Genomic DNA, 72,089 nt, shown 5'->3' with positions numbered 1-72,089 from the left:
GACATTGTTATACCTGGCATTGTTACACCGGGTATTGTAACACCATAATTATGTTGTGACACCTGACATTGTTATACCTGGCATTGTTATACCTGGCATTGTTACACCGGGTATTGTAACACCATAATTATGTTGTAACACCTGACATTGTTATACCTGGCATTGTTACACCGGGTATTGTAACACCATAATTATGTTGTAACACCTGATATTGTTACACCGGGTATTGTAACACCATAATTATGTTGTGACACCTGACATTTTTATACCGTATGTTGTTACACCGGGTGGTATTACACCATGATTATGTTGATACAACTGATATTGTTACAATGTATGTATGTTGTTACAACTGATATTGTTACAACTGATTTTTACATCGGAGGTATCTACACCGGATACTGTTACACCAGATATTGTTACACCACACAACACCGTATTTTGTTACACCTGGCATTGTTAAACCACATGTTGTCGCACCTGATGATGCCACACCGGATGTTTTCACACCTGATGATGCCACACCGGATGTTTTCACACCTGATGATGCCACACCGGTTGTTTTCGCACCTGATAATGCTATACCGGATGTTTTCGCACCTGATAATGCTATACCGGTGTTTTCGCACCTGATAATGCTATACCGGTGTTTTCGCACCTGACATTGTTAAACCATATGTTGTCGCACCTGATGATGTTACACCGGATGTTGTTACATCTGACGTTGATACGCCATATGTTATTACATCTGAAATTGTGAACATCGGAGGTTGCTGAGGTTGTTACACCGGATGTTGTTACACCGGATGTTTTTACACCGGATGTTGTTACACCGGGTGTTTTTACACCTCATAATGTAATATCGGATGTAAACACCAGATGTTGTTACACCTCAAATATATAACTTGCATCTAAATACTTCGTAAAGTACAACTCAATAACAAATGCATCTTAATAACTCACTTTTACTTAATACGAAATTCAATTCAAATATTCAATAGCAATGCATGCATATGTCTTAATTACTCAATACAAAAACAACTTGATTACTCAATGCAAAATACATTTTCGTTACTCAATACCAAATACATTTTCATTACTCAATACCAAATATATCTTGATGACACGATGCCAAATACATCTTAATTACTCAATACCAGATACATTTTGTTACTCAATACCAAATACATTCTATTAATCAATACCAAATGCATCTTAACTACATAATACCGTATACCTATTACCCAAAACAAAGCACACTTTAATTACACATTCCCTTACCTTCATTACCCAATACCAAACACACGTTAATTACACAATACCAAACACACGTTAATTACACAATACCAAACACACGTTAATTACACAATACCAGTACATCCATCTTAATTATTCAATACCAACTACATCTTGATTACTGAACTCAAAATACATCTTGTTTACTCAAAACAAAATAAATAATGATTACTGAATGCAATCTTTATTACTCAATACCTAATACATTTTGATTACTCAATACTTAGCATATCTTGATAACTCGAAACCAAATACATCCTGATAACAAAATATCAAATACATCTTGATTACTAAATATCAAAAGCATCTTGGTTACTCAATACAAAATACATTACTCAATACCAACACATCTTAATTACTTAATAACAAATACTTCTTGACTACTTGATACCAAATACATCTTGAATACTCATTACCAAATACATCTTAATTAATAAATACCGGCGATATATTACACATTACCTTAATACATTTAAATTGCCCAATAATAGTAAAACACTTTAATTATGCAATACCAAATACACAATAATCACACAATACCAAATAACTCCTAAATGCTCGAAACCAAATGCATCTTGACTACTCAATACTAAATACAAATATGTGCATCTTGATTACTCAATACGGAATACAGTAGTACATGCACATCTTGATTATACAATATTAAAAAAAACTTAATTTCCCAATACCAAATACATTTTCATTACTCAATATCCAATACATTTTAATTACTCAACACTAAATGCATTTTGATAACTCCATATCAAATACAACCTGATAACTCCATATCAAATACATCCTGATAACTCCATACCAAATACATTCTAATAACTCCATATCAAATACATCTTGATAACTCCATACCAAATACATTCTAATAACTCCATATCAAATACATCTTGATAACTCCATTCCAAATACATCCTGATAACTCCATACCAAATACATCTTGATAACTCCATTCCAAATACATCTTGATAACTCCATATCAAATACATCCTAATAACTCCATACCAAATACATCCTGATAACTCCATACCAAATACATCTTGATAACTCCATACCAAATACATCTTGATAACACCATACCAAATACATTCTAATAACTCCATACCAAATACATTCTAATAACTCCATATCAAATACATCTTGATAACTCCATACCAAATACATTCTAATAACTCCATACCAAATACATTCTAATAACTCCATATCAAATACATCTTGATAACTCCATTCCAAATACATCTTGATAACTCCATACCAAATACATCCTGATAACTCCATATCAAATACATCTTGATAACTCCATTCCAAATACATATTGATAACTCCATACCAAATACATCCTGATAACTCCATACCAAATACATTCTAATAACTCCATATCAAATACATCTTGATAACTCCATACCAAATACATTCTAATAACTCCATATCAAATACATCTTGATAACTCCATTCCAAATACATCTTGATAACTCCATACCAAATACATCTTGATAACTCCATACCAAATACATCCTGATAACTCCATATCAAATACATCTTGATAACTCCATACCAAATACACCTTGATAACTCCATACCAAATACATCTTGATAACTCCATACCAAATACATTCTAATAACTCCATACCAAATACATCTTGATAACTCCATACCAAATACATCCTAATAACTCCATACCAAATACATCCTGACATCTCCATACCAAATACATCCTGATAACTCCATACCAAATACATCCTAATAACTCCATACCAAATACATCCTGACATCTCCATACCAAATACATCCTAATAACTCCATACCAAATACATCTTGATAACTCCATACCAAATACATCCTAATAACTCCATACCAAATACGTCCTGATAACTCTATACCAAATACATCTTGATAACTCCATACAAAATACATCTTGATAACTCCATACCAAATACATTCTAATAACTCCATACCAAATTCATCTTGATAACTCCATTCCAAATACATCCTGATAACTCCATACCAAATACATCTTGATAACTCCATTCCAAATACATCTTGATAACTCCATATCAAATACATCCTAATAACTCCATACCAAATACATCTTGATAACTCCATACCAAATACATCTTGATAACTCCATACCAAATACATCCTGATAACTCAATACCAAATACATCCTGATAACCCCATATCAAATACATCTTGATAACTCCATACCAAATACATCTTGATAACTCCATACCAAATACATCTTGATAACTCCATACCAAATACATTCTGATAACTCCATACCAAATACATCTTGATAACTCCATACCAAATACATCTTGATAACTCCATACCAAATACATTCTGATAACTCCATACAAAATACATCTTGATAACTCCATACCAAATACATTCTAATAACTCCATACCAAATACATCCTGATAACTCCATACCAAATACATCCTGATAACCCCATACCAAATACATCTTGATAACTCCATACCAAATACATCCTAATAACTCCATACCAAAGACATCTTGATAACTCCATACCAAATACATCCTAATAACTCCATACCAAATACATCCTGATAACTCCATACCAAATACATCCTAATAACTCCATACCAAATACATTCTAATAACTCCATACCAAATACATCTTGATTACACAATAACAAATATATCTGAATTACTCAATAACAAATACATTTTAACTACATAATACCTGATGCCTCTAAATCACAATACAAAGCACACCTGAATTTTACAATATATAATACCTTTTTAAATACCCAATACAAAGTACACTTTAATAACGGAAAATGCCGAATACTTTCATTTATTCCTGAATACCAATACAATGTATGTCTTGGTTACTCAGTACCAAAGCATTTTAATTTCACTTTTAAATTAGATTTATTGAAGACTAACTAGGTGTACTTTCCCATTTCTACAGGAACTGCCATCAATGTAAGAGTTGTTTCCCTTCATATACGTAAGTGTAAGTCTGTTTTTGTTATCGGATGTAAGGAGCAATACTTTTATGTCACGTGTTGATAAGATGAGCAAACTGTATACAATATAGATAATGTTTATGATGTCAGTACGATGTTCGTTTATACAACATTGTTGATATTTATACATTAGCTCCTTTTTCTGTTGTTTTGATGTACATGTATACACCACTAAACTTAAATACTCAACGTCAAGTCGTGACCTTCACGATTGAAATATAAAACATGGGCTAAGTTAGAGCAATAGTGATATCCTAGTTGTATAATTTTTAATCTATCAGACACATAATATGTAAACTAATTTTTTGTAACAATTGAGAGAAATGTATAACCTTCTATCATGTCCATAACATTAACCCTAACCTTACTAAGTCGTGATAATAGGAACAAGCCATTAATCAATAATTTGGAAATTGAAATCATCACGTTTGTCACATACAATGATGTAGCTTAGTTGTTAGCAGTCACTGCTGGTTACATTGTAACGATCGAGGTAAGAGGCTGGTGCTGAAGAGTCTGTAGTGTCCTTGTTACGTTGTCAGTAGAGATCGAGGTAAGAGGCTGATGCTGAAGAGTCTATAGTGTCCTTGTTACGTTGTCAGTAGAGATCGAGGTAAGAGGCTGATGCTGAAGAGTCTGTAGTGTCCTTGTTACGTTGTCAATAGAGATCGAGGTAAGAGGCTGATGCTGAAGAGTCTGTAGTGTCCTTGTTACGTTGTCAATAGAGATCGAGGTAAGAGGCTGATGCTGAAGAGTCTGTAGTGTCCTTGTTACGTTGTCAGTAGAGATCGAGGTAAGAGGCTGATGCTGAAGAGTCTGTAGTGTCCTTGTTACGTTGTCAATAGAGATCGAGATAGGAAGCTGATGCTGAAGTGTTTGTAGTGTCCTTGTTACGTTGTCAATAGAGATCGAGGTAAGCGGCTGATGCTGAGGTGTCTGTATTGTCCTTGTTACGTTGTCAGTAGAGATCGAGATAGGAGGCTGATGCTGAAGAGTCTGTAGTGTCCTTGTTACGTTGTCAATAGAGATCGAGATAGGAAGCTGATGCTGAAGAGTCTGTAGTGTCCTTGTTATGTTGTCAGTAGAGATCGAGGTAAGTGGCTGATGCTGAGGTGTCTGTATTGTCCTTGTTACGTTGTCAGTAGAGATCGAGGTAAGAGGCTGATGCTGAAGAGTCTGTAGTGTCCTTGTTATGTTGTCAGTAGAGATCGAGTTAAAAAGCTGATGCTGAAGAGTCTGTAGTGTCCTTGTTATGTTGTCAATAGAGATCGAGGTAAGAGGCTGATGCTGAAGAGTCTGTAGTGTCCTTGTTACGTTGTCAATAGAGATCGAGGTAAGAGGATGATACTGAAGAGTCTGTATTGTCCTTGTTACGTTGTCAATAGAGATCGAGATAGGAAGCTGATGCTGAAGAGTCTGTAGTGTCCTTGTTACGTTGTCAGTAGAGATCGAGGTAAGAGGCTGATGCTGAAGAGTCTGTAGTGTCCTTGTTACGTTGTCAATAGAGATCGAGATAGGAAGCTGATGCTGAAGTGTCTGTAGTGTCCTTGTTACGTTGTCAATAGAGATCGAGGTAAGCGGCTGATGCTGAGGTGTCTGTATTGTCCTTGTTACGTTGTCAGTAGAGATCGAGGTAAGAGGCTGATGCTGAAGAGTCTGTAGTGTCCTTGTTACGTTGTCAATAGAGATCGAGATAGGAAGCTGATGTTGAAGAGTCTGTAGTGTCCTTGTTATGTTGTCAGTAGAGATCGAGGTAAGTGGCTGATGCTGAGGTGTCTGTATTGTCCTTGTTACGTTGTCAGTAGAGATCGAGGTAAGAGGCTGATGCTGAAGAGTCTGTAGTGTCCTTGTTATGTTGTCAGTAGAGATCGAGTTAAGAAGCTGATGCTGAAGAGTCTGTAGTGTCCTTGTTATGTTGTCAGTAGAGATCGAGGTAAGAGGCTGATGCTGAAGAGTCTGTAGTGTCCTTGTTACGTTGTCAATAGAGATCGAGGTAAGAGGATGATACTGAAGAGTCTATATTGTCCTTGTTACGTTGTCAATAGAGATCGAGATAGGAAGCTGATGCTGAAGAGTCTGAAGTGTCCTTGTTACGTTGTCAATAGAGATCGAGATAGGAAGCTGATGCTGAAGAGTCTGAAGTGTCCTTGTTACGTTGTCAATAGAGATCGAGGTAAGAGGATGATGCCGAAGAGTCTGTAGTGTCCTTGTTACGTTGTCAGTAGAGATCGAGGTAAGAGGCTGATGCTGAGGTGTCTGTATTGTCCTTGTTACGTTGTCAGTAGAGATCGAGGTAAGAGGATGATGTTGAAGGGTCTGTAGTGTCCTTGTTACATTGTCAGTAAAGATCGAGGTAAGAAGCTGATGCTGAAGAGTCTGTAGTGTCCTTGTTACGTTGTCAGTAGAGATCGAGGTAAGAGGCTGATGCTGAAGAGTCTGTAGTGTCCTTGTTATGTTGTCAGTAGAGATCGAGGTAAGAGGCTGATGCTGAAGTCTGTAGTGTCCTTGTTATGTTGTCAGTAGAGATCGAGATAGGAAGCTGATGCTGAAGTGTTTGTAGTGTCCTTGTTATGTTGTCAGTAGAGATCGAGGTAAAAGGCTGATGCTGAAGAGTCTGTAGTGTCCTTGTTACGTTGTCAATAGAGATCGAGGTAAGAAGCTGATACTGAAGTGTCTGTAGTGTCCTTGCTCCTAAGTTCTACATTATATCGACATGGCAAAGTTTTTGTAATTTAAAGATGATAAATCGTCAATATATCTTTAAGTTAAATTGATGGAATCTGCAGTCTTCGTTACCACTTCTGGTGATAAGCTCATCAATATAATCAACAGAGACGTGCATTTTGTTGGGTATGTCAACAGTCTATTGGAAGATCAGGCACCGAATTGGTTAAAGATGATTTCGGAATAACGGAATACGTTCCTATTATTATTATTATTATTATTATTATTACAAGCTTACCGGTTATAAGTATTTATATATTAAAGTATTTAAAATGCTGAAGTACCCATCCACGTAAGTATGGTATATCATATACACGTCTCTTCCAGAAGGTAGAAAGTTGTAGTAATCCATTATGAAGTGTTTACAAAGGGATACGATAGTAACGTGACCCTGGGGTCAGGGTCTGCTGAGAGTAGCCAGATCACACCTGCAGACCAGTCAATTTTAAACAAAGATGCACCCTATACATGAGAAGTACAAATGTACCTGATAGAACTATCCCGTGAAGTAATTCGACTATGGTTGAGAAGATGAATTATTTATATGACCATATATCCGTAAACTGTAAAACGAAAGTAGGTATTGCCCAACTACATAAATCATGTATAGATTACGATACGATAGCTATGAATTAAATCAGTGTTATTTTCCATTGTAATTTAGCACAATGGTGTCTAAAAATTTGCGAAAATAATCCGGTAATGTTCAATGGTCTTCTGTTTCTATTATCGTCGTGTTTTCTGGGTCACGTTCTAAGCTAATGGACCGAAGTGTTATCCACTCCAAACCTCCACTTATCGACTATAGATGCCTGATTCTATAGCATGTGGGCTTCCTACGTCATCAAAATCATTTCCCGCGAAATTACTGGGAAATCTAAAACAATTCTTTAAATGAAATGAAGCGAAAGAAATAGAAAACGTCTAAATAAAAGCATCATGATCAGTACTGAGTACAACGTTAAAGTTCATTGTAAATAATTGCTACTATTTGCCAATCTAAAGCATAAGTAATTTAAATCAAATTATTTTAAAATCCATATTTCGTTTCTATTATAATCTTAAAATTTGTATCACAAGATCATTTAGAAGCTTTGCAATACTTACTCTTCCAAACGCACATATGCTTTGATTTTAACAAATATGGCGACCTGAAGCTGCGAGGCGGTTTGGATTGGAATTAAATTGGTATATTTCGGCAAGTAAACATCGTACAATGTTCCCGTATGGTCAGATCATCTAATTTTGTCATTATGTATTCAGAACAGTTGTTGTTTAGTCGCTACCGTCATTAACATAAAAATTCGGATTATTATATAAATACTTATTTAATTATTATTATTATTAGGAGGAGGAGGAGGAGGAGGAGGAGAGGAGGAGGAGGAGGAGGAGAAAAAACCTCATCACAAAGGCGTTACTTCAGTGTGGAATGGAGAATGTTAGTGTCAAGAGTGGAAAAAATCAAACATTTTGCAAGGGAAAGGTTTTTAATGAGCGGATGTTAAAGATTGGTCAACAGCTCTTTGGAGTTTAAAAAAATATATATATATCCCATTAAATCGCTTCTGGAGTAGTTAGTATCCCAATAGGACTGCAACCCTGATGTTATTGTACTAACGATTATAGAAAGAGGTTTGGATAGATAACGTACTGCAATTATTGACTACATGGATCTCTAAACACTTGAACATTGCTAAAGGACCAAAAACAACCCCATATGCAAGAAAGAAAATGACAACTTAGCAAATTACAGACCCATTTCATGCAGAATCATCTAGCACACTCTCACTAGCACAATCAACACAATATGTCGTATAACATACTGCGACACTGTTTTCGTTCATCACGTTCTGGTAAAACACAATCCTTTTCTAACAAACAACAGACATTATCATCATGAACTTCCTTCCTAACACAACGCACCCAACGTGTAGTACATGCAGGCAACGGCACAGCAAAATATCAGCTGTACATCTGGAGGGCCATAATGGACCTGCATTGGCAGAATCCTCTTTCTTATACATCTGGAGGGCCATAATGGACCTGTATTGGCAGAATCCTCTTCCTTATACATCTGGAGGACCATAATAGACCTGTATTGGCAGAATCCTCATCCTTATACATCTGGAGGGCCATAATGGACCTGTATTGGCAGAATCCTCTTTCTTATACATCTGGAGGGCCATAATGGACCTGTATTGGCAGAATCCTCTTCCTTATACATCTGGAGGACCATAATAGACCTGTATTGGCAGAATCCTCATCCTTATACATCTGGAGGGCCATAATGGACCTGTATTGGCAGAATCCTCTGACTAATACATCTGGAGGGCAATAAGGGACCTGTATTGGCCGAATCCCCTTCTTTATACATCTGGAGGGCCATAAAGGACCTGTATTGGCAGAATTCTCTTCCTTATACATCTGTATAAGGGCATTGCAATTGCTGAGATGTGTCTGGACATTATCACTAAAATATTAATAAAAGATATTTATAACCATTTATTATTCATAGTCCGTACCTTTTCTATGCTCTGAGCAGTAGAATCAGGGAAATGGGCAAGACGCGTTGTTCTATTCTGAAGTCTAGACGCAACTGTGTGAACGCCTAGATCACGGATGATTAACCGCAAATGCCAAAATGTAATGCGTTTCGTGTTTACCGGCGTTCCCCTATCATTTTCAGTACATATATATTTATATAAGTTCAGTAGCAGTTTGTTTTTCTAGAACTTGTTGTGTTACATATGCCTTTTATACCTTAGACCATAGCAGCAAAATACATTTGAGATTTAAAACCATATTTGTGCTGATACAGATATGGTACCTTTTAAAACTGTGATCGTGATGAAAATAATAAATCGTCTTCAGCTGAGATTAAAAACCATCGCCATATAAGAAACATAACTTGACGTTGCGTATTGATTTGAGAAAACGAATCCCATTTAAAACCAGTAAAATTGTACATAAAACATGTTTTAAATTAGTAAATTATTTTCAAAAATTAATTATAAGCGTTGATGTCAATTATTTTTTAGTTTCACCCCGATGAAACTTAAAAGAATGACATCAACGCTTAACACACCAATGCTGATACTGACAGCAATAACGCGATTCGCCACAAGCTGAATGTAAAACATGAGAAATGCCTATGTGTAGTAGAATTAACACAGCATTGCTTTATTTTTCTAGATCAAGATGTTCTGCATGTTTGTGTTGCTGATGCTGGTTTTGGCAGTGAGAGGAGAAGACAATACATTGAAACATATATTGAAGTCGGGGCGAACACATAACGTTCGGGGATCAATTGACAATAAGTCCGAAGCTATCGAAGAAAATGTCCATCAGTTGTTACATCATTGCTGTGGTGGTTCAGGGATACAGAAGAGATACGCCAGTTGGCAAGTATTAGGTGTACAGTCATGGAAAATGCCTCTAATGAGGGGGAACCATAAAGAGAAAAGTAAATCAGGACATAAACATAATAACCGAACTAAAAGCAAACATCACCGAAAATCCGGAAAATCCAAATCTCCATTTAGATATGGAAAATAGGTAATAACAGTTATATTACAAATGCAATGTGCTATTTTTTTTTATTGTTTGACTATAAAAACATACGAGTTGCTGCATATGATGGTCTGGCAGGTGCCGTGTTATGATCTGATTTGATATTCTGACTGTAAGCAAGAGAGCAGCTCAAAATAAGTAAAAATGACAAAGTGTATATCAACATGAATACCCTTGAAACATGTATGGGATAGCAGGTGTTCTGGATGTGCGTAATTGACAACATTATGTAAATCGTGACTCCACTTCAAAGGTTACAGCATCAGACACAAAGAGAAGGATTGTCAAACGGACACAAGAAACCCTCAGAATTTCGTTGGGGAACCAACATGGAAAATGAAAGCTGTTCAAGCCAATCAAATGTGTCGCAGCAATCAGGACGCTGAACAATGATGATGATGTCAAAAAGAACATTTACATCTATCAGTAAAACGATGACATACAAGTATTCAATAGGCCTACCACGGAGTAGGCTTTCTGGAAGAGAAATGTGTTTCTATGGTACGCGCTATTTAAATAGTTTAGAAATACTTTACATACCTGTCCATTACTAGTCCACTAAAGCCAAACAGGTGTGACCGCTAAAACTCAATACAGCTAATTAATAAACATTGCCTTTATTTATTTATTTATTTATTTATTTATGGGTTCCATAAAACTCAATACAGCTAATGAACATTGCCTTTGTCTACCGGTGGCTTTTAACTGTACAGCTGTTGTCTGTCGGGGCAGCCTTGGCTGTTTGCTATCCCTCTATACTATACGTTTATTTGGATTTATTTGATAAATAAATATAATATTTTCTTAAAAAAAAGAAAAAAAGAAAGAAACATAACTGGGATAATCAATCGTGAGTTTTATGGTAATTACGTTCCTTCCGCGGTCATCATGCTTCTATTCATCAGTATATCATTTTATAAACTTATAAACTTTGTATCAGACATTGATTGGTCTACATCCGATGACATTTTTTCCAATAATAAGTTTGATCTAAGATGCAGAATATGACACTGTGGTGAATATTGTGGAATAAGACGCGACTAGAATGGCATAGGCTAATACATTGATTTTATAAAGAAAGGTACTACAACAGTTTTGTTACTTTGTTACAAGCAAAGAGATTACATTCAAAAGTCAAAAGTCGAAAGTAGAAAAAAAAAATCTTTTTTTTGTTGGCTCGATGTCTAAGATGTTCTCTTTGATAAGATAGTCTGTTAATTGCATTATCTATTTATTTATATTTTTGTGTTATCTAGGTTATTTATATAACTTTCTATCTGATAATGAATGTTTATTACAAGCAAATATTCAATTCTAAACGATGCAAAAATTGTACCAAACATTTTATAGAGGGAACAATAAAAAAATGTTCGTGAGTCTGTTTGAAGTCGGAGCATTCAATCATAAAATGTCTGTCAGTAAATGGTTGCTCACTGCTTAGACCAAGCAAGGAGTATCATTCCTTTCGTAAAATATAACTACGATTGATATGTATGGCCAATGCGCAATCTCGGAAAGAAAATTTTCCTTTCGGAGATTTGCTCGACTTTACTTTGCTCTACTTTACTTTACTTTACATGTACTCGCATTAGGTCGAATCTTGCGCAATTTGTTTACCGTTTGAGACCAATGGTCTGTCAGTTCAGTCTTAGGAATTAGTAAGGTTTAAATTCTCATTGCGAAAATTGGAACATGACCAGGAACTCATAAGAATATAAAGTGACATGTCATTAAAATTATGAGAATGCGGAAAACATGTTTTTGCATGACGGTGTTGTTACAATTTAAAGATTTTTAATACAGCGAAATACAGTTGATGAGTCTAACAGATTATTGCTGTCATAATTGATTATTTTCAATTCCAATTAGAGACAACCGAATTGCAATAGCTTCATCTTTCTTCTGCTGAGCGTAACAATGTACCCTGAATGATTTTGTTTTGGTTACTTATTGTTAGATAAAGTTGTAACATAAAGTACTGTGAAGAAATTATGTGGAAACATTGATCGTTTTTGAGATGTACGTGATGATTTCGTGGAATGCAAACCTATACAGAAATGTCATCAGTCCTAGATAATGACCGATCTAGCTATGACCTCACAATATCTGCCAAAAAGTTGGTTGTTGGATTGATATTTTTATACGAAATAATGAATTGATGATCTGGAAATTACTCGACGACTGCGTCTACGCGGGAAGAGCCGCCATAGTGCTTCAATTGCTTCGATTGGTGTTTGGCATCTGGGGTAAAAAGATGGACCCATGTTTCATCCATAGTGACAAATCTCTGAAGAAAGCTGGCAGGATCTTTCTCAAAAAGGTTAAGATTAGCACGCGACAATGTGCGCCTGGTGTGCTTCTGATCAACTGTCACTTAGTACCCATCGAGCCGGAAGCCTTCTCATTGCAAGATCCTCGGTCAGAATGGAATGTACTCTTTCCTGTAAAATGCCAACTCTACTGGCTATATATCTTTCTGTGACTCGTCTGTCAGTCATAACACTATCATGAACTTTATTGACCATTTCTGGGGTTGCAACATCAACATGCCTTCCAGGACGGGGTCTTCCTCAAGGTTCTGTCGACCGCGCTTAAATTCCGCCACCCACATTTTTACTGTAGCATATGAAGAGGCATATGTCCCTAGTGTTGCTACCATATCATTATGGGAATGGTGTTAAACCCTTTTTATGCAATTATTGGATCATTGCTCTTTTACCGATTTTGTCCATTTTGCTGTTTTTTGCTTGTTACTTTAGAGTGCTACCTCGTCGATATAACCTAACAAAATGAGACCATTTCTTGGGTACACGGCCCTATATAGTCAGAGAACAGTAGGACTTAAAAAGAACATCCTTGAGTACTTCCTTCAATACGGCTCACAGCATATCAATCAAACCTCGTATTTAAGGGCACATGTATATTCACTTCGGTTTTAAAGGCACATATCTATCCCATATAACTATTTGTATCAAAGACGGATTTCCCTTAGAGGTATCCAAAATCAAAATGACATTAGATAAAAAATCTCTTTTTTTTTCATTTCTAAAAAAAAAGCAAATGCATTTTGGCTATACAATAAAAATGGGACTTTGATCGATCTATATATAAGACAATAAAATGTATACCTCTTAATACTTAAGTACTCTTTCTTGTCTCATCGGTGTTGGTGTATTATTACATATATAGCATCTGTGTTAGAAGTAAGATGGAGCTTCGTTATTATATCCGTCAAACACAAGTGTTAATTGTATTCACTTCATTATGTATACTTATGAGATGGTACTAACACGGGTCACAGCTGTTGACCTGTTTGGGCGTTCTAGTTTCCTGCGAAATGTCACATGTGTAAAACCTTTTTACGCGATCATTGCAGACAGTACTGATCAAAAGGAATGTTCCTTGTAGACTAGCAATCATTTCGAAAATTACTAACAGTATTTCAAGTTCTGTTATAACTGCAACTATTCCCAGTATCCAACCCAACCCCATGCTGGTAGATATTTTAGCGTATATCAGAATGTTAGATTTATTAGATCTGTTGGCTTTGACCATTGACGTTAAAGCGATATGACGTATCAGCATACCAAATATGACAAGGTTTCCACACAATATCAAAGACACGGGAATCACAAAAGCGAACAGTAATGTCAAAGTGTGTGAAATAAAACAAACACTACCACCATACCATTGTTCCCCCGGATATACATTTACATGTATCAATTTGGTGCTCAATACAATTACCAGTGTTAGCAGGAAACCAATCAAGCAGAACGCAACCGTAGTCGAAACTTTTCGCTTTCTTCTGGTTAAATATAATTTCCGAATGTCGTAATTTAAGCGAAAAGAACAAAGAAACATGAACACAAAAGAACCAAGCCATGCAAAATGGTGAATCATGCCAAACCACTCACAAAATTCATCCCCGAATGAAAATTGGTAGGTAAGGAGGAGACATGTTTGGGCGAGTAAAATGAAACATAAAAGTACGATCATCAAGAATGATGTTTCGTTCTTCATAAAAGGAATGACGCAATACTGAATGAGACAACAGATTAAACACGTGATAGATATACAGACACAAGTCGTGTTGATGATTACTCTATAATCCGACAAAATGAAGATATTCTTCTCTTGGTAATCAGACAAAAACGTTTCTACACAAATATAATGATGTCCATGTAGTTGAATTGTATCATTCGGCTTGATGGCCACTCCGTGGATGTAGAGATTGCTGGAGTCACTGTGGTGTGTAGAATGATTGTTACTCGTGTTTTCTACTTTCACTGCAGCACAGGGGAGATCGGTCTCGGACGAATACATACCGACAATATATCTTGGGTTCGTGACAGTACTATTGGTTTTACATGAGGTGTTATCAATGTTATCTACGTGCGTCAACCCGGAATTTTGAGAATTTCTGTTATAATTCAAAAGTTCTTCCACAAGAAAATTTCTTTGAATTTCTATCGCAGTTCTGTTGTATGGTGGATTATACTTAACAGGGAATCGTATTCTGATAAAGGCACATTCCTGGCCTGAATGTGTATCCTTCCCGAATGTTACCTCGGATGGCGCAAATATTGACGGTAAATCCACATTTGCGATGTTATCAAGTTTCGAAAGTATATAATGAACAAAACTGAGCAGGAAAACCAGTGATGGAGGATTTTGTGAACAGTTACATAGGAATAAAAAATCAAGTATCTCAATGGAACCTTTGTGCATATCCACACATTCTCCGTAGTAGGGTTCCATGCGGTATGGGCAGTACAGGCGATGACAGCCAACCTGTTCAATTGGATAAACTAAACTGTATGGTTTACTGGAAGGGATATTTCAGTGTATAATACAAATCATACTAAACTGTATTTGCTTTAGATTGATATAACATAGTGATCGTTACATTGATGAGTTGTAGGACAGATTCAATCTAAATTCTTTTGAATTTTATATATTGCAACCACTTAATACTCACAGTGCAAGTAAAACAGGTTCCAAATGGAGAATATTGATAATACATGTAATAATATCAATAAACGCAGTTACATGTTCCCGAGATGGTCCCTCTGGTAACAATACCTTCTGGTCCAATCGTGGTATCAATTGAGATGCAGACATTTGAAAAAAACCCCTACTGTAGCTGGGTGACGTGAATCTTATCTCTATCGCTCAGCTACTTGTATTATCCGAATTCGTGTGTCAAAACATAATGAAATTTATAGATAAATTATTAATCAAGCTTCAACCCAATGAGATAACGTCCAAGGTAGAAAAGTACGTATACGTCACTGCAATCGGAACACCTCGCCCGTTTACAGTGCCTTGTATGGACGTTACTTTACTCATTATTTGGAAGATATAGTTTAACAAGCGAGTAAACTATATATTTGACCATGTTTTTTTTCTTTCTGATAGAAATAATTCGAATCAGTATTCTCTAACGTTTATTTTCAACATACAATAACAGACCTCTAGATCTGTTACTGACCCACGCGCGTTACGCATAAAAAATAAATCATCTACGTATTTGATTTTTGTTCTAAAACGGGTGATTTCGTTTGTGTAAATTGCAATCAATGTCTACTTCTTTCATTTTGCTTATATCACATTTTTACTGATAATCACCGCAGCCCTATCTACGTCATCTTCAGTTTCTAGGATGAGGAGAATACCATGGGAATCGAGAAATTATATGATCACATAGAAAGGTTACATTCTTCTTAGGTAGCACACCACAGTAAGACAGCCTGGCCATGGGCAATTTTTTTGTTAAGCAAATAACTCCTGTATTATGATATGCATAAAAAATGAAAAAATAAATGTACACTATATTTGGTATATTCAGTATGAAGTAGTACATACAGGCTTCACATTTATTAAAACAAAAATCAATAAATTGGTTCCGGATTTTAAATATCCGGATTTTCCGAACGTGTGTTTACACAGGAAATTTAGTTTTGCCTACAGCGCAAAATGGAAGCCCACAGAAAAGGTAAGATAGCGGAAAAACTTAATTTACAACATATGTCCAAACAAGATTAATTCTGTCTTTGGGATAGATATATTTAATTTTAAATAGGTTTCAGAAAAAAAATTGTGTAGAGAATTGTGCCATTTTGGGTCAAATATCATAATATTTTGCAATTTTTGAGAATTTTTTAAGCTGTTACCATGGTATTCACAGCTCTAAAAATCACAGAAAATATCAGTTTACTTATCCTTCAGAGCTCTATTAAAATTGCAAATGTTGTACAGATTTCAAATATATATACTTTATTAGAGGTTATATGTAAGGTTAACTGGCAATGTTTACATATCTAAAACATGTGCCATATTTTTCAGAATTTGGCATTTTTACTGTACACTGCTACCTTATATTGATAAAATGACAACCGGTCTGGGATTATATAGTGACGGACACGTTATTAGAGGGGGGCATCTCAGAAGCATATGGGAAATTGAAATTTAAGGTAAACTTTTTAATCTAGTATGGAATCATTTTATCTTGCACTGTCAGCTTTAAGTTAGAGTTTTGTCTGTCAACTGAATTATCATTATCTTTATTTAGAAATAGTTCCGAATAAGAATATTTCTGGTACACCTAATTTGATATAGTTATTTTGTCTATACAAAAACGGCCTTGTAATAATGGTTTCATTGTCTTACCTGATTTGACAAGTAGATTTCTGTTTCGCCACATGATTCAGCAGGATATTTGTTGTAAAATAAATCGGAAATGTCAATTAAAGTGCTGATTGTATATCGAAATGGAGACACGTCCAATCCTATGCCCCCGAAACAGTTCAATTGATCCAACCTGTTCTCATGAAGCGCACATTCTAAATTTCTGTATACCTGTCTTTTGTCTGGTCGAATGACGGGTGTCAATGAACGATCTTTGCAGGAGTTATGTTTTATCTGTGTCGAGGACTGATCAAGGTTGTATTGGATTAATGGAATACAAAATCGTACGCTGTACTCCTTGGCAGGGACGTAACTGTGATTACAATACGGAGAGTTGATGATATGCATATATGCATTGTTAAGTGAATTATTTTGTACAGCTGTGTCATAATAGCGACCAGAGCACGAAAACCTGAATCCCCAGTGCCTTATGTCACGAACGTTGTTGCATAGTGCACAATTCCTATTTTTGTATGTAAGATTTGTTTTCACATCAGTAACTGGTAAGACATCAATTATGTTGTGGTGGTTGGTATCTACACATTTTCTTTTCAGCTTGACATCTTGCCAGTCTTTCCCACAATCTGACACCATAAATGCTCCAGACATTAACCTCTCATCTGTTAAAAAGTCTATGTATTCACATGTCGTTCTCCCAAGGAAGGAATAGTTTCCCCAATTTTCCTTTCCTATCAAGTTTGTATCTACGTCATAACAACAATCATCGTAGTATGTACACATCGCATCACATCTACAATAGTTAGTAAATGCTCTACTGTTACACGAGTAATACACTTTAGAACATATTTCGGAAATTTCCGAAGCTGAACATAACCGAAGAAATATGAAAAGAATCGTTAAAGCGTATATCAGATGGATTGGAGGACACATTTTCCTTGTATTCTAAGGTAGTATACGTTTTAGTAAGGTATAGATAGTCATGAATTAATCTGAAAGTTTGTCAGGTATAAACTGTTAATCCAGCTATCACAAGGTATATTCAGAGATATATCCTGTATTCTGTTTACCTTTTGGTGATATAACGATCTATATATTAAGGTAATGTAAACGTGATACATGTTCGTCATTTATAGGATTAATGCGATACCTGCTCATTGGCTGAGTCTTTGTAATAGAAATATAGCCAGAACGATTGGGCATGACGCAGGCCTGCTGCATGTTATTTCAAAATAATATCTTAAGCTGCTGGTGATGTAATCTTGGGTCTATCTTTAAAATCTGTTTGTGTGTTGATGATATCATTATATAAATAAAAACAAAATAGGTTTCAAGAATCGTATATGTTCGTTTCTATACAAATTCTGAACAATAAAGACTTTCTGATAAGCTATTATTTTCCTTTTTTTTTGTGGTACAATTGAAATTTTATTGATAAACATGTAATAACATAAGTTTGAAACAAGGTGTGGCCGCGAAGAAACTAACCTAATCACCATAAACTTCACATATATCCTGATTATCTACCTATACGACGACAGAATCTTGAAAATCATTTCTAACTATGAAAGTTTAGTGTGTTCAGTATTTCGTAATAAACGCCTCTCACTGTATTGTCTGTGAAATTATATTTCCAAGATCCCGTAACGTTGATCGCAATCGACGGTCTCATGCTTCTGTTTTGTTCCGTTTGTGTCATCAGTACATTTGTTGTGGATTTCGCGTTAAGAGTATTTGTTTATATATATATTTTTTATCTAACATATGGTTTGGAATTTTATGAATACATCGGATGTGCTACCGTATATAGCAATAAAACAAACCACGATGTATATTTAGATGAATGTATTTGTAAACAAGAGTGCAGATTAAGACAGTGAACTGCGGGTTAAATGTCCTCCCAGGGTGATTGAGGAGAGGAGCGTTTAAGGGGACACAGATAAAAGGGAAGAGAAATATCTAAAGTAAATAACGGGACAAAAGTCGGAAACATAACAGAAAACCTTAGTAAGACTGTGTTTTTCACCATTTACCTTCTTTCCTCTCTTCTTTTTATCATGAAATCTGAGAAAGATCTAAGATGAACTTTCTGAGAAATAGTGATAACATGTTTCAACTGTTAAAGTCGAATATGGATGCATGTTGGCCATTATTTGTTTTCCTAACCAGTCTCCTAAAGGACCCCCTAATTTGGGTGTGCCCCTTACGCTCCTTTAAAAGTTAACGTCATTGTAATAAAGGCCTCTGATTGCCTGATACAGAATAGTCTTGGTATCAAATAAAACCACAGGCGTCATATTCACGACAGGGAAATCAGTTTGATTTTGTTCTAAAGTGTCTTTAAAAAGTGGAGGGAATATTTGTACCTTAAAAAAAAAAAAAATAAAGATTGTAATTCACTCATCCTATGCCACATTCTTTATTTACAAAAGAAAATTACTTAATTTAGTTCTTCATGCATCTTGCAATACAAAATTGTAACTTTTTGTTTACATATTTCAGTTACTGATATTTTCATGGTTTGAAGATAGTGTCCAATTATTGTTCTATGATTGTGTGCTTTTACATGTTTTTTCAATGACAAAGTACAGTTTCGGGCCCTAATATTGTCTTTTGTTATTGCTTGATATATTGTATCCTCTGAATACATATGTTTTTGTTAGTCCTAACTATATAAACCTGACGATGACGGTCGACATATGTCAACACAAGCAGACGCCATTGTAAGGGTATATCCAACATGGCGAGACTTGAGAGAAAACATTTTATTTCATTGACTTCACGAAACTGCATAAAAGGAGTGTTTTCAGTAGTGCTAATTCTACATTGGAGTCTTTCCATTTATTTATTTATTTACTACTATATTTTTTTGTTTTATTATTTATTTTATACTATTCGCAGATCAAAATTTATAATCTTGATTTACATATTTTCGGTAATACATTTGTAGTTTAACGTTTAAGTCTAAGGGCACTAAAATGAAAAAAAGTCATGTCTAAATCATAATTTTGATAATTCTATATTCTTTCCTGTTATATTAGAAGTAATATATCGATTAATCATTTATTACTAAAACAACATTATGTAACGTAATTTTGCGAATATAGTGATAAATGTCAAGCCTAAAACTTGAGAGTTCCCTAACTTAGTAATTTTGGATGCTATATGTATTTAAGCTATATGAAGGTAATACGATATGTCATATGTGTGCAAGAACAGAAAGATAGACAATCCTTAACCATTGTAACCATAGAATGAAGTACCTGGTAGTATAGAACTTTATCTTGGACACTCAGTTGACGCGAATATCGTCAGTATTAGAATAAACAATGGATATTCTTGTGTCTTCTTAAAGATTATACCTTACTGTCAGCTGTTAAATTTACAATTAAGCGCATAAATAAACCTTGACTCGTAAAACGTAAATATTAAATGATAAAAAGTAGTTTGTAAGTGACGACATATGGACACTAATGCAATCTTGAGTTGGCCATCTTGGTCTGTTTAAAAAGAAATAAATGTAATAAACATTTTTTGTTAATTGCCTACATATTCCCCTCATATTTGACAATTCTTGTTGTTATGTTAGTTTTCACTAAGATTATGGAAATTGGCAATTTAACAATAAGGTGATTACATCCCAAATTAAAATATGTAGTCCCAGTTACATATTAATATGTTGTTCTATTATCAATTGTTTATTATGTAAACTTTACTATGTTTAGTACATCAAAAGCTCTGAGTTTTTGTTGCAAAAGTTCTGACTAGACATGACTTTTTGCTTTTGTTTTGTCTATAAATATATCGAATTCAAAGAAAGAAACACCTCGTTACCATTTTTTCCCGACAAACGTAACATTTTCTATGGGTGTCACTCTATGTACGGAAGCGTATATAGGACACGGGAGAAAAAAAATGTTTATTATGTTTATTCTGTCACTTTCTCTGATTAAATATCAAGATTAATTATTTTGCCCCGGGCAGATTTTTAATTCTGCCCAGGCAGAATAAACACAATAAATATTTTTTTCTCTCGTGTCCTATATACGCTTCCGTACGCTTCCGTACTAATGCGCCGTACTGGGTGTTGAGAAGAGTGAAGAAACCATTTACTATTGAAGTTGTTGTTACAACGGTAGTACCAACAAAAACAAAAAACAAAAACAAAAACAAAACAAAATAGTAAAAAATGATCATTTTGGAAATTCATCCTTTGCACCCATGGTATCAAAACTATCGAATTGACACTAGCAAATTAAAACAAAAAATGACAACAGCGTCCTTCTTATGATAGTTTTTTTATGTTGGCTTTTCCGTTGTAAGGGTTAAGTGCTTACGTGGATGAGTACAGGTACACAAGTGTAACGAGTTGAAATCCCAAAGTAGTTATTTTTTGTTGGCATGTTGTTTATGTGTGATTGTTTTTGTTTGTAGGTTTTTCGTTTAATCTATTTCCATTCCGCTTTTTTTTTTTATCTGTTCTCCCCTTTTTATTCCAATTTTACATCTTTTCATTTTTGCCGTCATCCTTGCTGCCAAATTGAATTACTCGAGTATGACATAGACAGCATTTAATTTGATACTCTAACGGCCAATAATACAAGGCACAAAATAAATATAACAGAAAGATACCTGGGAGATACAAAATAATTCTAAATAACAAAATAGACAAAACAGAAAGTTACTGGGGAGATACAAAATAAATATAATTAACAAAATGAACATAACACAAAGTAACCTGTGTGATACAAAATCAATATAATTAACAGACTATACAAAAAAATACCAAATAAATGTAATTCACAACACAAAGTTACCAGTGAGATAAAAAATAAATATAATTACAAAATAGACATAACAGAAAGTTACTGGGAGATACAAAATAAATAGAAAACAGACTAAACATAACAAAAAATTACCAAATAAATGTCATTACCATTAACAGAAAATTACCTGGGAGATCGCATTAAATATGATTACTAAAATATACAAAACAGCAAGTTACCGGGGATATGCAAAATAAATATTATTAACAAAATGAATATAACACAAAGCTACCTGTGAGATACAAAATATATATTATTAACAAAATAAACAACAGAAAATTACCTGTGAAGTACAAAATAAATACAACAAAATGCTACCGGGGAGATACAAAATACATGTAATCAACAAATTAAAAAACAACAAAACGTTATCGGTAAGGTACAAAATAAATGTGATTAACAAAATAAACATAAGAAATTACCGAGGAGATACAAAATAAATATAATTAACAAATTAAATATGATGTTTGGGATATTTTTCACAAGTACAGTTTTCAAGATATTTTGAATGATTTCCTTAATTTTGATATGTTTCCCTACAAGTTCAAATGGAAAATTTTGGTAAAATATGTTTTATTAGGTAAATAATCAATTGACTGGCAATCTCGTCTGCATTGTTCTTCGGATTTTATAAGATTCCGAACTTTTTGTCAAGCTATACGTATGGCGCCGTCCTTTTCAAAACAGTACTTCAGTTTTAACAGGACGTGCAAAACTCTCTGAAATGTGGATAACTTCTCCAGATTGTGAGCTTTTATTTGCACGTTGTAATGGGTTTTTTTATGAGGATGCAGTTGTTCAGTGTTTATTAGACTGTAGAGAGTCAAACATAGCTAATTTGCGAGATACATGTACATTGTTAAACAATTTTGTCAACAAATTATCCCGTTTATGTATATGCGGCCTTCGATCAAGCGGACAGAGATGTTCCTAATCTATCAGGTGTGGCAAGTGAAGCTGTATGTGCAGCGTTTCAATATGATGCACTGTCATATTTTTACTAAAGATTGTCTATTTCTTCTGAAAAGACACATAATATGACCTTTCAGTGAATGCTGGACGTTTGTTACATTTTAAACACATTGTTATTGATATAACTGTTTAAAAATATGTAATTTTAGACCAAGTCTTCCTTGGTGAATCTATGGCTTCTCATTCATGATTAAAAGTATCAATGATCCAATATATATGTCAATGTATGTCGGCACCTTCTAATTTTCAAATGTTTACCTGCACTTTTTTAATTCTTTTTATTTGTACACTATCATTTTGGAGGAAATGAAGAATTGAATGAATGAATAACAGAAACTATAGATATGGAAATATTTTTAAGGCATAAGAAAGGAACAAAAGATTTTTACAATATTTTATGTAATATTTGATGTAAAAGCAATGTTAAATCTGCAGGAAGAAACAAATGGAATGAAATGTTTGACTTAGACGATGATACTTGGAAACGAATATATATAGTACCTTTTTCACAGACTTAAAATACAAAATTACAGTGGCTACAATATAGAATAAACCATTATATCTTAACAACTAATTCTCATTTTTTTAGAGTTGGACTTAATGATATTATCCATATTGTTTACTGTTTTCGTTGTAAAACCAAAATAGAAACAATAATTCATACCATATGGGAATGTTCAGAAATTCAAGAATTTATACAAAATTTTGAAATCTTTTCTCGATGACCTACTCATTCCATTAGCTTTCAATAAAGAAACTTTCATTTTTGGCTTTTCCAACACAAATCAGATCAGTAACAAGGTAAATAATATGATACAATACATGTATTCATCAAGATGATTAGAAACTGACCTATCCCTGAATGCCTTAATTGATCAGATCAAAGAAAGATACTATACCCAAAAATATACTGCCTTTGGTAAAGGTGTAATATTTCTACAGAAACTGAATGACGACTGGGAGAAATGGGCTAGATTACTTGAATATACATACTCTTTTTCGCCAGATAATTAAGTGGCGGCCGCCAGATAAAATATTTTCGCATGCCATGAAAAACATATTCCAATGTGAGCCTAATACGCTTCCGTATGTTACTGCATTGTTGAAAAAGAAAAAAAAAGTTACAAATAAATAACAGAAAGTTACCAGAGAGGTACAAAATAAACATAGCAACGAAATCGTTTTTTTTTTATTAAAAAAATAATAAAAATAAAATAAAATGAAAAAAAAAGACGCTTTGATTTAAATCAGGGAAAAAAACACATTTGAAAGAATTTGATAAAATATCAGGCGAAATTATTTCAAAAACACTGTGAAAGAAAAATATTAAATGTCATTACAAATCCTTTACGATTTCGGCCTTTTCCTATTCTTTCTTTTAGATTTCTGCCTTTTTCTGTATTTTAGATTTCTGCCCTTTCCTGTATTTTAGATTTTTGCCCTTTAGTTTTATATCTTTTATATTTCTGCCCTTTCCTGTATTTTATATTTGTCCTTTTGTTTTCTGTATTTTAGATTTCTGTCCTTTAGTTTTCTGTATTTTAGATTTCTGCCTTTTTCTGTATTTTAGATTTCTGTCCTTTAGTTTTCTGTATTTTAGATTTCTGTCCTTTAGTTTTCTGTATTAGATATCTGTCCTTTAGTTTTCTGTATTTTAGATTTCTGCCCTTCAGCTTTCTGTATTTTAGATTTCTGCCTTTTAGTATTCTATCTTTCAGATTTCTGCTTTTTTCTGTATTTTAGATTTCTGCCCTTTAGTTTTCTGTATTTAAAATTTCTGCCCTTTAGTTTTCTGTATTTTAAATGTTTTACCTTTAATTTTCTGTCATTTACATTTCTGCCTTTTGGCTCCCTCACTGACCCTCAGTACCTAATTATCAGGACGTGTTATACACATTATTCGCCATGTACTGTATTTGTAACTATAATCTTGTTCGAATGTGATATTGACTTTTGCTACTTTTGTACCTTTTTTGAGACTGGTGAGATCTGATAGGTGACTTTTCGGGGTTTTTCTAAATGCTACATGCTCATCTAATAAATGGTGGTATAGAATCAGAATTCACTTTATTTCTCATATACTCAGGCCCATTTATATGTTCTTAAAGGGACTAAATGGTTAGATTTCAATAGTTTCTTCATGCATTTGATTTCCGGAGAGCGTTGTGATACTTGAAATTAGATTGTTTACAAAATTATGGCACTTTTTGTGAAATATTGTCAATGTTTATCAACTTCAAATTTTCGCTGAACAATACTGGAAGTTGTATCTGTCGCCATTTGCTGTTTGCATCGGAGAGAGCCGAGTGCGTCACATGATTTCAGTATCCTCGCTTAAGCTTAATCTCGATATCAGTTGTTATCATTTATGATAATTATGTATCATTCAAGTCATCACCTGGGCGTACACGACATTTGATCTACGAAACATCGAAGTCCAGTGCTGTCAACTAACCTGTCAAGCATTAGCTTGGCCGACTGAGGGCCTGTTTTAATCTCTTCAGTCTTTTTTAACTGATGCCATCTGCCTGCTCTGTCCCTAAGATAAGTGCTCGTCTTTGTGAAGTTAAAATCACGTTTTCGCTTCTTCGTGTCTTCGTGCTCTCGGTTAAAACTGATTCAGAACCCCCTCCACTTAGATCGGGTGTTCGCCATCTTTGTTATGATGTTTACCATTTCCCGCATCGCGCATGCGTATAGGTACGCATAGGTATTTGTTTACACACATCGAAAAATAATAATATGAAATAGTTGGTAGGGTGTTAATGTTTATTTAATTTTTTTCATTATTTTTAAACAAATTGTTATGGACACTTTTGAAATTTATAATTAACATAAAGTGCATAACTTTCTACATCATTTTAAATCGTATACCCTTTTTTTAATATATTACTTAAGTGAAAATCTAGCCATTTAGTCCCTTTAACTTCATTGATGCATTTCTTCTTTTTTTTACTGTCGTGTTCATTTATTAGTTGTAGTCGGTATATTTCGCATTGCTATACGTCAATTAAAGTATCTTATTTTGTCCTGCAGGTTTAGTGTAAACATTGTTTGGTTCTTTAAAGGCAGCTACGTTATAAACAATTTTCTTCTTATTATTGTCTACCTTGACACTGCATCACTTTTGGCCTTAAGTTGAGCGTTCGCTTCTGTAAGGAAAATTGTATATTCTGTCTTCTGACCGAGACACAGCAGAGTCACCTTCTTCTTCCCAATAGCGTTCAGCATTTTGGGAGTAGAACGACTGGTTCACCCATTGTCAGTAAAATGTGACCGATGGTATCCTGCCTGGTGCATTCGGTAGTATACTTCAGTGAAATAGCACTACAAAGTGGATATCAATTCCGTGCTATCACAACAAGGAAACCACACAAGGATTCACCACTCAAACACAGGGGAGGACGACCTTAAATTATCATAGCTTTTGAGAGGACGTTAAACAATACACAGCCGAATATATCATACTTCTTTTGTACGATACTTGGTCATTCTGTATTTACATAATACATATTGTCTGTTTGTGTTGTATGGTAACCTTGTGTTATTTATCGGTTTATCAAGTCATCGTGAAAAGTATTCAAAGATTCTGACTTCCTCGGTAAGGTAAATTTCTGTTTCACTACATGTCCTTGTAAAACAAAGAGGACACATCTATCTGACTACTGAACGTTCCATGTAGAATATTAGATAAATGTGTTGACGGAATAATTCCAAGGCAATTCAGATGTGCAATTTGTAAGTCCATTTCCACACGACCACACTAAATATTCAGAATACATGCAATTTATCATATTGCTTCAAAAATAAAATGACTGGCGCAGTTGTTCGATTTTTACACGACTCATTTCTTTTATCTAAGTCGGAGACAACTTTATTGGATTAATGGAATACAATAGTATACGCTGTTCTCATCAGGGGTGAAAGAGTAACTACAATGAGGAGAGATATTTTGTCCGTTATTGTCTCGCTAAAGGAAAGCCTTGTTACACCCAAGGTGTCATCACCCGATCGCTAAAGGAAAGCCTTGTTACACCCAAGGTGTAATCACCCGATCGCTAAAGGAAAGCCTTGTTACACCCAAGGTGTAATCACCCGAACAGGAGCACTTCAATTTACATGGAATCACATCAAGGACATTTGTAGCATATTGCACAATTCCTATTTTTGAATGTTGTGTTTGTTTTGATATCGAACATAGGCAGATTATCAACGATATTACTTTTGTCTGTGTCTGTACATTTTCGTTTGACCTCGTCTTCGTGCCACACTTGAATAAATAAATATTCCACACACGAACCTCCTTTATGTTAAACAATCAATGTATTCACATGTCGTTCTCTCAAGGAAGTATAGTTTCCCGATTTTTCCTCTCCTACCAAGTTTGTATCTACGTCATAACAAAAATCATCGTAATATTTACAGTACACATCACATCTACAGTAGATATCTACCGATCCGCTGTCACTTGAATAAAATATGGTTTTACATTCTTCATGTAATTCTAACATATCTGTGACGGAACAAAATGTAAAAGATACACAAATAATGATTAATGATACTTCTGAATTCATATTTTTAGCGTCGGGAATCGTAGAATACATCTGTATCTTGTTTCAAGGGGTTTAAACAGTGACTGTCATATCGATGATACAACGATCATTAGCATTGTCACGTTGTCTGCATTTGACGACGATTCAATCGTGAATAATCCGATAAGGAGAATGTAATATCACTTCCTTTTCATGTGACATTTTCAGAAGCATTACTAAGATAATAAGTATAGTGTATAGCTCACCAATGGCGGTTATGATAATGCCATCGAGCAGTGGTGACCATACAAACCGTCGCCGTTTATGGAGTATCAGTCGAGCACCTGGTCTAGTTATCTTTGTATTATTTTTCAAATATCCATGCTTATTTCTTGTTTTGCTGATGTTTAGATAGAACTACGGTTTAAATTCAATATCGATATTCTCTGATGTCTTTTTATATTTTAATTGTATGGTGGATGACTCATTTCAAGCTGCCTTCTCGTTTAATCATCATGATTCATTGCCTCAGAATATGTTTGATGGGTCTAATGGTGCTAGTTTAATAGACAATCTCACCTTAATAGGAGATAATAGCAAAGTTTGTGTGTATATAATTACGCTGAATGTATGATATACGGCTACGTGGACTACTTAATACACTTGCACGAACACCATTTCCTTGTTCATCTTAAAGATGTGACATTTACGGGTTTGTGTACAGCGTAAAATAAGTATGCCTGGCTATTTATGACAGCCGTATTAAACGCACATACAGCGCATTGCGACATTATCAAAATTACAATTCGGATTGTAAGACCGACGTGTAAGCCTTATATCTAATATGTATTATAAGAAAGAATACCGTCTATCACATACATTGCAATTCTAACAAATGGTGACGAAAGAATAAATGGAGGATAAAACCATGTTTTCCAGTGTATTTTGTCTCAAAGGATTGTGCAGAAGACACACAGAGGATTGTGCAGAAGACACACAGAGGATTGTGCAGAAGACACACAAAGGATTGTGCAGAAGACACACAAAGGATTGTGCAGAAGACACACAGAGGATTGTGCAAAAGACACACAGAGGATTGTGCAGGAGACACACAGAGGATTGTGCAGGAGACACACAGAGGATTGTGCAAAAGACACACAGAGGATTGTGCAGGAGACACACAGAGGATTGTGCAGGAGACACACAGAGGATTGTGCAGAAGACACACAGAGGATTGTGCAGAAGACACACAGAGGATTGTGCAGGAGACACACAGAGGATTGTGCAGGAGACACACAGAGGATTGTGCAGGAGACACACAGAGGATTGTGCAGAAGACACACAAAAGACATTGGTACGAAGAATGATTGATATGTTGTGAAACTTGTATTGAAGGAGGTACTCAAGGATGTTCTTTTAAAGTCCTACTATTCTCTGACTATAAAGGGTCATGTACCCAAGGACTGGTCTCACTTGGTTAGTTTATACCGACGAGGTAGCACTCTAAAGTAAACAAGACAAGCGGCTTTTGCAAAAAGACTGGGGAAAGATATCCCTTCATATGCTACAATGCAAAAGAGCCTTGAGAATGACCCCCGTCCTAGAAGCCCTGTCAATGTTGTAGCCCCAGAAATGGTAAATAAAGTTCATGATATTGTTATGACTGACAGTCACAGAAAGATATTTAGCCAGTAGAGTTGGCATTTCACAGAAAAGAGTACATTTCATTCTGACTGAGGATCTTGTAATGAGAAAGCTTTCGGCCCGATGGCTACCAAGACTGCTCATCAGAAGCACACCAGGCCTACATTATCACGTGCTAATCTAAACCTTTTTGATGAATATCCTGCCAACTTTTTTTCCAGAGATTTGTTGCAATGGATGAAACATGGGTCAATCATTTTATCCCAGAGGCCAAACAACAATCGAAACAATGGAAGCACCCAGGCTCTCCCCGCCAAAGAATGCAAAGACTGTTCCATCAGCTCGGAAGGTTATGGCCTCGGTTTTCTGGTATGTAGATGGTATTCTGCTGATAGATTATTTCCAAAAGGGAGAAACAATCAATGGCACACACTATGCTTCACGTCTGAGGCAGTTACGGGAAAATATTAAACTTAAGCGCCGCGGAAAGCTCACTAAATGTGTGTTATTCCATCAGGACAATGCTCCTGTTAAACAAGTCTGTCATTTCAATGGCTGACATACACAAAGGAGTCCCACAAGGTTCTATTTTAGGCCCCGTCCTCTTTAACATCTTCATAAATGACATCTTCCACTTAATTCAACACTGTAAACTATACAACTAAGCAGACGACAATACTAGGTATACACACATTGATAACCACATGAAAATCTAGACAAACTCCGAGCGATGGCAGTAGGTAACAAAACACAACAACAAAACATCACTTTTCAGATAGGAAACAACACTATAGAATGCGAACCAAAAGTCAAACTTTTAGGGGTCACATTAGATTTCAAGTTAAATTTTCACACGCATAATAATATCTTCAAAAAAGCATCAAGACAACTTAGTACACTAAAACGCTTTGGCAAACACCTAAACAGACTAGGCAAACTCATTAATTTACTATCTCGTTCAGAAAGTCTTCAAAATCACAAACAAACAAACAAACACCAATATACTTACATGACTTAATCAATATAACAGAAAAAGCATACACATTCTGATACCATAGCACTGTAGATATATCACATGTTAGGACAACAAGATATGGTAAGCACTCTATTCGGTCAGAAGTACCTAAAATCTGGAATGCCCTACCAGACCACTTCAGAACAACAACTTCACTCACACAATTCCAATCACTGACAAACAGCTGGTATGGGCCACAATGCAAATTCAGCACATGCAGACAAAACATATACAGTAGACATACATATACCATCAGACGGTTAAATGTATTTTTTATTGTAAAGTGCTATATTTAAAGAGGTAACTCTAATATAAATATATTTCCAACAACTCTTTTCTGCAATTATTTGCTTTTACAATATTTAGTTTCTATAATCTATTTTATTGTATACATTAATTACTATGTAAGTGGAGACAGCCAGAACAGACTGGTAGGGCTATCCCCAACTCTAGAAAACTTCGGCTGTGCTACATTGTCCAATTTTTTTTGGATCAGACATATTCTAATATTGTTCAATTCTAAGCCATCCCATAACTCACTATCAGGTATTTGTATATGTTTAAATGTTTTATTTATTTTTATTTATCTTTATTTATTTTGTACCCGTGCATGTCTTTTACTGTTTGGTTCGGTTTTAATAGCTCATTAGAGCTAATGTTGATTTGTTCTGATATGTACCGACTATATATAAAGTTTGAATTGAACTGAATTATTCCAACGCTTCAAGTAGCCTATTTCGAACATGGCGGCATTGGTTGTTAAAACACGGGATGTGTGTACCAAGTGAAACAAATACAAAGTACGAAGAAAAAAGCTTTTCGTTTGTTTTTGCTTACTTTCCATTTATTTATTTACCGGGCCGCCATTGTTACCGGAATGAAGCCTGGAAATGTAAAAAAAAAATCGTGATTGTGTCTCTTTTATTGAAATTTTTTGTTGATTTAATGATGGATTCATGAAAAATAGGTAATAACATGACATCGCTTACATGACAAGTTAAATGTAATTTAGCTGTTTAATATATTCAAAATCTTAACTTAGAAAATTTGACATTCTGCGCAGTGTAAATCCACCTTTGGAAGTTAGAGGTTACATGGCGCCCGTCATAATTTTCTCGCCGTGTAATCCTCTAACATGTTGAAGTAGTTGGGCAGGTGCAAAAGACTTTAATCTATTTTATAATTTTGAAAGAACTTGATCATTTTTATTTCAAAAGAGCATAAAGTACATGTTATTATTCAGAACCATGTAGCTATTCGAATGAATTAAAACGTGACAAGAAGGTTACGATAAACCTCAACAGCAATGTCCAGCATTACAATCTCAAAGTCCTCAACACGGAAAACTACTGAAAATAAACCACATGGTCCGTCCGCCCGGATTAGTGATAGTGGAAACAAGTCCTTGGCTAACAAATCAACTACAGTATACAAACACAGCTTGTGTGGGACCCAAGCGTGTAACCATCTAGAAAAGGTTAATTCACAACAGAATAATTGAAATCATACAAGCTAACTACAATGCTGGTAATGTTGTCAGTTAAGACCGAGGTAAGCGTCTGATGTAGAAAAGCTTGAAGCCTGTTGTTACGGTCGACATGCTTCAAAGAACTCAAAAGTATTTTAACTGTCGGATATGTCCGATAATGCTACCAAGCTAAATAAGTTAATATCAAACAGGAAATGAAGATTGCTGATATTTTATAAATATCTTCATTTTAGCTCGGAACTTTTATGGGAAAGGTAACATGCCATAGTAGGAGAGTGAATTTATACAATGGTAGACGATCGTAAGAGGTGAGGACTGATTTTTTTTTTATTAACTCAAGGCTGTGAAGTAACTATCTCATTAGATTATTGGCATATAGCATTACTAACGATTGGCCTTGCTTTTGACATGTAATTTGGTAAGCTGTTTATTTAAAGGTAAAATCATGTTCTTAATTGACATAAATATTAGTAAATGATAGTTTTGAATAACAGCCGGCGCGTTGGAAAAGAATACCAGTCGGTACGTTGCCGTAAGAATTGTACACGGATACTCAATAAGTGTATATTTAGAATCACACGTGTTTTTTTTTGATGCAGAAGTATTAAAAGTATTTGTAGAACTTTTATGGTTATGACCAAGGCGAGTAAAATTAGAAGACGGGTCGAATGGTCATGTAATTCCTGGTTCGCAGCAACATATTCTGGTTTTAAATTCAAATATCTATGTCTACAAAATAGCCGTGTGGCTATTCTCGATGTCATAAAACTTCCGGAAATGTACAAACAACGACATAGATATCACTTCCCTCACTCTTTGTCGCCATTTTGCTACTGTAAACCGGGATTTGGCGAACAGTCCGGTGTTAAAAAAAACAGTCGGTGTTTTTCCCTTTACCAGTACGATCATGCTTACAAGTGTCTATAAGAAGTAATAGGGACATTCATTTCACCGGATATGACTTTATGTAAGAGTTCTCAATGATCATGTTTTGAAGGCCAGTTAGTTAATGTAGCTTTGATACAGGTTTAAACCTCATTTTAAAAGGGAATTTCGAGGAATTCCCATCCCATAATTCATTCTTGGATAAGATGGCAAAACGCCCCACAGCAATTACTTTAATAATGATAAACTTGAGCTGCTCAACAAGGATTTCCTTAATTCAAAACTAACCAACTCAAAGATGGAAGAAGACAAGAAGAAAATTTGGGAGTATGATGGCTGCTGAAATTAGTGGATGTGGAAAAGGTAAACGGACTGCAGAATGCGTCAAAATAAAGTGGGCAATTACAGCGGTAACCATTACGGTTGACAAAATTATGATTGTCCTTTGTTGGTGTTTGTATCCGAATGTGTGTACCATCAATACTTTCGACAACGCCTGAGAATGCCATGCTAATAAAACCTCTATCTGTTTTGTCTGTTGACCGGTCATTTGATAAGTTGTTTTGGCAGTGAAGACAAAACGTGCCGTATCACACGCGATACAGTAGATTTGTCTGCCAGGATTGTATCGCCAACAACATGTTGGAAAGGTCCCGTCGCATAAAAGCGCAGGGCTATCAGCATCTGAGAAAATAGGTTCGATGATATAAGAACTAATTGCATCCAGGATACTAAAACCATTTTATTATAACTATAGACGGACATAAATAACTAATATTTCATACAGAACTAAGTCAGTATGTTGTGTGTATTAAATTCGATTTTATTTTCGACTGTAATATCCTACTGTCGTAAAAAATCTAATAACACGTGCTCACGTAGTAGGGCAATGTAGAGTATATTAAGACAGACTACGGGGATATATCTCTGGACTGTAGTGGAAGGGACATAACCCCTGCTGAAAGCGATATCAAGGATAGGGGCGCCTTATAATGCTACTGTATTAATCATTATGAATATAATAGACAAGAAAAGAACACTATTTACACTTTTATATATACCACGAATGATGAATTCGCCTTTCTATATTAGACCGTTTTTACTAACTAATATTTACATTTACACTGCAGCCCCACTACATAACGTTACCAAGCTCACTTGGAAGTTATGAGTCCATAACTTCCAAATCTTCATTATGACGTCATTAATATAGTGACGTCATAATTGTCACGTCGGCGATAACGAAAAATTGCTGTTGAAAAGGCTGTTCCGTCTTTGACGATAATAATTTGTTCATTCATCGTCGGAGCAAAATTCCTGGACATAGTCTTTAAAAATCGTTGCCAAATGTAACTATAGGCATTGAACTGCTTTTAGTTGGAAGTTATGGTAGCGCGCTTCATGTTGAATTTGCCTTTGTCCAGTTGGCATTCATCAGCCCATAACTTCCAACTGAAAGCAGTTCAATGCTTAAATAACTCCACAAAGGACCCTTGAGATAGAGTACATTCTACGTCAACATATTGCGTTTTACAAAATTAAACAGACTCTCCGAGAGAGTGTATTCAATTGTTATTATTTTGACGATAAATGAAATTTAGTCCATATATACATGCCTACATGACCTACAAATAAAAAAAAACATTTATCACGTCAAAAATTGTCGGAATGAAGCCAAGAAGATTCGAACTTTTGAACATTACAATCCACTTTGCATACACTTGACCTTGATCGCAGTGCATTCTGGAAAGAGATTTACATACAGAAGAAAATAAATATGGTGGACTTATTTTTATTCAGCTGGGACAACTATATATGTATATTACCTGTTGCCTAACTAACTACAACTTTTTATAGCGAGGTTTTAATGAAAATAGCAAATAAAAACTAAATAAACATTTCAATTTTATCCGTTGCGAAAAATCACGATCCCGTGTCTGTTGTCGCCCACGAACCGAAACGCTTTCTTAGCTATACCCCTTCCATTTCGCTGGATTGATACAGGGGTGATTTATCACCAAGTTTAAGCTGGTGAACTATAAATAGTGAATCTGCAATCACAACATATCACAAAAGAAATCCTAACCATTGATTCAATCGCATCAGATGCTTAGAGTTTTCAGTAAAGATGACAACAGACCGAACGTTACACTACGTACGTGTGTACGTTACACACACTTGCCTCGCCAACAAAAAATCAACTGTGTCATTTCCGAATGAGTTCCGATTCCATTGTAGTTTATAATTACACAGGTCTGTGCAGTCTCCGATTGATATCCTTCCCTTTCTTCGTTCTCTTTTCATAATCTAATGTATGCTTCCTTCTTTCTTGAGATGTTAGGCTAGCACATGTTGCCTTCCTCGCTTCGCCATGTGGTTCCTACTTTCTGTTTTCAGCGCATGCGCAATCAGTATTTCATTCAATATGGAGGCGGAGCGAAATGGAATTTCTTCGGGACGCAATTAATTTTTTTAATTTTTTTTTTTAATTTTAAAGATAAATAAGAAGATGAAACTTTCCGAGGGTGGTAATAATGTCTAGTGTGTTTCATTATTAAAAAATTATCTGTCGAAGGTGTAGCACCTTTAACTTTCATTAATATTGGGGATGTCGTTCTCTCCTTTCGAGCAGTGATTTGACCTGAATAGTGGACTGAGAAACCCCAGATGGGGAATTCCTTCCTGTTTGCACCTCGCGCATTAATGTCTATACACATTCTATTTTTGATAGGAACGTATGTATTTGATTGGTTTCCGAATCTTTAGCTATAACACTTCATTCTGGTATCAATGAAGTACCTAATTCAAACGTTAATTCCTCAAATAAATCCACACAAACATCAGCAGATTATAACTTTAAGGAACTTGGTTCAGGTGAAAAACCACCTCATTGGCCGATAAGTTTATTCTTTTCCCGCCAAAATTTAAAATTATAAAAAAAAAAAATTAAATTTAAATGTTTTTTTTCAATACTCAACTACGGCAGCCGTGGTTGATAAGATAATAGAGTTCCAGTAAATCTATGTAAAGACACAAGTATTGTTAACACAATTAAAAGAATCAACTCAACATTTTTGTTTTATACCTCTTTAATGTTTTAATTAATTGATATATTCACAATCAACAATTTCTGTCTCAGATTAACTATGGTTGTCAAACACAGCGTATATTGACACAGATTTAGTAGTGACGTGTCAAATGCTCTCTAGGAACTGTACGCTTCAGCCATTTATTGTTAGCTTACCTCGTGGAGAAGTTAAATATGCACCTATTTCTGCAATATTCAGTTTAGTTTTTGACAAAATACTCATTTGACGTTAGCTCTTTGTGCAGAGATCAGTCCTTTCAAAATGGCACCGTCTAGTTGACATTCCGGTAACGTCACAAATAGACAACGCCATAATTATGTTATCGTTATCAATCCGCCGAGCCTTTTTTCCATTGCGTATACCCTAATTTATTCGCAGTCAGAGTTTACTTAGCTGAAGAAGGGAGAGATGTAAATGATTCTGGTCTTTGGATTATAAAGTTCGTCATGATTATGATGCACTTGTCGTAATTAAACTGGTCCAGAACTCAACGCAAGATTTCGTCTTATTTTGTCAAGCGGAAACCAACCCTGTCACAGAATTTCTGTGAAATTCGTATCCACATGGCGTTTGTACGAGTGAACTCCCTTAGGACGGTCATTCCTAGATCAATGTTTGGGATGCATGTGTTGGGGTTGTTATTCATGTGCCAACTTTTTGCATTTCGTTACGAACATACCTTGACCACCGATTTGATATGCAATTATTTGAAGTGGTGGGAGAAAAATAATCATTCCCTACCTAGAGAGTGTGACAAATAAATCTCGACCCTCGGGGAAATTCATGAAGGTCCAACCCTCGGCAAGCCTCGGGATGGACGTTCATGAATCCCCCCTCGGGTTGAGATTTCTTTGTCAACTCTCAAGGCAGGAACTATTATATCAATCTTTCATTATGTTTGCATCGATCTTTACTTATAGCGTAACCAACAAGGCAGCTTACCACTAAGCTTTATTTTAAACATGATTATTCCAATGGCATGCCTGTTTCCCTGCTCCCCACAACCTGTTCAGATGTTTAGTTGCATATGCGAAAGAATCTTCCTAAATCATTATTTACATGATAGAATAGCATGAAGTTCCAGAGATGCGGGATGATGAAAGCCATGATTAGGTTTTATGAGTGACATCATGACCTCATTAAGATTATCTCCATGTCCGGTATGACACTAGTCATGATCGTTGGTGGTTGATAAAGCTGCATATGTAACTATCCCGGCTCTACTTTAGCCAACGTGATATTTGTCGTAATTAACCTAATGGGTCAGTCCCAATGGGTCAGTCCCAATTTTGGCCTTCCGATGGCTATCGTCGATGATTTTTATTTTTGTTTATAAATACGTTGAGGTTAGGTGTCATGATATTTATGGGGAGGGGTGTTGTTAAAGTGAGGGTTCAAATTCGTAATAAGCCTTATTTTGACAAAACATTATGTCTATGATGGAATTTTCCTTTACATTAATGATACATTGTGCAATTCCAAAACTGTAAAATACATTTTGTATATAACTAATTGAATAGATTAGCCCATAATCGAAAAGTGGGTCACGGTCACTCAATTTTTGAACAATGGTAAACTTTATTTTGTGCCTAAATACACATCAGAACAATGCATTTATCATGCAATGCATCTTCGCTAGCCAAGGCTTCTGATTACGTTACACTCCACGAACCCTTGGCAGATATAGTCGTCAGTTCTGGCCCTCTAGCGGAGATTCGAAATTACCACCCTTTATTCATGAAATTTTCGACCAATCAAAATGAGCGTTACCAATGTACTTCATCGGTGATGTTTACAGACACACATGAAGGCTTGTGTCAATTTCGATGAGATGTGTGATCAATGACTTATATAAATTGATCAAACACTGTGAATGTTTCCCCAATGATTAGTACGTCTCTGTATTTAGGTAAAATGCCATGACATAGTCGACAATGTAGTTCTGTACTGGGTGCCGCAGTTTTTGTTTAATGCGAAACCAAGCCTGAATGTAAAACGGGATTTGATTGGTTGCCCTGGGATTCCAGGGCGCGACGGTTTGAACACGACTATATCCGCCAAGGGTTCGTGGAGTGTAACGTAATCAGAAGCCTTGGCTAGCGAAGATGCATGCAATGTTTTGATAGATTTTGTTCATAGAAAAATAGATAGATGTCACAGGGATATAAAGTATATAAATATGATATAGGTATTAGTTATCTTGTATCTGTATGGCTAAGTACATATGCACGTGGTCCAAAGTTTACTGTCAGTGTCTTGTCTGTTTAGTATTCGTTACTGTTCGTACGTTGGTGTGTATTTCCATATATGGTATGTTACCACCTGTCGGTATTCGTGTGTGTCTATATTTGGCAGTGTTATGTGTCCAGGTGTGATAGGTGAGAATGTCGTGCAAAAGTGCGTGTGTATGTTAATAAAACTCTTATACTTTCGCGGTACAGCGTAGTCGGCCGGTATAGAGCAGCGAGGACGTATCCTCTGGGATCCTTTGCTCATGAACATATACATATTATATGTAGACATTTCGACACAACTATGACCAGTTGGTGAAGGTAAATGTCTTTTCCATGTGTAGAATATTTTAATAGTCGCAACTCCTTATTCATGGTAGGAACCGTAATACTCGTTATAATTGTCATTATACTGAGGCCAGTTTTTCTGTATATTTCAGGGGTTTTTGTCTATCTTGTTGTCTCGTCCATGTCGGGGAAAAATAAACAGATCAACAGCAGTGAATGTATTGTGTTATTCATTTGGCTGTGACATAGAAGAAGTATGTAGTAAGTGTGGGGGAGGGGGAGGGGGGAGGGGGGTACTGATGAGTAAATGAAAACAAAGCACGCTCTAATGAAATAACAACAACGAGACATTTATTTTTACTGACACCTGAATGAGAACAATTAAAATTGCATTTAAAATGTTATTACCCATAATCCTCAGTGTCGACGGCGTTTCCGTTTATAGAGAGAGTTCCGGTATCTAGCGTACATGCGCCAGTTTCTGTGCCGTCGTTTCTTCTGGTAATATACGGCTTTACAACATTTTTGGAATTGACTGTTGCGACGTAGAGCACATCTTTGGTACTTATTCATAATGTTTCGTCTATAATGACTTCCATGGCGACTCCTCAGCAGCTTTAACCGCTGTTTATAACGATATAAGCGGTATCGCCGGAGTTTCTCCTTCAATTGGTTGTTGTAGTACCCACTATGACATGGCTTCCTTCGTGAAGCCGATACTCTCCCTAGTCGGCAACATGTAGACGAGTGTAATCTCGATGCTGAACCTGTTGATAAATAAAACAAAATATCGACATATGATAATGAAAATAAAAATAATATTATTACACCGTGTATGTTATGACCTCAAGCATCCCCCTCTTTACTTTATTGCTCTTTATATCGTTGGAATTATCGAAACTGTGGACGAGATTGTCTAATTATTTTGCGAGATTGTTAGACTACCTATCAAATCTTAATTTATTTTTGCAAGATATAGGCCTACTGTAATCACGTCTATAAGTACATTATAATGCATTTTAGGTTAGTGTGCAATTATGAATAAGTGTGATAGTTTGAGCAGTATTTCATGGTGCGGTGTGACGTGTGACGTGTGACAGTTTGACCAGTATTTCAGGGTTCTTTGTGGTAAGGATCTTGAAATCGTTATGAGAGGAAATGGCTTTAAATTGTCCAGTTTCATGCCGCTTCGTTTTTAACATGACAATGTGTCGCTGATGTATGAATTAATACCATGTGTAACACACGACGATCTTTAGGTTAGTAATACGTTCCAATCTGCTGATAGAAATGTTGTTTGAAAGCGAAATAGGAAAACGCCTAGGCTCCGCAGGATTTCGTGTAAAATCTAAACCGACATTCATAATTCAAATTAGTATTCAGTTTATTTGATATATAAGATGTCTCTGGTATTGTGTTCATATTCCTTATATTTCCAAGGAAAGTCACATATAGTGGATTGAAAGTTTAAAAGCCTAAAAGTCAATGTTACAACTGATTGGTCAATGTTTTCTCCCTGGAAATCCCAAACTTCTGCCCACCCACAACCATTGCCCCGTCATTACAGTTAATGGTAAGGCAGCCATTGCAGATATAACGGATTACCACGTGATCAATTATGCACGCCCCCTATAACAAAAAACACAAAAAATCATCTGTTTATAACCGAAGTTAAAAGGCAGGGAGGTGTTTATTAGTCTACCCATTAGTACACGAAGACTTTATCATTTAAGACTACAGCAAACAGAATGGCACCATGTTAATTGGCATTCCCGAGGTCAGGAAGTATTTTATAGGATTATAGCAATAGTCCATTAAAATCACGTGTAAGTAACGGATTACCACGTGATCAATTAGTTTATATGTAAGTACTTCCGGTTACAGTAATGACCGAGTGAGAGATTTTTCTTGTGGGGATACTTGTAAAATTAAATATATGTGTTATCTACATACTTTATTATCTATAGTAGATATTACACATCTATGTACATATTGTATTGTCTATAGTAGATATCAGACAGCTATGTACATATTGTATTGTCTATAGTAGATATCAGACAGCTATGTACATAGTGTATTGTCTATAGTAGATATCAGACAGCTATGTACATAGTGTATTGTCTATAGTAGATATCAGACAGCTATGTACATAGTGTATTGTCTATAGTAGATATCAGACAGCTATGTACATATTGTATTGTCTATAGTAGATATCAGACAGCTATGTACATATTGTATTGTCTATAGTAGATATCAGACAGCTACATTGTATGTACATAGTGTATTGTCTATAGTAGATATCAGACATCTATGTACATAGTGTATTGTCTATAGTAGATACCAGACAGCTATGTACATAGTGTATTGTCTATAGTAGATATCATGTAGCTATATTGTATGTACATAATGGTATTGCATGTTATAGGTCATTGAAGATATACTGAAATGTCAAAAATGCTCTAAATATAACACAAAGACAGACCACAAATCACTGCACAATGTACATAATTGACCAGTTAGAAATCACGAGAAAATTCACAAATTAGAAGAGTGTTATAAAGACACTGTAGGCTACCTACCCGTATAACGTGTAAAATGTAGGCTACCTACCCGTATAACGTGTAAAATGGTGGCTACCTACCCGTATAACGTGTAAAATGTAGGCTACCTACCCGTATAACGTGTAAAATGGTGGCTACCTACCCGTATAACGTGTAAACTGTAGGCTACCTACCCGTATAACGTGTAAAATGGTGGCTACCTACCCGTATAACGTGTAAAATGTAGGCTACCTACCCGTATAACGTGTAAAATGGTGGCTACCTACCCGTATAACGTGTAAAATGGTGGCTACCTACCCGTATAACGTGTAAAATGTAGGCTACCTACCCGTATAACGTGTAAAATGGTAATTCCCTCCATCCTTCTGCATCATCCATCCACTCCCGTTATCATTCGGAAGGACAAGATCTTCGTCATCCGTCGTCTTCATCATCATCGCCGCTTTCCACCTCGCTCTTGCTTTCCGGATCTCTTCCCTGGTCAACCAATTACCTGTCAATAAACATAATGATATTCCAATTAGGCAACGACCTAGATGTTTGTACGCGTCAGTTCTGATTTATCTGACGTCATCAGCTTCAATTGTATTTTTAGTGACATTATTAGCCTCATGTTTAGTTTTTGTGGCGTCATTAGCTTCAGGTCTAGATTTTCTGACGTCACTGCTTCAGGTCTAGCTTTTCTGACGTCACTTCTTCAGGTCTAGTTGAGCTGACGTCACTGGCTTCAGGTCTAATTGAGCTGACGTCATTAGTTTCTGTCCGGGTTAAGCTGACGTAATATAAGTCATCCGAAATTATAAGTGAATTTTGATTTTAACGATTTTATTATATAGGTACTCTTTTCTGGCAGTGTGTAACCCTTGATTTAATAATAAAGTAGAGTGTGAGGAATTGAAATTAAGATAAATGTTATCATCAGTAACATAATATACCAATACTGAAAATAATGTTATTTCCAGAAATTAGCTGTTTGCCTGACGGGTAGTTGATAACTTTCACAGTACAAAAAGATAATATACCCGGTATGTCGATGTTACACCGTACAAAAGGATAATTTACCCGGTATGTCGATGTTACACCGTACAAAAAGATAATATACCCGGTATGTCGATGTTACACCGTACAAAAAGATGATATACCCGGTATGTCGATGTTACACAGTACAAAAAGATAATATACCCAGTATGTCGATGTCGTACCGTGCAAAAAGATGATATACCCGGTATGTCGATGTTACACCGTACAAAAGAAAGATGATATACCCGGTATGTCGATGTTACACTGTACAAAAAGATGAAATACCCGGTATGTCGATGTTACACCGTACAAAAGGATAATATACCCGGTATGTCGATGTTACACCGTACAAAAAGAAAGATGATATACCCGGTATGTCGATGTCGTACCGTACAAAAAGATAATATACCCGGTATGTCGATGTCGTACCGTACAAAAAGATAATATACCCGGTATGTCGATGTTACACCGTACAAAAGGATAATTTACCCGGTATGTCGATGTTACACCGTACAAAAAGATAATATACCCGGTATGTCGATGTTACACCGTACAAAAAGATGATATACCCGGTATGTCGATGTTACACAGTACAAAAAGATAATATACCCAGTATGTCGATGTCGTACCGTGCAAAAAGATGATATACCCGGTATGTCGATGTTACACCGTACAAAAAGAAAGATGATATACCCGGTATGTCGATGTTACACTGTACAAAAAGATGAAATACCCGGTATGTCGATGTTACACCGTACAAAAGGATAATATACCCGGTATGTCGATGTTACACCGTACAAAAAGAAAGATGATATACCCGGTATGTCGATGTCGTACCGTACAAAAAGATAATATACCCGGTATGTCGATGTTACACCGTACAAAAAGAAAGATGATATACCCGGTATGTCGATGTTACACTGTACAAAAAGAAAGATAATATACCCGGTATGTCGATGTCGTACCGTACAAAAAGATAATATACCCGGTATGTCGATGTTACACCGTACAAAAAGAAAGATAATATACCCGGTATGTCGATGTCGTACCGTACAAAAAGATAATATACCCGGTATGTCGATGTTACACCGTACAAAAAGAAAGATGATATACCCGGTATGTCGATGTTACACCGTACAAAAGGATAATATACCCGGTATGTCGATGTCGTACCGTACAAAAAGATAATATACCCAGTATGTCGATGTCGTACCTTACAAATGGTAAACATATTGTAGTATTACTTTACGTTTCGTTATAATATACCCAATATGCCGATCCGTACACCTGGTTAACGTACCTAGTTTTATGATATTGTACAGTAGTATTACAGTGTACTTAACGTGTCGTTATAATACTATAAGAATACAGTAAATATGGCAGACGACTCGGTCGCTTCAGTCATGATATACGTAAATAAAACGGACAAAACGCGTTTTGGAAATGTATCCGAGGAGTAAGTAGCGAGAATCTTGAACGTAAAGGATGCAAAATATGCAAGGAGAGCCACGGAAACGGCAATTACTTTCCTTTGCTTTTATATTGAGGAAAAGGGCATTGAAACAGTCTTCCTTCAAATGAATGTTGACGAACACTTTTTGCTTTAACACAAGTAAAATATCATATAGTAAAACAGTTATCAACACTTTTTTCAGGTGAATACGAGGATTTATCAACATGAGAAAGTGATATTTTCCAAGGCTTTACTTGTTTTAAAGCAAAAATTGTTCGTCAACATTCATTTGCAGGAAGAATGTTTAATGTCCTTTTATTGATAATTGATTGTATTTGCATAAGAGGCGTCTAATGTATGTGGAGTCCAACATAACTGGGGACTGTATGTCCTCGACCAGCCATTTATTACCGTTAAGTTAAATGCTGAACTAAAACAGAGGGCAGAAATTACCAAATTGATATACTTTAGTTTGTCTCAGTCTTGGAACATCATCGGTATCCTCCTTGGCTGGGCGGAAACAGGCTAGATTTTCGAAAATTTGTCACTTAGGAAAGAAACAGGTTACCTTAGAAAGTATCAGACAGGTGCGGCCGATCGATTTTTCACTTCCCTGTTCCGCAGACGCGTTGTTAGTATATAGTGTTAACGGGTGGGATGTCATGCTGCCAGGTATTCAGGTATCTGTCTGTGGCCCTATTATCAATCGACACAATCTCATATAACATCAGTCATCTAGAGACTATCATCCAGGGACATCGTCGTCATATGACATTAGTTATCTAGAGACATATTCTTCATAATTTTACGTCCGGGACCCTCACATCTAGGGACACCGTCTTTATATGACCTCTACGTTAGGGACCCTCACATCTAGGGACACCGTCTTTATATGACCTCTACGTTAGGGACCCTCACATCTAGGGACACCGTCTTTATATGACCTCTACGTTAGGGACCCTCACATCTAGGGACACCGTCTTTATATGACCTCTACGTTAGGGACCCTATCATCTAGGGACACCGTCTTTATATTACCTTTACGTTAGGGACCCTATCATCTAGGGACACCGTCTTTATATGACCTTTACGTTAGGGACCCTCACATCTAGGGACACCGTCTTTATATGACCTTTACGTTAGGGACCCTCACATCTAGGGACACCGTCTTTATATGACCTCTACGTTAGAGACCCTCACATCTAGGGACACCGTCTTTATATGACCTCTACGTTAGGGACCTTATCATCTAGGGACACCGTCTTTATATGACCTTTACGTTGGGGACCCTCACATCTAGGGACACCGTCTTTATATGACCTCTACGTTAGGGACCCTCACATCTAGGGACACCGTCTTTATATGACCTCTACGTTAGAGACCCTCACATCTAGGGACACCGTCTTTATATGACCTCTACGTTAGGGACCCTATCATCTAGGGACACCGTCTTTATATGACCTTTACGTTGGGGACCCTCACATCTAGGGACACCGTCTTTATATGACCTCTACGTTAGAGACCCTCACATCTAGGGACACCGTCTTTATATGACCTCTACGTTAGGGACCCTATCATCTAGGGACACCGTCTTTATATGACCTCTACGTTAGGGACCCTCACATCTAGGGACACCGTCTTTATATGACCTTTACGTTAGGGACCCTCACATCTAGGGACACCGTCTTTATATGACCTTTACGTTGGGGACCCTCACATCTAGGGACACCGTCTTTATATGACCTCTACGTTAGGGACCCTCACATCTAGGGACACCGTCTTTATATGACCTCTACGTTAGGGACCCTCACATCTAGGGACACCGTCTTTATATGACCTCTACGTTAGGGACCCTCACATCTAGGGACACCGTCTTTATATGACCTTTACGTTAGGGACCCTCACATCTAGGGACACCGTCTTTATATGACCTCTACGTTAGAGACCCTCACATCTAGGGACACCGTCTTTATATGACCTCTACGTTAGGGACCCTATTATACAGGGACACCGTCTTTATATGAACTCTACGTTAGGGACCCTCACATCTAGGGACACCGTCTTTATATGACCTTTACGTTATGGACCCTCAAATCCAGGGACACCGTCTTTATATGACCTCTACGTTAGGGACCCTCAAATCCAGGGACACCGTGTTTATATGACCTTTACGTTGGGGACCCTCACATCTAGGGACACCGTCTTTATATGACCTTTACGTTAGAGACCCTCACATCTAGGGACACCGTCTTTATATGACCTCTACGTTAGGGACCCTATCATCTAGGGACACCGTCTTTATATGACCTCTACGTTAGGGACCCTCACATCTAGGGACACCGTCTTTATATGACCTCTACGTTAGGGACCCTCACATCTAGGGACACCGTCTTTATATGACCTCTACGTTAGGGACCCTATCATCTAGGGACACCGTCTTTATATGACCTCTACGTTAGGGACCCTCACATCTAGGGACACCGTCTTTATATGACCTTTACGTTAGGGACCCTATCATCTAGGGACACCGTCTTTATATGACCTTTACGTTAGGGACCCTCACATCTAGGGACACCGTCTTTATATGACCTTTACGTTAGGGACCCTCACATCTAGGGACACAGTCTTTATATGACCTCTACGTTAGGGACCCTCACATTTCGGGACACCGTCTTTATATGACCTCTACGTTAGGGACCCTATCATCTAGGGACACCGTCTTTATATGACCTCTACGTTAGGGACCCTCACATCTAGGGACACCGTCTTTATATGACCTTTACGTTATGGACCCTCAAATCCAGGGACACCGTCTTTATATGACCTCTACGTTAGGGACCCTCACATCTAGGGACACCGTCTTTATATGACCTTTACGTTAGGGACCCTCACATCTAGGGACACAGTCTTTATATGACCTCTACGTTAGGGACCCTCACATTTAGGGACACCGTCTTTATATGACCTCTACGTTAGGGACCCTATCATCTAGGGACACCGTCTTTATATGACCTCTACGTTAGGGACCCTCACATCTAGGGACACCGTCTTTATATGACCTTTACGTTATGGACCCTCAAATCCAGGGACACCGTCTTTATATGACCTCTACGTTAGGGACCCTATCATCTAGGGACACCGTCTTTATATGACCTCTACGTTGGGGACCCTCACATCTAGGGACACCGTCTTTATACGACCTCTACGTTAGGGACCCTCACATCTATGGACACCGTCTTTATATGACCTCTACGTTAGGGACCCTCACATCTAGGGACACCGTGTTAAGATGACCTTTACGTTGGGGACCCTCACATCTAGGGACACCGTCTTTATATGACCTCTACGTTAGGGACCCTCACATCTAGGGACACCGTCTTTATATGACCTCTACGTTAGGGACCCTCACATTTAGGGACACCGTCTTTATATGACCTCTACGTCAGGGACCCTCACATCCAGGGACACCGTCTTTATATGACCTTTACGTTAGGGACTCTCACATCTAGGGACACCGTCTTTATATGACCTTTACGTTAGGGACCCTCGCATCTAGGGACACCGTCTTTATATGACCTCTACGTTAGGGACCCTCACATCTAGGGACACCGTCTTTATATGACCTCTACGTCAGGGACCCTCACATCTAGGGACACCGTCTTTATATGACCTCTACGTTAGGGACCCTATCATCTAGGGACACCGTCTTTATATGACCTCTACGTTAGGGACCCTATCATCCAGGGACACCGTCTTTATATGACCTCTACGTTAGGGACCCTCACATCCAGGGACACCGTCTTTACATGACCTTTACGTTAGGGACTCTCACATCTAGGGACACCGTCTTTATATGACCTTTACGTTAGGGACCCTCGCATCCAGGGACACCGTCTTTATATGACCTCTACGTTAGGGACCCACACATCTAGGGACACCGTCTTTATATGACCTCTACGTTAGGGACCCTCACATCTAGGGACACCGTCTTTATATGACCTTTACATTAGGGACCCTCACATCAAGGGACACCGTCTTTATATGACCTCTACGTTAGGGACCCTATCATCTAGGGACACCGTGCTTATATGACCTTTACATTAGGGACCCTCACATCTAGGGACACCGTCTTTATATGACCTCTACGTTAGGGACCCTATTATACAGGGACACCGTCTTTATATGACCTTTACGTTAGGGACCCTTACATCCAGGGACACCGTCTTTATATGACCTTTAAGTTAGGGACCCTCACATCTAGGGACACCGTCTTTATATGACATCTACGTTAGGGACCCTCACATCTAGGGACACCGTCTTTATATGACCTCTACGTTAGGGACCCTTACATCCAGGGACACCGTCTTTATATGACCTCTACGTTAGGGACCCTATCATCTAGGGACACCGTCTTTATATGACCTCTACGTTAGGGACCCTATCATCTAGGGACACCGTCTTTATATGACCTCTACGTTAGGGACCCTATCATCTAGGGACACCGTGCTTATATGACCTTTACATTAGGGACCCTCACATCTAGGGACACCGTCTTTATATGACCTCTACGTTAGGGACCCTATTATACAGGGACACCGTCTTTATATGACCTTTACGTTAGGGACCCTTACATCCAGGGACACCGTCTTTATATGACCTTTAAGTTAGGGACCCTCACATCTAGGGACACCGTCTTTATATGACATCTACGTTAGGGACCCTCACATCTAGGGACACCGTCTTTATATGACCTCTACGTTAGGGACCCTTACATCCAGGGACACCGTCTTTATATGACCTCTACGTTAGGGACCCTATCATCTAGGGACACCGTCTTTATATGACCTCTACGTTAGGGACCCTATCATCTAGGGACACCGTCTTTATATGACCTCTACGTTAGGGACCCTCACATCTAGGGACACCGTCTTTATATGACCTCTATGTTAGGGACCCTCACATCTAGGGACACCGTCTTTATATGACCTTTACGTTAGGGACCCTCACATCTAGGGACACCGTCTTTATATGACCTCTACGTTAGGGACCCTTACATCCAGGGACACCGTCTTTATATGACATCTACGTTAGGGACCCTATCATCTAGGGACACCGTCTTTATATGACCTCTACGTTAGGGACCCTATTATACAGGGACACCGTCTTTATATGACCTCTACGTTAGGGACCCTATTATACAGGGACACCGTCTTTATATGACCTCTACGTTAGGGACCCTCACATCTAGGGACACCGACTCTGTATAACCTTAGCTGTTGGGAGGAAGAGTCCCTTTAAACAAACAAAACCCGGTGTTGATGTCGCAGTATAACACACAGTGAATACACCCGGTATTAGTCATCATGTGCAGATGCATGGCCTTGTTCCCGTTCGTTTTTTAGAGTGAGTCACGTTGTATTGTAAATAGTTCAACTATATATACCCGGCTTTACACGACCGGTAGGAATCATCATGAATATTTCAGTGCACGTCTGAACCAAAATCCAGTAATACATCGAACGTAGATCAACTGCTGACTTCGATCTACTGTTGTTACCAAAAGTACACCTAAGTATAATAGGAAATTAACAGTTGTTCTTTAACGTAATTTACTTTCAAATGTGAAATGTTCCTTTAACTTATTTCATATATCAGCAACACTTTAATTTTGCGTACAATTAAACGATTCGTGTTTGATTGTGACATTACATCCGCGATTGAACGTGCGGTCAAAGGGTTTGGTGCGCTACCGCAAAACATACCAACATACTAATTCGTCCAAATGCAAAATCAAGAGTACCGTTATGATAAAACGATGGGAGAACACGAGCAAAATTTACATGGTAACTAATGGGAAGTACAAAGATAATAAGACTAGGTGTTTCGGGAGGGTAAACGTATAGAAGACAATAGCCATACAAATCTAGGTCACGGTGACACCCACCATACAAATCTAGGTCACGGTGACACCCACCATACAAATATAGGTCACGACAATACCCACCATACAAATCTAGTTCACGGTGACACCCACCATACAAATCTAGGTCAAGGTGACACCCACCATACAAATAAAGGTCACGACAACAACCGCCATACAAATAACGACAACACCGAACCTGCCACAGAAATCTAGGTCACGACAACACCCGCCATACAAATCTAGGTCACGACAACACCCGCCATACAAATCTAGGTCACGACAACACCCACCATACAAATCTAGGTCACGACAACACCCGCCATTCAAATTTAGGTCACGGCAACATCCGCCATACAAATCTAGGTCACGACAACACCCGCCATTCAAATTTAGGTCACGGCAACATCCGCCATACAAATCTAGGTCACGACAACACCCGCCATACAAATCTAGACCACGACAACACCCGCCATACAAATCTAGGTCACGACAGCACCCGCCATACAAATCTAGGTCACGACAACACCCGCCATACAAATCTAGGTCACGACAACACCCGCCATTCAAATTTAGGTCACGGCAACATCCGCCATACAAATCTAGGTCACGACAACACCCGCCATTCAAATTTAGGTCACGGCAACATCCGCCATACAAATCTAGGTCACGACAACACCCGCCATACAAATCTAGACCACGACAACACCCGCCATACAAATCTAGGTCACGACAACACTAGTCATACAAATTTAGGTCACGGTAACACCCGCCTTACAAATCTAGGTCACGACAACACCCGCCATACAAATCTGTGATATGTTTGGTTTCTAAAGCCAAAATATTTTATTTCTCATTTGAAATTTATATAACAAAAACAAGACATATTCTACTGAAGTAGTTAAAAATACCTAGCAGCATAACATGCCTCTTACTTGCTCAATGCTACTAATGTACATAGACGTGCGAAGAGGCGCACAGGTAAAGTGTGGGAGCCAACCCCACTAGATACATTTGTAAAGGGCTAATTAAAAAGGGAACGTGTTTGCAAACATTTTAATGAGAGATGTCAGATTTGTGTAGAACAGGAATATGTCTCAAGTGGAGAAAAATACACAGCATTCATTAAATTGTCGTCCCCGCTACCTGTCTGTTGGGTAAAGTGGAGAGTTCTCCCAACATCTGACATCTCCTAACGAGGATGATCGTTTTATAACACAGCATCAGTGGCCCATATGATTGTTAATTTGGATGGTCAAACAGACAACTTGTTGTTCCCTTCTCCCAAGGATATTTTTGACCAAATTGGGTACAAATTCATCAATAACTTTTTGACTAGTAGCGATTTAAAGGAATTTATCTCTATTTCCCCTATTCGGTCCCGCCCCTCTGGCCCCTTGGGGGTCAGAGTCGTTATTAATGCAAAATCTGTTCCCCTAACCCCAAGGATCTTTTGACCAAATGTGAATAAAATCCGTTCAGTATTTCATTACTAGTAGCGATTTACGACGACGGACGACAGACGCTGCACCATGTCATAAGTTCATCGGCAAAATAGAATATTAATAATTGCGATACCGTCTTATATGAGTTCATTTAAGTATGAAATTGGTGGACCTGAACATTTTGAAATTATAATCACGCGTAAAGTATTTGCAAATGTAAGTGATAATGTGTAAACTGCCTAAGCATGAAATTGATCACGTAATATTTATATTTCCGGTGTGTGTTCGTTATATAGACTTAGTGACGAAACATTGTTTACAAGTGTGTTAACATCAAATTTGACGCGTAGGAATACAAACTACACATGTGCACACATGCACAATTAGTGTGAACGCGCAATTACTATTATCATTTCTTTTTTTAGAATATTAATAATTGCGATACCGTCTTATATGAGTTCATTTAAGTATGAAATTGGTGGACCTGAACATTTTGAAATTATAATCACGCGTAAAGTATTTGCAAATGTAAGTGATAATGTGTAAACTGCCTAAGCATGAAATTGATCACGTAATATTTATATTTCCGGTGTGTGTTCGTTATATAGACTTAGTGACGAAACATTGTTTACAAGTGTGTTAACATCAAATTTGACGCGTAGGAATACAAACTACACATGTGCACACATGCACAATTAGTGTGAACGCGCAATTACTATTATCATTTCTTTTTTTACACCCCCCCCCCCCCCCCCCCCCCCCCAATAGAATATGAACGGAATATGGTTGAATTGAGGATGAAAAATTTAAAATTTTGAGATACCTTACAGGAATTGAATAAAAAAGATGTTGCTGTTGAACTATATTTTGTTTATTCCTATAGTTGACGACATTTTCCACCAAATTGATTTTTCAATAATATTAAATAAAAAAAACAGGTTAAAATGTAATTAAAAGGAATAACTCTCTCTTTTCTATTCGTTTATTGGTATGTAACCTGCGAGTTTGAACAGATATTTCAACATGACGCACAAACGAGCATCATTTAAAATATCTTTAAAAATGCCATTTACACAACAGTAAACAATAACAAGAGGGCCAGAGGGCCTGCATTGCTCATCTTGAAAAAGAAGGAATTTCTTTCCGGCTCCTAGGGACCCATACCCTCCGTTCATACACGTTTAGATCTCCTTTGCCTTATAATGCTCTTGACCATTTCATCAAAATCCACTCAATTGTTCAAGACGAGTAACAATTTAAAGGATTACCCCAATTATCCATATTTGGCCAGTATTTCCGGCCCCAAGGTGAGCCACACCCTCCGTTTATACAACAATAGATCTCTTTTGCCAAATAATGCTACAGGCGAAATTTCATCAAAATCCATTTAGTAAATCAGGACAAGTAAGGATTTAAAGAATTTACCCCAATTTCCCTTAATGGGCCACGCCCCTCTGGCCCAAGAAGCACCATTTATGCAAAATCTGTTCCCCATCCCATAAGAATATTTCTGACCAAATTTGGTTAAAATCCATTAAAACGTTTATGACTAGTAGTGATTTAAATGATTTGCTTTTATTTCCCCTATTGGGCCCCATCCCTCTTGCCCAAGGAGGGTCAGAGTTACCATTTATGCCAACTCTGTCCCGTTTCCCCTAGGAATGTTTTTTTTACCAGATTTTGTTCAAATCCATTAAATACTTTTGTGAACAGTAGCGATTAAAAGGATTTGCTTCTATTTCCCCTATTGGGCCCCCACCCTTTTAGCTCCAGGAGGGCCAGAGTCACCATTCTGCAAAATCTGTTTACTTTCTCCAGGAAAGTTTCTGACCGGTTAAAATCTATTCAGTACTTTATGACAAGAAGCGATTTAAACGATTTGCTTCCATTTTCCCTATTGGGCCCAGCTCCTCTCGCCCAGGGGGTTAGAGTCACGATTTATGCAAAATCTGTCCCCTTCCCCTTCTTGATGGTTCAAACCCATTAAGGTTTTTTTGACTAGTAGCGATATGTAGCAAATGTTGACGGAATTACGGGGCCAGGCGAGCTAGAAAATAAGCATTATTCTTTGATAAACTATCTACAAATGTAAGTGATCATGTGTAAACTATCTATTAATGTACATTATTACGTACAAACTGTTTTAACATGTCAGTGATAATATGTAAGCTGACTTAACATTACGTGTAAACTAAATATCTTTAAATGTTAGTGAGCATGTAAATGTAAGTTACCATGTATAACCTGTCTACAAATGTTATTATGTACTCGATCATGTATAAACTATCTACATATTTAATTAGTCGCGTGTAAAATATCTACACAGGTACGTATTCACGTGTAAACTGTCTTTACATGTATGTGGTCACGTGTAAACTGTCTACACATGTAAGAGGTCACGTGTTTGGTTTGATTTGGTTTATTTTGTTTAACGTCCTATTAACAGCCATAGTCATTTAAGGATGTGCCAGGTATTGGAGGTGGAGGAAAGCCGGAGTACCCGGATAAAAAACCACCAACCTACGGTCAGTACCTGGCAACTACCCCACGTAGGTTTCGAACTCGCAACCCAGAGGTGAATGGCTAGCGATAAAGTGTCGGGACACCTTAATCACTCGGCCATCGCGGTCCCTGGTCACGTATTTACTGTTTACACATGTAAGAGGTCACGTGTAAACTATCTACACGTGTAAGTGGTCACATGTAAACTATTTACGCATGTAAGAGGTCACGTGTAAACTGTCTACACATGTAAGTGGTCACGTGTAAACTGTCTACACATGTAAGTGGTCACGTGTAGACTGTCTACACATGTAAGTGCTCACATGTGGACTGTTTTTACATGTAAGTGCTCACATGTGTAAACTATCTACACGTGTTAGTGGTCACGTGTTAACTATTTACACATGTAAGTGGTCACGTGTAAACTATCCACATGTTAGTGGTCACGTGTAAACTATCTACACATGTAAGTGGTCACGTGTAAACTATCTACACGTGTTAGTGGTCACGTGTTAACTATTTACATATGTAAGTGGTCACGTGTAAACAGTCTACACATGTAAGTGGTCACGTGTAAACTGTCTACACATGTAAGTGGCCACGTGTAAACAGTCTTTACATGTAAGTGGTCACGTGTAAACTGTCTTTACATGTAATTGGTCACGTGTAAACTGTCTTTACATGTAAGTGGTCACGTGTAAACTGTCTACACATGTAAGTGGTCACGTGTAAACTACACGTGTTAGTGGTCACGTGTTAACTATTTACATATGTAAGTGGTCACGTGTAAACAGTCTACACATGTAAGTGGTCACGTGTAAACTGTCTACACATGTAAGTGGTCACATGTAAACAGTCTTTACATGTAAGTGGTCACGTGTAAGCTGTCTTTACATGTAAGTGGTCACGTGTAAACAGTCTACACATGTAAGTGGTCACGTGTAAACTGTCTACACATTTAAGTGGTCACGTGTAAACTGTCTACACATGTAAGTGGTCACAGAGTAAACTGTTTACACGCGTTTACGATCGCTGTGTAAACTTTCTAACATGTAAATACGCAAGTATGAATGTGTTCATGTCATTATTGTATACTTCCAACAAGGATGGAATATAAGAACGAACCAGTATTAAATGCTGGGACGTGCACCTTTCAATATCAATTTAGTATACACGCGTACTCTACAGTCAGAGTATTTGACTGACAGGGTTTTACAAGGACGCATATTTCAAATGTTCTATTTATGGCACTAATTAACTATTTATAGATATCGTGTAATAAAGTGTGCTATACCCAACCTCTCCTAGTGAGTTACCCGCGGCGAAACTATTTCTACGTGATTTCCTATTTTCCTTCTGGAATACACATAACTTCTTTATACATGGCGATACTAAAGACTGTGATAAAATCACGCCAGTCTAACTCTCACATTATTCTCCGCTTCTAAACAAGTCAGTAGAATATCTTATCTTGTATATTTATTTTGTCGAACCTGAATATTTCAGGAATTTCTCTTTTTTATACCCATGGGTTTGTTTTTCTTTATGTTTTTTATGCGATTCATTCCCGTGTTATCCGGTTGGCATTGCTTGGTAGATCTGGGAGTCCTTATCAATTACCCCAGTTCTATAGTAATGATATCAAGCAAGCCCTTAATTAGCACTACTGTGTTATGATTGGAGCGCATTAACAACATATTGAGGTCATTGGTCTGATTGAGTGAATAATGATGTACCTCTCTGGTATAAAACTCCCGCTTGTTTACACGACCATTAAGAAACTGATAGTACTGTATCTATAATATATAGGAAAAAACTGAACAAATCTAATGATAGCACTGTAATGCTATATTCTATATAAAGCTCAAGTCATGCGGTATTAAGGGGATATGTAATTGCATCAAACCCCGTTGGTAAATCGACTTCACCTTAATACTGGGGCTTCAACTAGGTCAAAATAGAGTGTCTTCAAAATGTAGTAGATCAAAGTTATCAAGCCTTAGTACTAGTGGACAAATATAGGTCTACCAAACAAAACCTAGAATACATTCCGATATGTCACACTACAGCCTGGAGATAAATACCAATCGTTTTATTCTTTAAACACTAGTATAATTAATTTCCTCATTGCGCAAAAGAGTTGGCTCTCATTTAAAAGCAAGTAACCCCTATCTGCTAATAACGTACAGGGATCCTACTACATGTTAATGATGGTGTTCTGAACCTAGCTTGATAATGCCTTGTAAGTTTTATTGTAGGCTCAACTCGTTGTTTAACCAAACATGTGGCGTTTCTTCTTACGATTTTTATTTCTATTTAATCAGACTCTTATTCTGATGATATATAACCAGGAAGTGGAATTCAGCTGAAGTAGAAGTCGGATGGATTTTGCAGAACCCCAAAGATCTATTTCAGTCCTGTAAGTCGTTCACCGTAAAAACGTCTCTTCAATCGAGTTTCTACTCAGTAAACATCCCCACTCCTAGCAGAGCTTTAAGAATGTATTTTCTAAGAAAAGCAATACCAATAAATTGGTTGTGATACATATTGGTGAGTTAAACGTGTTCGATGATCATTGAGCATCAGTGCTTCTGCTGTTACAAACCCAAGTTTTAAGAACATGAAATTCCCTTGGTTTATGTGACGGGATCGATTCAATAGTACCAGTATGATTTACGTTTAGTTCTTGGCAAAGTTTTTTTTATATCATCTCAAATAACTTCATTTTTTGCGCTGATTTTCTTTTCTTTTTTTTTAAATGTTTTTTTTTTCAGAATTATCTTTTCATTTTAGACAGTTCACAAACAAGCTTTATGATAAGCGTGATAATTTCAATATCTTAATTTTTAATTTTCCTTTTCTAGATAGTAACACCGCTGCTTCCCCATTATACAACCGTGACAGATGTCGACTACTAGTGGAAAAAGGGTTACGAGAGATACAGGATGATGAAAACTACGAGAATTGTCATGGCTAACATCATGATCTAACTGGGAAACATTGCATTTTCTTTCATGTATGTTAACATACATGTTACTAGTGGTGTCACCATCCAGATTTGACATAAATTTGTTAGGTGAGTGATGATGTAGAAGGCGCCAACTTCTTCAAAAGGATCTCTCCATGCAAGTATGTAGTTTTTGTTCGTTTTTGCTCTCCTTTTGTCAACTTTTAGTTAGAACTACGGTCAGTATTCTCTGTTGTGTTTACACGATCAGCAGGATATACATATTTATATTGTAATACTTTTAATAATGTATTTTATGTTTATTTTCTCAATGATAAAATTGGAAATCGTTTCCTCAATGTTTATTACTTTATTACTATTTTGAAAACAAGTCTATTTAAGAGCATTGTAAGTGTGTCATTTAATGTGTTATATATGTGTCCAATAAAGTATTAAAATCTTAGTATTAATCTTAACGTTTCAAAGGGACGCGACTCTATCATACGAAACGCCAACACTGGTAGCCTTCAAAACACCATTTAAAGATAGGCTTGCTTGCATAAATATAAAACTTGTTGGACACATCAACTGTGGGAAAAACACCATCCAAAAATAGACTTGCTTAACTTCCTCGTGAAAATGTGACATATCAACTTTGTGATCACATGCACTGCGTCACCGACCACTTTACTATGAATGGTTTCATTCAGATTCACCAGTTCTCCTGGATGTCAAACTGTATTAGTTGGTTTTCATGAGATATATGCATACACGGAATTGTGACAACATCGCAGTCATGATCATGTGCGGAGCATGTGTACATTGTTTAGGCCAGGAACATACTGTAGACTTCGTCATATTCGTGAAGGATTTAATTTCGCTATAATCACAGTCATTAAACATAACTCGTAACACAACGATATTTTTATATCGTCATACTTTAAACAATGTAACAAATAATTTGGTTTAGTTTGAATGCTTGATCAATAAACGGCCACAAGTAGCAACATTTTAGCTTTTACAATCGTTAACCCATTCCACTCGGCTTTTTTCAATTCTGGGCCAATGAAACGTTAGGATGCAAACGCTTATACAAACAAAATCACCTTACGATATCACGAGAAAATCCATCTGCATGACACAATTGTTCAGATGAAATAAGTTGTAATTGCTCTTATCATACAATGGAAACAATTTGTAGACTTTTAATATCTTTGGGTTTTTTTAACATTTCACGCCGTTTTTACAGATATGAGTATTTGAAGATGGTATCTAGGAACACCAACAACACCAAATAGGAGATAGGGTATCCCAATGTAGTACTACAGAAAGCGGATCAATTTGGTGTTGTCAATTGATGCAGACCTTACAGAAGAAAGCCCGTATTCCTAATTGGACAATGATTTAAGAAACTTAGAGTAGGATACAGCAAGCCTTTATGAACAATGAGATACATGTAAACAGAAACTTAGAGTGGGATACAGCAAGCCTGTATTTACAATCAGAAACATGTAAACAGAAACTTGGAGTGGGATACAGCAAGCCTGTATTTACAATCAGATACATGTAAACAGAAACTTGGAGTGGGATACAGCAAGCCTGTATTTACAATCGGATACATGTAAACAGAAACTTGGAGTGGGATACAGCAAGCCTGTATTTACAATCGGATACATGTAAACAGAAACTTGGAGTGGGATACAGCAAGCCTGTATTTACAATCGGGTACATGTAAACAGAAACTTGGAGTGGGATACAGCAAGCCTGTATTTACAATCGGATACATGTAAACAGAAACTTGGAGTGGGATACAGCAAGCCTGTATTTACAATCGGGTACATGTAAACAGAAACTTAGAGTGGGATACAGCAAGCCTGTATTTACAATCGGGTACATGTAAACAGAAACTTGGAGTGGGATACAGCAAGCCTGTATTTACAATCGGGTACATGTAAACAGAAACTTAGAGTGGGATACAGCAAGCCTGTATTTACAATCGGGTACATGTAAACAGAAACTTGGAGTGGGATACAGCAAGCCTGTATTTACAATCGGGTACATGTAAACAGAAACTTAGAGTGTGATACAGCAAGCCTGTATTTACAATCAGATACATGTAAACAGAAACTTGGAGTGTGATACAGCAAGCCTGTAATTACAATCAGATACACTGTACATGTAAACAGAAACTGGAGTGTGATACAGCAAGCCTGTATTTACAATCAGATACATGTCCGTAGAGAAGATACGTGATATTTTCTCCAAATGTTCCCATGTACTTCCTTTATAATTCTTTTAAATGCCAAGTTCAGGTATAGTGATCATGCTTTAACCGTAGACGACTCAGCTAAATATGTTTGACATTAACCTAAAGTATCATGATAATGGTGACCTTATACGTGTTCGTCGTATGTCTAATATATCACGTCTTCTTCGGGAGCTTGCCTACTCAAAACAGACTTTCTTACTAACCTTTTTGTCTGATTAAATATATCAGTTTAAAGATAAATTGATCACAAACATTTCACCCAATTTTAATTTTACGACAAACCACACGTGTCATATTACCCTCAACTATAAGATGTCAACTTAAATATCAAAATGTTTTCATCGCTTATTTGGTCATCACTAAATCTATATTATGGAACAGGAAAAACGCGGACGAACACATTGCCTCCGTTTCCACAAAGGTCGGCGTTGTACTAGTATTCTGTTTAATGTATATCTATTTAAGAGTCATATTGTTCTTATTTAGTGTATATGTATTCAATTGTCATTTTGTTCTTTATTCAGTGCACATGCATTCAAGAGTCATTTTGTTCTCTGTTTAATGTATATGTATTCAAGAGTAATTTCATTCTTTGTTAAAATATTCTGTTTAATGCAAATGTATTCAAGAATAATTTTGTTCTTTGTTCAGTATTCTGTTTAATGTATATGCATACGAGAGTGTTCTTTGTTAGGGTATATGTATTCAAGAGCCATATTGTTCTTTGTTTAATGTACAGACTGTATATGTATTCAAGAGTCATTTTGTTCTTTGTGTAATGCATATGCATCCAATTGCCATTTTGTTCTTTTTTTTTTAATGCATATGCATTCAAGAGTCATATTGCTTGTTGCTTAATGTATATGTATTCCAGAGTCATATTGTTCCTTTGCAATGCCTTACTTGTATTCTGGTTGATGTTACATGTCACATGTTACATGTACGCTATTTTAATGAAATGCTACCAGCATGAGAATCGTTATCGGTTTTCTCAGGTAGTGTTTTCATAGTATGAAGTGTCCTAATGAAACGTCCTTTTACACATATGTCAGATTTAACCATTCATCACTAATAGGAAAATGTTCAAAATCGTTCTGGGTAGTGAAACTAGAAAACGATAGCTTTCGATTACTAACTTTTTCGGACGTTTTCTACATCCTTCAATAAAATGATAGTTTCCAGTACCATCTAAGCTTCTATGAGTTTGTATTTCCGTGTATTATGACTGCTACTATTATAAAGATATCTCCAGAAGGCACGACTCCTTCGTGTGTTCTTTGAGCATTTCTACTTAGCAGTTTATGGGTCCAGAACTGTGTTAACAGAATAGATGCATTGTTGGTTCAGCAATGACTGATGACGACGTAAATGACCGTAGCTGATAGCTAAAAAGGCTATAATTATCAGCGTCGGAAACTATACCAAAGTACCCAGGAGTTCAGTAAAAAGGGATTTCACAGTAATACTATCCTAAGCAGTCTATTGTTGAAGAGGAATATGTCATTGACACGTACAGAACATAGAGAGGTGAGCGTTTAAGGCCTTCTAGATTGCAATCAAGTTAATATGTATGTTATATATAGTGAACCTGTAGTTTATTTTTGTATTGATTATATTAGCCTACATACTACTTGCCTGCCAAACAGATTGCTGAAATATTTTGTAACTTAAGTATAAATGATGTATATACGCATGATAAATGAACGGCAAGCCTGTGAGCGTGGTCTCGGGTCGACATAACTACTGACAGGGCAGAGTCGGTTAGATAGCAGATAAGTGTAGAAACACGTGCGTATGTGCGTATTGTAGGTTTTACTACACTATGATGGTTTCATCGTAAATTCATGCCACTACTACTCGGGCGCGTCAGCTGAGTTGTGTACCAAGACAAGCCGGCGTTTCTGCCGTATTGTCAAATATCCTATAACAACATCAGTAAACCGCGATAATAGGTGTATTGCTCTGATTTACTGAATTGGCAATGCCGATCTCAAAACTCTTTAAAACATTTTCTTTTATTGTGGTTTAAAATTCATTTTCCACACTTATGAAACTGACAATACTACTGTGTGCATGTTTACTACGCGTTGCGTACTACAACTTACTACGCGTAGCATGTGTATACACCCTTGTGTCCCTCACATTGTCAATATCATGTCTACATGTTTCTTGAATAAAACAAATGGTGTCACATAAACATTTCTATTGTCTATCGAAACTTTTATAGGTGGGCATTTAGCAATAGTGGAATATGTAGGTAATTTATTTGCTTACCTTTGGAACCAGAGTCGTGATAAGCCGGTCTTGAGGTATTTACCATCAGTAAACTAGCTAGCACACACAACCAGCGAACACACACAAGCCAAGTGTCACACAGCATGCTCGTCTGAGGGGTGCCGAATCGGGATGATGTCCAAAGTTAGCATCTCAGCGGATTTCATAGATAAAAAATCACAATTACCATTAAAATGGAAAACAATTTTGCCCCTTGAGAAATCGTTTTTGCATTAATTTTGATCCAAAAAACATGTTTAATGTGACGATTTACACAGGCCGAACGCCCTCCTCCAAGTCGTGACCCTCGCACGGGCAAATTGCCGGAATGCAGACATGGAGGTACGTAGTGTTCTATAGAAGTATTACGGAGCACGGCCGCTATACATGTATTCACTGTCGGGTTAGGTACATACACACAGCTTTCCTTTCATGACTCTGGGTTGGTCATATTTGAAACTTTTTAAAAACGTTTTCTTTAAGAAGGTTGACATGTATAGTCTACAGGCTATATCCTGGAATGTCCGAACAGTCTTGTCGGTAAATCAGTTAAAATATCACTTTGTTGATTTTTAAGGTATTTGCCATGAACCATTTTAAATATATACTTTTACAGAAAAGGTGACATATTAGTTTTAGCACAACAAAAGTCGGAGTATTTCGTACAGATACTGTGTAATTCTTCGACATGACCCTTCTTTCATCTATAAGGAGGATGGTGCAAAACCTGGCAATCTGTTCATATCAAAGTAAAACTTCCAAAAATACGTATTGACTTTAAAACTATTAGTACCTTACTCCCGGATCACAGCAATGCATACAACTCCTGTCATTTTTATAATGACCAGCTTTACAATGTACACCGCATGAACATTTTCATCCAGCTGTCCTGAGCCGATAAGACACGCCCCCTCATCCACGCAGCGAGTGACATCGGGGTTTCTCTTCAGTCAGAACTTTTTAATGCATTCTGGAAGGTCGTGTACGCATTATAAAGATTTCTACATTCATTGTTGATAGATTTTCATTGCGCCATGCTTTAATGTCTTAATCATTGTTTTACGTCATGCGCTTTACCTGGCCTTACACGTAAACACATGTACGCACATGAATCATCCACTCCAATTTAAACTTGCCAGATAATCATAAATATTACCTTCAATACCATTGCCGCACGCTGTTTCGTTGGTCCGATTAAGATTAGAAATATATTGATGGCACAATGGATCAACTAGCCAACAACATTTGGGAACAATGTCTCTACATTTATTCGCATTTTGACCTTATATAATTGATTTGAAGTTAGAATTGCACTTTTATTCTTTCATTGTGTTTTCTGCATCAGCAAGCGTCTATGGTATCGTATTTCTGGATTACATACATAGTCTACCGGAGTGGACCTCATTCCACGGATCTGTGTCACCATGACCAGATTGGCGACACGATATTTCAGGGTTTGACATAGTTGATGTTAAACACGCTGCCTATATCATCTGGTTTTAATTCGTCTTCCCGAGTATCATGCTACCGAAGGAACCTGTTGATTTTCTCTTTTCTAATGGACTTTTTCTCTTTTGCGGTTTTGCTGTTAAGTTAATGTCCCATAGAAAGATAATTTAAATTTGGTACAAGAAAACGGAATGAGATAACAAAAGTAATAGATATTTTTGTTGTAAAACCCATTCCTGAATATATTGAGAACTTCAATCTCAACTTTTTCAATTCGTCCGGACATTTGTTATTTAGAATATAATTCCTGATTCTTTAGTAAAATAACATTAATAGACACGATTTGATGGACCATTTAACAAGAAATCCTATATACAGGGGCTAGCTGCCCAATCTTTACATTTCGATAAGATAACAAATGTCCCACAGAAAATCGTCATTACAAAAATTTACATGAATTTAACAGACTTTCCCTGGCTGCGATCTTATTCAATTCAAATTTATTAAATTTGCGTTAATTAAGCAGATGTTGGAGCGGATGTGTTTTGCTACAGATCAGTGGTCTTCGAACTCTTTGAAGACGAAGGTGGAGTTTTAAGCGTACATTTTTGAATAAAAAGAGGTGGTGTCAAGGATTCAATTATAGTTTCTCTTTGTATGTTATATACAATGATCCGGCAGTCTCAAGCACTGACACTTCATGTGAAGGGCCTTGAGGTATTCGTTTGATAAACATTTCTTCCTCTCAAAAACAAATCTTTTCTCAAATCGATTAATTAGTCGAATAGCGCTTCTGAAACGCAATTCTATTTCATGACTGAAAAATTCTTAGGGCTTTCGCTTGTGAACCCTTATTTTTTTCTCAACTAATTTTGAAATATTACGTTCTGTCAACAGGTCTGTAATACGATAATGATAGTCACAAACAACGTTGATGGATGGCATATATATCAAAGGAAGAGCGAACAATAGGCTAAAACAATGTGGTGTTATCTATTATATGTTAACATTTTACTTGTGTGAAATAAGAAAACCATTTTGACAATACTTGTTTACAATAGAACATGGTGTGATTAATAATAAAACACATGTAACTCTAACAAAGTCTAGATTATTCTTTTGAAAATGATACTGTTGGTGGTATATATTTAGTTTTCAAAACTCCCCTTCTCCTGTATAAATAATCGTTCTTTTATTAATAACAATAGCTAAATACATGTACGCTAATCTGATAATGGCTGATGGGTATCCTATTTTAATGATATTAAAAGTCATAATCTCGAACACGTTTGAAGATTTGTTTTCTGTTTGTTTAAAGAATTATTATAACCAGCGACATTCCTGATATACTAACAATGTCTTGGTCAAGACGTCTTTACGTTTAGACAACTTTCTCCTTAATATTTTAAACACGGCCGTCAAATTCATTCCTCATAGTTAACAGTTAATTATTTCTAGTAATATTCACAATACATTATTGACCTGAGTATACACATTAAAAGGAATACTCTCACGTAATATTTCAGTCACCATTTATTTGTAACCCCCTAAAGCACGTTTATTCCTTCATGTTTTATCCCCTGGAGCATTTTATTATTTTGTGTCCTCTGTAACGAGTTTCTCTATTTTGATAGAAGTTATATGACGCAACCAATAAGATATCTAAGCGTGTTACGATGGTAAAAGATTTGATCTACTATGAAGGATGTTTCGCCTTTATCATGATCCTATTGACACCAAGTTCGAAAATAGTGTGACGAAATGGTAAAAATAAAATCGAATCAAACAAGTGTACGAGATGATGTACTTTAGTCGAATCGGCTACGCATTGTTTAACACTTGGTAAAATATATGCGGGAGTTTATTTTTTTACCAACTCGACACACTATTTTCGAAATTGGTGTCAATAGGATCATAGGAACATACTTCAGAGTATATCGAATCGTTTACCATCTCGGACACTACAGAAGACAGTGCTAGTACGCTTCACATTGGTCATTAGTCTGTTGAAGGTGACAGTGTAATCTTTCTCGAGTCGAGTATCTCACTTATTGATGTTATACTCCGAGTTTTAAAGGTTTCCCAGTGTTGTAGTTCTCTAACGTGTAATGAGTTTTACTCATTCAATACAAAAAGTCGGTGTGTACGATAGACGTGTACACGGTGATACACTATAAAGACGTCGTAAAATAGGAGCTTTTGACATTTTTGGTTGTTGTGACAAGATATGAGATATACTGGTATATCAGACGATCACACTACGTCAACGGAACATGCCTTCTCTCCTTAATACTCATTTAATGGACATTTAGGTTCATATAAAATAATTTTACGACAGTAAGTTTAGTTATCATATCATCTTCACATTTATGTCGTTCGTTTAAATATTTTTGACATCAAATTTGTATAATGGAGGGTTTAAGCAGTGGTCGAAGTACCCGATAAAGCTGCAAACCCGATAGGCTTCACATTGATACCACTTGTCGACATCTTGCATTTGATAAAACATGTAGCGAAATCGTGAAAAGTGTTGAACCAATTATAGCCGTTCCAAGCACCTGCCTGTTATAGGAGAAACCTACAGGTTTCATTTACATACGATCATCAGTTTAGCTAAACGCACAATATCAATGTCAATAACAAAATGATGTTTCAAGCGAGAGTAAATATCTAAAAAAAAATGCACAAAAATGGTCATTTAATATACCAAAATGTTTGTTTTGACATGTAGTTTCTTACAATTACCAATAATTTGCTGTAGATGCTATCAGTTATTTTGTGATAAGATGTAGCATGGAATAATTCACAATTCAATAAGTCAAACTAAAAAACAAACCTTAACAATAGCCAAGCTGTTATGCTCACAAGTGTCAATATAACAGGGAAGGAGCATTTGTTTGACCGGATTCGACTTTATGTACGTATAAACACTTATTTATTTTTGACCTGGAAATGCAAATGGCGGCTGTGAATAACATTACACATATATGGCATAAAGGGAGCATTTCAATCAATAAAATTACTCCTATATCATACTTTTAAGACATCTGATCATAGTAAGAAGCACATTTTTAAGACAAATTGTTAATCTGGGAGTTTGGTTTCCTTTTTTCAGAAATAGGCATGTTTTACCCCAACTGTTTAACCTTTTTTTTTCTAAAATCAGTCTTCTTGCCATGCCTAGAGTTCTTTATAGTGTCTAATAAGAGCATTTTTAATGTTTGAAATATCTCCTTATATACACATATTTGTGTGATATTATTCACGACCGCCATAAGCATTTCAATGTTAGAATAAAAACAATGTTTATACATATTAAAAAGTCAAATACCAATTCTCCTATTTATTGCTTTAGACACTTGTGAACAAAACGACATGACTATTTTGTGCAATATATGCGATACAAATGAGCTAATTATGTCCCCCTGAAACATGCATTTTCGTATGTTTTGTTAAAATTTACAAACAGCTTAACAAATTACATGTCAAAAACCGTCCCAAGGGTTGCCATGGTACATACTAAAAGTTTAGCAAGTTATTTCTGTTAAATTGCTTGTAAAATATCGCTGTTTTAGGTGCATTTGCTGTTTAGTTGCCCCTTAGTAGTTGACACCACAACTACACAGAATCTAACAGCAGAAATGTCTCCTTTATGGTAAAATAAAATCTAAACTCGTACATTTCGAAACATAAAACAAAATCAAATGAAGACGCTCTTCGGAAACGTTTGTGGTTACCGTACATACATCTTACATACACTTGAATATATAGAGCGTTTACGTACACTCATTGTTGGACAATTTGACATTCCTAAAATATTTTCAATATTCATAGTAGTTGTCAGATCATTAAATAAGTGGCTCAATGGGCCTTAATAATCATCTAGACCTGGCTGTCATCAGTACAACTGGATCAGACACTGTTGAACTCGGCCACACTATATTTGAACTTTATTTTTTTTCCAGTGAAATCATGATTGAGCAATCATTTTACAAAACAAACGAAATGGTTGCCATATCGTGGTTTAATCCGATTCTGTAGCGGAAGATTCTTTTTATTTCTTTGTGCTTTTCAACACATCAGAGAGAAGACATTACAAAACAATACAATGTAATATAGTATGACACAATACACAATTACAAAAGTGCATGTCTATTACGCTTAATAGTCTAACATACACATATATGTCAAAGATTTGACTGGGCAGAAAAAGAACATTACCTCATCGGCTTGCTTTCTCTAAATTCCCTACCGATTTTCAACACAATGACTCCAGTTTCAAACTGGAGAAAAATAAATTCAGTTTTAAAATGACAGTAATACCTGCCAGATTAGAGCCAATTCCCTCCGGTGAAACCTACGACGAAGATTGCAATAGGTGTGCTGAAAAACCTTCTGGGGGCATGGCCGCGATCCTGGATTCAGACAACCCAATAAAAACAGTACTTGATGAGAACCAAATCAAGATCATTAAAGGTTGAGTTTTACCATACAAGATTGAGTTTTACTCTTCAAGTATGAGTTTTACTCGCGAACATTGACTTTTACTCTAAAAAAATGAGTTTTAGTCTACAAGTTTGAGTTTTACTCTATAAGTTTGAGTTTTACTCTATAAGCTTGAGTTTTACTCTACAAGATTGAGTTTTACTCTACAAGGCTGAGTTTTACTCTACAAGTTGAGTTTTACTCGCGAACATTGACTTTTACTCTAAAAAATTGAGTTTTACTCTACAAGTTTGAGTTTTACTCAATAAAATTGATTTTTACTCTACAAGTTTGAGTTTTTTCTCTACAAATTTAAGAGTTACTCTATAAGTTTGAGTTTTTGAGTTTTACTCTACAAGATTGAGTTTTACTCTACAAGTTTGAGTTTTAATCTACAAGTTTGAGTTTTACTCTACAAGATTGAGTTTTACTCTACAAGATTGAGTTTTACTCTATAAGTTTGAGTTTTACTCTATAAGAATGATTTTTACTCTAAACGATTGAGTTATAATATACAAGATTGAGTTTTACTCTACAAGTTTGAGTTTTACTCTACTTTTGGAATTTATTCTACCTGTGAAAGTATGAAATGTAAAAATTTTGTCGGTCGGCTTCCGGCGTATGACCATAGGCGAAATACGATGGTTATAATAGTAAAGATTGGCTACCAATCTATCCTATTAAGTATAGTCACAAACCTCAAGTTATGACTTATTGTTTACAATCAATAACGACACGAAAATAAAACGCGGAAAAATCATAACAGTTGTGTATGTCCTTGATATTAATAAATATGGCTGATTTTATAATTGAGACATCGTAATTCGAAGCTAAAACACCTTAATTATTTATAAAGGAAAGTGGCAGTTGTCTGCCTTTGAGCTGAGAAATATAGGGCACTTTCTGATTGATATTGATTACTTATCGAACCGTATGAAAGTGTCAAGAAAGATAAAATGAATGATTTTGATGTCAATAATACCAAACCTATCCAACATCCTCCTCTTCTCAGGGATCTTTCTACACTGGAACAGTGCATGTCGTGTCTATATAAATACCTGGTGGGGGAGGTTATAGAGGTAATTTGGCAAGCAGGATCTGAGAATGACACACATTTTATAAAGATTATCGTGATCTGGCAGCAGTATATTTACTTATTGTTAACGGTTTGACACTGACATTTGTGGCATAAGTATTTTTTTTCATGGGCAGTTTTGACACCTCAGGTGAAACTTAAACAGGTAAGTGTACTATTCAGGCTACAAAAGATTCTGACTATAGTGTCACGGGAAATATGTAATTACTAGATATGATATTGCTAATCTGAACAACAATTCTCACGGATATATTTTTTGTATTTATTTTATATATTTGATACAGCTTAAAACCCTCGCTGTAATTACAAAGTTTCAATTTGCGCTGTTACTTCAATTAATCTTCTATTTAGCTATTAGTTAATATCTATCTGAACACCACCTAAAGATGATTTCAAATCAATAACAGTATGTCCCTCGACGAACAAGTTACTAGAGTATCGACAAAAGTGATCATTAACACAAACGAAACGATTTTATTTTACTTCATCTACTAGAACCTGTATGTGATCGTTTATACTCTTGTGTGGCTATAACTTCAATGATCATATATCTATTTTTAGTAATACTTATCCAGCGAACGTCTGTATGTTTAGATCCAGTACCAATATTGGACCATATCGTCGCTATCACTTATTAGAGCATATACATAATTAAAAAGAAAAAAAAATACGTAAAAAAGTGTCCAGTTTTTTTTTTATTATCATTATTTTACATTTTCATCGTTAAAAAGCTTGATGAACGCAATATATCGCCGTTATCTTAATTGGTTAAGAATTATAATATGTATCCAAATTGATGATGTTTGGTTTTGGACATGTTCATGATTCGTTATATCGACCTGTTAAGGCCTATGGTAATATCACTTTCTTACCGTTAGTAACTAAAGAGGATGTTAATAATTACAATCAAATAAAGACAAACTCAGTCATAAATTGAAAATGTGTTTATAATTTTGATATTGTTTTATACACAACGAGCCTAAATGAATAGGACTCGTGCAATTATATTATTATTTCAACCTGGAGAGCTGATTTTGGGTAGATATAATGTTTGAGCAAAGTGAGAATGTTTGGAATCGACAAATCAGGAAAACGGATAAAAATAGTTATACATGTAAAAGTAGGGATATTTCGACATCTTTACGAGGGGCTACTTTCAAAATTTGTGCGCAATAACTGTATAAGTACAGTTTGAAAATAGTATCAGGTGTAATATATATTTGTAAATACATTGTAAAACTAGGACTTTCTCTTCCTTAAGAAAAGTACCCGCAGTCATGTTTAACAAATATCTATATCAATACAGAGCAAAACAAAACATGTCGGTAGCTCTGCCATTAATGCATATATTACCACGCATGTACATATGTCGAGAGAGAAATAACATGTCGTATGGTTAAACAGGAAATCCAACCTTAACGGGGAGAGCAAGAGAAAGCAGAAGATTAATACACCGAAAATAAGAGATGACAAACAAGAATTTGTATAGAAAATGGGAAATGAAGAGGAATAAAAGTGGATTTGGGGTAGCTCAAGAAGACAAGCATTTACTCTCTTGGGGTTCCGAAATATTACCGTCACACTGAGGCTATGTCGTGTTACGTCTGGCCCAAGATCGTGAAAAAAAACAACCCATTGATATGTTCATTTGTAAAACCTAATTTATTGAAGTGCAATATTATCCTTAAATTAACAATGCGTAGAAATAACTAAACTCGAGCTCGTAATCCATATTTCAGGGATCTCGTGTCAAGTGGCCCATCGGCACCCGATTCGGCTAAATCCCCATAGCAAAGTTTTGTATACGTTCGTATATCGCAATGATATATGCATGGCAATAAGCCCATTTGACCTGTATCGCTTACCTGGGCCCCATCATGTAGCTATGCCAATTATCCCCCATAATCACCGATAAGACATTTGCGCATACCACAGAGGTTCAGGTTGGCAATTGGACTTAGAAAATCAATTGCAAGCATGAAACATTATTTACATTATACCATGTACCATGTACCATATTGTGGTTTTCCCTTCCATCTCCTCATACTGGTATAACACGTATCTGTAATGTTTGATTTGCTTTATCTAGTCGTTGGTCATTTTCAGATATCAAGTTGGTCCATGACACTTAGACCCTAATGACATTGAACTTTGCCCAAGTGACCTTGATCTTTGTATATTTTATAATCCCAACCAACTTTTCTTCATTATGTCATGGCAAAATGTTCATCAGCGAATATTTGACCTTGACCTTTGGACCCAGTAACCTTGACATTTAGTCAGATACTGTATTTGACCTTGAACATCGACTCAAGAACTTATTTTCAGTTGATTCGATGCTCAATCCTAACCAACTTTGTGTCATGCCATCACAAACTATTCTTTAATGAAATACAAAGTTTGACCTTCAGTGACTTTAACCTGTGGGCAGAAAAGAATGATTCCAACCAATTTTGCTTCATAATTTCACAAAAAAGTGTTCATCAGTGAAAAGGTACAAAATGTGACCCTTTCCTTTGACTCAGTAACCTTCATCTTTGGTCAGCAGAATCGATGTTTAATTTCGACAAATTCATTTCACTGTCATTAAGTTTATCAGTGAAAATATACTACTTGACCTTGAACACTGACTCTGTAACCTTCACCGTTGTATAGTTGATTCGATGCTCAATTCTGACTAACTTAGTTAATGATGCTATCAAAATGTATTCCTTGATAAAAAAATTCAAAATTTGACCTTGACCTTTTGTCAGCTGACTCACTGTTCAATCTGACTAACTATGTGAAATCAGTACAAAGGTACGAAAGTTTACACTGACCATCATGTTTAATTCCAGCCAAGGTTTATGCGACATTGTTTTCCCTTCATCCAAGGATTTTCCAGACCAAATATCGATCAAATAATTTACAGAATAGGATAAAAAGGAATTTGCTATATTTCCCTTATTGGGCCCCGCCCTTCAGGCCCCTGGGTTGGGGATGGGGATGAGGTTTTGGCGCGATCCAACATTCATACAAAAGTGGTTTCCCTCCATACCAGGATGTTTCAGACTAAATTTGATTAAAATCCACTTCGGGGTTTATCAGTAGTAGAAAAATGCAAGTGGAAATAAATTGAGACGGACGGAGGACAGACGCCTCACCACGCTATTAAGCTCCCTGGTCCTTCGAACCAAATGAGCTGAAAATGTAGTTGTAGACACTTTCTAGAATCTGGATGAGATAGAATAATCTCAATCCACGATTAAGGTTTATAGGTGATAAGCACGAGGTATCAGGAGTGATGCACACCTTAAGAATCTGATCCTGGAAGATTCCCTGTCTCAGTCCCACAGAGGTAAAATTATCATTTTTCTTTTACCTTTTTTTGTGTCATGTGATTGAATTGTCCACGTAATATGGTCGTAGAACTAAAATGGACTTTTCTTGAACAGACAGTAAATAACTAAGACATGAGAGATCCTTCAAAAACATAGTGATGCCGTACGAATTCATCCATAGCAGGGCACACAAGGAAGGGGACAATCTGGAAGCTCCAAATATATAGTCTTTAGCAGGACACACAGGTTAGGTAGTGATCTGGAAACGTCTTTAGCAGGACACACAAGGAAGGGGACGATCAGGAAACCACGTATAATTAGTCTATAGCAGGACAAAGAAGGAAGGAGACGATCTTGAAACCACATATAATTATGACAGAGAAACTCAACCCTGAAAGTCTCTCTTGCCGTCGAAAGGGATCCCGGCACGTTGTTTCATGTAATGTTACTACAGCATATTTACAGTCCACGTGTATCAATTATTACCTCCTTAACAAACTAATTAATTATAATGCGTCCACGCGCGCTCTTGACGCGTTATTCAACTTGTTTGCAATCCTGTGAGAATTATAGGTCAATGAATTTCAGGAGAGGCAGTTTGATACTTAACATACCTAGCAGTGATTTATTTTCACTTTCATTATCGTACATGACGAGTTTTCAGCGGAATGAAATTCTAATCTAATTAATTATGCACTGCTGATATTCCAGTAGTCTAAATACTGACCTAAATTGCCGGATGGACGTGCATGAAACAGAGGTAACAACGTGTGCAATTTACACTCAGATGTGCTTGATACAAATAAGACCAATGCTTATCATGAAACAATGCTTTAACAGATTCACTTGAAATATGACTATTCAGAGACACTGATAGTTATCTACTAAAATCTTCAAGTGACGAAATGGGCAACCGGAATGAAAGATAGCGAGGTGTTCCGTGTATAGTGATTTCTTCTTGACGTACATTTTATGTCGGTTCCGAGACATACTCACTACAGTTTTTTTCTGCGTCGTGAGGGTCAAACATATTTAGACAGAAAATCGGAAAAGCGTATGACAGACAAGTTGCTTTGTTAACAACGGAATTATCGAATATCGGTTGGTCCCCTATCGCTTGCTTCGACCACGGCATGTTT

At 36.5% G+C, this 72,089-nt stretch overlaps 1 protein-coding gene across 1 annotated transcript; it reads right to left on the bottom strand.

The window, feature by feature from the left end:
* Positions 1–38,538: 38,538 nt before the first annotated feature.
* On the bottom strand, positions 38,539–61,467 carry LOC117325909. The gene is made up of 3 exons (XM_033882417.1): positions 60,601–61,467; positions 41,099–41,263; positions 38,539–38,976 (listed from the first exon to the last, which is right to left on the bottom strand). Exons 1-3 carry the CDS (start codon positions 60,704–60,706, stop codon positions 38,627–38,629), a joined length of 621 nt encoding a protein of 206 aa, XP_033738308.1. The 5' UTR covers positions 60,707–61,467; the 3' UTR covers positions 38,539–38,626.
* Between the last annotated feature and the right edge of the window lie 10,622 nt (positions 61,468–72,089).

This window comes from Pecten maximus, chromosome 1, assembly GCF_902652985.1.
Source record: "Pecten maximus chromosome 1, xPecMax1.1, whole genome shotgun sequence".
Lineage (NCBI taxonomy): Eukaryota > Metazoa > Mollusca > Bivalvia > Pectinida > Pectinidae > Pecten > Pecten maximus.
The sequence above is the reverse complement of the archived record's forward strand: the minus strand, read 5'-3'. Positions and strand labels throughout refer to the sequence as shown.

Excerpts from the sequence above, each read along its gene's own strand:
- LOC117325909 (XM_033882417.1), bottom strand. The coding sequence starts at position 60,706 with ATGCTGTGTGACACTTGGCTTGTGTGTGTTCGCTGGTTGTGTGTGCTA. Across the intron at positions 41,264-60,600 it reads TCACGACTCTGGTTCCAAAG|GTAATTGGTTGACCAGGGAA; the intron begins GTAAGCAAATAA and ends GTTTATTGACAG. Across the intron at positions 38,977-41,098 it reads CCATTTTACACGTTATACGG|GTTCAGCATCGAGATTACAC; the intron begins GTAGGTAGCCTA and ends ATTTATCAACAG.